This window comes from Bidens hawaiensis, unplaced genomic scaffold, assembly GCF_021521415.1.
Source record: "Bidens hawaiensis isolate Kalapana, Puna unplaced genomic scaffold, B.hawaiensis_p1.1 tig00013016_1, whole genome shotgun sequence".
Taxonomy (NCBI): Eukaryota; Viridiplantae; Streptophyta; class Magnoliopsida; order Asterales; family Asteraceae; genus Bidens; species Bidens hawaiensis.
Genome location: NW_027492095.1, coordinates 430,779 through 502,183, shown reverse-complemented (window position 1 = coordinate 502,183; position 71,405 = coordinate 430,779). Strand labels below are relative to the sequence as shown.

At 34.2% G+C, this 71,405-nt stretch overlaps 5 protein-coding genes and 1 pseudogene across 7 annotated transcripts; 3 read left to right on the top strand and 3 right to left on the bottom strand.

The window, feature by feature from the left end:
- Positions 1-5,628: 5,628 nt before the first annotated feature.
- LOC143543029 (uncharacterized) lies at positions 5,629-10,168 on the bottom strand. 2 transcript variants are annotated; one of them, XM_077035464.1, is made up of 3 exons: positions 9,998-10,168; positions 6,686-7,510; positions 5,629-5,868 (listed from the first exon to the last, which is right to left on the bottom strand). In XM_077035464.1, exons 1-3 carry the CDS (start codon positions 10,100-10,102, stop codon positions 5,845-5,847), a joined length of 954 nt encoding a protein of 317 aa, XP_076891579.1. In that variant the 5' UTR covers positions 10,103-10,168; the 3' UTR covers positions 5,629-5,844. The 2 variants fall into 2 exon arrangements, with proteins under 2 accessions (XP_076891579.1, XP_076891578.1); XM_077035463.1 differs by lacking the exon at positions 5,629-5,868 and having other exon boundaries at positions 6,517-7,510.
- Positions 10,169-24,793: 14,625 nt separating this feature from the next.
- LOC143543062 (inositol hexakisphosphate and diphosphoinositol-pentakisphosphate kinase VIP2-like) lies at positions 24,794-34,196 on the top strand (annotated as a pseudogene). Its single transcript, XR_013137009.1, has 30 exons — positions 24,794-24,826; positions 24,981-25,040; positions 25,945-25,991; positions 26,471-26,554; positions 26,910-26,973; positions 27,202-27,355; positions 27,566-27,636; positions 28,031-28,135; positions 28,268-28,360; positions 28,536-28,610; positions 28,880-28,965; positions 29,075-29,280; positions 29,355-29,454; positions 29,548-29,618; positions 29,757-29,838; positions 30,101-30,253; positions 30,470-30,512; positions 30,860-30,960; positions 31,081-31,137; positions 31,224-31,298; positions 31,478-31,603; positions 31,693-31,934; positions 32,020-32,064; positions 32,138-32,204; positions 32,487-32,558; positions 32,670-32,923; positions 32,993-33,050; positions 33,451-33,618; positions 33,687-33,761; positions 33,834-34,196. The product of XR_013137009.1 is annotated as an inositol hexakisphosphate and diphosphoinositol-pentakisphosphate kinase VIP2-like (transcript).
- A 17,576-nt stretch (positions 34,197-51,772) lies between these two features.
- LOC143543061 (serine/threonine-protein kinase D6PKL2-like) lies at positions 51,773-53,957 on the top strand. Its single transcript, XM_077035489.1, has 2 exons — positions 51,773-52,356; positions 53,062-53,957. The coding sequence occupies exons 1-2, from the start codon at positions 51,812-51,814 to the stop codon at positions 53,924-53,926; spliced, it is 1,410 nt and encodes a 469-aa protein (XP_076891604.1). The 5' UTR covers positions 51,773-51,811; the 3' UTR covers positions 53,927-53,957.
- A 3,211-nt stretch (positions 53,958-57,168) lies between these two features.
- Positions 57,169-61,211, bottom strand: LOC143543028 (mitochondrial outer membrane protein porin of 34 kDa-like). The gene is made up of 6 exons (XM_077035462.1): positions 61,127-61,211; positions 59,815-59,882; positions 58,387-58,497; positions 58,212-58,298; positions 57,894-58,102; positions 57,169-57,757 (listed from the first exon to the last, which is right to left on the bottom strand). Exons 1-6 carry the CDS (start codon positions 61,173-61,175, stop codon positions 57,451-57,453), a joined length of 831 nt encoding a protein of 276 aa, XP_076891577.1. The 5' UTR covers positions 61,176-61,211; the 3' UTR covers positions 57,169-57,450.
- A 1,288-nt stretch (positions 61,212-62,499) lies between these two features.
- On the top strand, positions 62,500-64,891 carry LOC143543027 (pectate lyase-like). Its single transcript, XM_077035461.1, has 2 exons — positions 62,500-63,426; positions 64,424-64,891. The coding sequence occupies exons 1-2, from the start codon at positions 62,695-62,697 to the stop codon at positions 64,889-64,891; spliced, it is 1,200 nt and encodes a 399-aa protein (XP_076891576.1). The 5' UTR covers positions 62,500-62,694.
- A 396-nt stretch (positions 64,892-65,287) lies between these two features.
- Positions 65,288-70,992, bottom strand: LOC143543059 (FACT complex subunit SSRP1-like). Its single transcript, XM_077035488.1, has 16 exons — positions 70,706-70,992; positions 69,739-69,924; positions 69,459-69,564; positions 69,118-69,254; positions 68,949-69,032; positions 68,764-68,858; positions 68,571-68,679; positions 68,393-68,479; positions 68,200-68,292; positions 67,556-67,753; positions 67,328-67,473; positions 67,097-67,247; positions 66,554-66,652; positions 66,276-66,455; positions 65,606-65,684; positions 65,288-65,523 (listed from the first exon to the last, which is right to left on the bottom strand). Exons 1-16 carry the CDS (start codon positions 70,757-70,759, stop codon positions 65,405-65,407), a joined length of 1,923 nt encoding a protein of 640 aa, XP_076891603.1. The 5' UTR covers positions 70,760-70,992; the 3' UTR covers positions 65,288-65,404.
- Positions 70,993-71,405: the final 413 nt, after the last annotated feature.

Below are 71,405 nucleotides of genomic sequence, written 5' to 3'. Positions count from 1 at the left end.
CAATTTCATGCAAATTATTCATACTCTTATGGGTGAAATCGGCATCGTATCCATATCGAAAGTTCGGCACCGAATATCAACAAAACCGAGTATCGAATATTGTACTAAATTTATTGGTACGTTACACTAGTATTTTGGTATGATACACACTTTGCTACCACTTTGTATTTTTTTAGTCTCTAATGATCTTGGTATCGGTACCGTTACAGGTAACAACTAAGCTAAATCGGTACAGGTACCAACTTGACTAAATTGGTGGGGGGTTTGATAAGATATAGGCATTCAATCATCTATAATACCAAAACCTACAACAACCAAAACATAATACCATAACCAAAAAGAAAACGAATAAGCCATAGTATTTAAATTTAACACCGCAATCATTTTTTATCAAAAAAAGTGCCCTTACACGTAAGTATCAAATTCCGAAATCCTAAAATCTTGTTGTCGACACCGGTACCACATATGCTAAATCGTTATGGGTATTCGGGAGAAAATCCTTACAAAGTATCATCCGTTTTAAAAGTTTAAAACTGATAAAGTCTAAATCACTTTAATAAAACATCCAAATCTTTAAAATGATGCCAAATATTTCCAAAGCACACATTCCATTCCAAGTAACGGTACCAAATTTTATAAATAAATGGTATTTTAAACCCAATAGTAATATAATTTTAACAAAAAAATAATTTAATTAGGTTTTATTTGCTACACACACTCTTAATTCTTAACTTATATTATTTTTAAATATATATATATATATATATATATGTATTGGATCATTTCGGAAGTTTTTATAGCGAAAAGTGATATATATATATATATTAAAAAGAGGATTCACTTCTACTCACAATTACAATATTCAATTTACTATTTAACTTCTTAATATAATATTTATTACAACCATTAAATTACTAGCCTATAGATAAAAGTGAAGGATTTATTTTTACATATTTATTTGTCGGTTAAACGTTTTTTTTAAACTTTGCTTTAGTATTTTTTTATAGTTTGTCTTTACAATAACTGAAACTGTTTTCATGATCTAAAAATATCTCATTGTCGCATTGTTTTATATCCGCGTCTCGACGTTTTATAACGCGCCTTTAAAATATTTTTTTGGCTTGCTAATTTATGTTTACGAATTTGTGTTGATACTGTTGATACTAATCGAATTTGGGTTAGTTCGTAGCAGTAACGTGCCGAGTTTTTTTTGTTCTACATGTGGTGATTTGTTGTAATTTGGCATTGACGAGTTTAATTCTTTTGTTTAGCTCCGATGTCATAATCTGATACAGGTTGACTTCGTGTCGAAATGCAATCATGGTTTAATGTTTTCACGTATGTTTTTTCGTTCGGTTTAATGGTCCCGCCGTGAATTATAGGGTCCTAAATCCTAGTATATATGTTAAATAGAGGATTTGCTTTATGAGTAAGTTTCACTATTCATTTTAAGTGAGTGTTTTAGCCTTATTTACAACTTTCTTAACGAGGCATAGATACTATTTAATTCTAAGCATTTTTATTGGTTCAGTGTTATATGTAAGGAATATATTGGTCCACTAATATTTTATTATTATTTTGTCAATTTAGAAAGTGAAACTTAATATTTTTTTTGAACGACCAACTAAGTAACGTCGCGTACGGCCGCGTACTCCGTACGCGGCCCCTATTGGCTATGAGGCTTTAAATATGTTAAATAATTTGATTTTATATATATTTTTTTACATTAGAATAAACATTTACATGAAAAAAACTTACTTTGAACTAAAGATTATTTTGAACTTTGATCTTTATAATATTTCTAGAAATACTGATTTTACGTTAATTTACATAATTTATGTAAATGAATAGTTCAAATGAATGGGGTAATGATCAAAAAGCACATACTACTAATTTATGTTTTACGTTTCCGTCTAATTTTTACAAGTAAACGTGCATGCGTGGTTCGACGTTTTTGGGTATACTTTTTGTTTGGTTGTTAGTCCCGTCGCAACGCGTGAATCGCAAAAAATAGTTATTATTATTTACAAGCTATAAGGCATCTATAATAAATTAAAGTAGAAACCAAACTTATTGGTTGCATAAAGATATATGCTGATATAAACGTGTTGGGAAGTGAGGGTTCTCAAATCACAGTCATTGTTAATCAGACTTGCTTTTAGCAAATGGGGAACAATTTTTTAAAAAGAATTTGTAAGTTTATTATACAAAAAGTTAACTACCATTCATTACATAATAATAGGCTTGATAGCAATAATAATAGTAATAAGAATAAACTAGGTTTGTATCCGTTGTGTTGCGATGACGCATTGGCGTGCACTTGATTAGTATGAGTTAAGTTTATTGTGAAGATGGCACAGTTGAAAAAATTAATATATCAATACATAAGACATTAACGACACTCGTATACCATATAATATAAATATTAACATATTAAAAAAACAAATAAGCTTATGATCAAAGTGACATGTGAACTTCATTATGGTGTTGACGCTAAACCCGAAAATTATAATAGTAAACGCCCAAAATACTCATATACTTATAATACAAAAAACAACATATTTAAAACGACGTTTATTCGGTCTATAAATCCGAGCTTTACGGGGCAAGTCGACACGAATTGGGTTGGTTTCGATTACATTTATTATGATATTGGAAGTAAAACAAAAGGTATACATTTATAAAGCAAAAGAAATTTTTGAACGACGTGACGTGAGCTGGTGTCTCCACGTAGACCGATGACAGACTTACTGCTCCAACCTGTTGATTTTTCTAACTGAATTTATAATTTTATTATACAAAAAGGTAGCTACCATACATCATTCTTTATATTGTTGGAATGTTGGGTAATAAATGTTGTATTATCTTCATGAAGTACTATCAATGTCCCATTTTCAAAAAAGAAAAACCACAAGGTCTACTTGTATTGACAATACCTTCATGGGTAATAGCTAGTTGCAATTGTTTGCTTTATGAAACATCATAAAATCATATCATTGCCACTATGAATACAAGTCCACTTACATATTTTGAAAACTAACTAAGTGTATTCCATTACAATGGCTTCACAAATGACATAAGACACATCTTCCCAGCAAGTTTAGAGAAAACTATATACGGCTGGGTTACCCAGGTATAACCAACGAGACAAATTTTTAAGTAAATGAATACCAAGAATCTTCGCGACATCTTTATGTTAGAAATTTAATATGAAAGGTAATTTTCACGAATTTTGGACACATATATTTAGTTATCATGAGATACATAATTAATAATTTGTTTGGGTTCTCCATAATAACATGTGTCTAATACTAAGGCTAGATGATTGAGATTTTCTTATGATATCATTATAGATGGGCTAGGCTAACATATGTTGCCGGTGGAGCATCTTATCATCCTTAGGCATTGCCTCATTATTTCTATATTTCTGGTTTATGAGATATGCATTATTTGTCACAAAGTGGGCTTTGGACTCCTTTGGGGAGCATGTAGTACATAGTAGAGAGCTCCCGGGATTCATACTAACACGATTTTAGTTAGGGACGTTCTTTTGACATATTCCTCTTTTAATAATTTAATCAAAGAGTATTTTCTGGGTAATTTTTTTAATATGCTTTATTGGTTCTCAATCATGAAACATACTTTTAAACATTATATTCTTTAGGGAACCATAGTGTTAATTGAGCTTTAACGATATACATTAGAAAGGAATTGAATATTTCTTATTTTATCATATGAATAAAATATCAACAAAAATGCTAAACCTCTCGAATATATGCAATATGATTATTAATGTTGATTCCATGCTTTCCTATTATTATTATTATTATTATCACTTTATTTCAGGCATCTGAGTGTAACTTCTTATTTTCTCATGTGATTGATTAAGAAAATAAATTATATATATTATTATATATGTATTTGTTTTTCTATTTAAATTAGGAGATGTTTCCTCATAAATGATACATGTATTATATATATATATATAACACTTTTTAGAATTAAGCCATAATTAACTAATGATAACTATAATTACTTATTTTTCTAACGACCAACAAACATAACAAACATAGAATTGCTTAGGTGCTCCGTACGAAGTGACTCAATGGCAAAAGACCACCGCCGGCTAGCCCAACCCAATCGTATGGAGCCCTTAAGCGCCTCCAAGTTATCTCCAGTTACGGAGAAACCTCACCCGTCCGAATGTCCACTAGTGGTAAAACCCAGACGCACTCAGGATGAAACCGGAAATCATAAAAATCACGGTCTTCCTTCATTGAGCTAGTCATGTCCTCCCCAAAGTGTTGTAAATGGAAATCAAACATGAGTCTCTATTTAAAAATACAAGCTTTCTGTATCTACATCACATTGAAAAGGACAATATAATTACTAAAGAGGCATAAAAACTATTAATATTTTTAGAACTTGCTATTATAAGGAATAATATATTTATTTTCAATAGAAATATGTTCATAAATGTATGCTCACATTTAGAAACTAATCATTAATGCTTTGAATAATACTTTAAAAAGAATCAAAGTTAAAACAGACACTAATGAAACTATTATAATAAGAAGAAAAAAGAATGAAAGTGATCACATATAAGAGAGGGCCAAAATGGGGAAGTTGGTTGAAAAGTGAAGTATTTTTAAAATAGTTACATAATTTCAAAAAATTATTAAAATAATAGTAAGTTTCTTTTATTATCAACTAAAGCTAGTCAAAACATATTTATCCATATTGTAAACCTAATATCTTCAACTAAAGCTAGTTAAAAAAAAAAGTTATCCATACTATAAACCTAATATGCTCTGTCAGATATTTGAATTGAGTTTTGAGTCTAAATTTAAACATTTAAAATTCAAAGAACCCGACCTGAAAAACACGAAACCCAAAAACCAAACTCAAAGAACGCCCCTTGTATGGATATGCTTTAAAAAATTTGACGCCATCGAAACCTTCTGAACCGCTCAAACAAAAGAAAGTGGCTCCACTTGACCAGCTTAAAATACACTATCCGGTTTTATAAACTATAAAAATTTAAATTTTCTTGAAATGCAACCATTTAGTATTTCCTTCAATTCAAAGTTGTCATGATATATAAATATATATAGTGCATGTCTTAATTTCAAGCTCAGATTTTTAGAATGGACATCACTGAATTGTGCATTTGTTGGATTTCCTTTTTCTTTCTTGAGTTGCCATTGCTTGTACATGCACCATAAACAGGAGGATGGGGTATCAGTATCACTTTGAGCCATACCAAAAACTCATTATTGCTCTTTAGACTATTCCTATTTCCTACACCTCAATCATGTGCGGATTTACGAACGCCTCAGTTGGGTTGCCCGGGCTACCCCTTAACTTTCTTGAGAAAGTGCAAAACTTTCTTTTTCTTCTTCGTTTTATGTATCGTATACTGCTACGCAAATATTAGTATACATTTTAAAAGCCCTTAACGGATTAATAGGTTAACTCATCCATTAAACAAGTCGTGCTCGAGTTAATCCGTTTATTAAACATGTCATGTTCGGGTAAACAAGTTATATTCACCGACCCCAAACCCGTTTATTTCCGTGTTGTATCATCAATCCCCCCCCCAGTACATATAGAAATATATATTGCATAAATAGAACTTTGAGATGTCAAATACTTTAATACAAAAATCCAAGTAACTAGATTTGACCTAACAAAATAAATTGACATCATGATTTACCAACTGACAAGGACAGATGATTGAACTTAAGCAACTTAGTATTTACTTAATTACTTTCCACCAACAGCATAAATACATGCATAAACCAGTTGCTTACCCTTGCTTGCAGATGAAGTTTCCAAGAAGTCTTAACACTTTGACAAAGAAATTAACTGCAAATTATAAGAATACACACCATTAGTCGAGCCTATACACGCACAACTTTCTAATGAAAACCACTATAAAAAACTGAGAAATTGATAACCAGCTTTTAAACGTACAAGAAAAATAATCACGTGGTGGCGTTTTCTGTGCAAATAAGTTGTATTTACCGGTGAATACAAGTAAACACCAATGTATACACATATGGACTAGTGACTGCAATATTAGAAAGTATAATGTATTTGTCTACACAGAATAGTCGAAAACTGTTATCAAATAATAATTTTTTTAAAATTTATTTTTCACTTCATTTAATTATAAGGTTAGAAATGTAAAAAATTATAAAAGTAAAATAAGAAAAATATATATGTAGCTCACAAAGTTATCTATATGTACTTATGTGAGCTACATGCATTGTTTTAAACTTTTAACTTTTTTACATTTCTAACCTTATAATTAAAAGAAATAAAAAAATAAAATTAAAATTAATTAGTTGGTAATAGTTTTCTGTTATCCTTTTCAGTTTCTCATGAAATCTTCCCATGCATCATATGTATACATATACCGTATTCACCACTGAATACATTTATTCAAGATTGCGAAAGATTAAACTAATTGATATCAGAAGGAAACTTTAGATACTTAATTGGGCTCGTGGGCTCAATGCTAATAAATCCTAATCTATGTTCCAAACTTCCAATAGCTACAACATGTTTTTACATTTATTATTATTGCATATCTCATCATCAATCCTAACAGATATGATTACCAAACTTTAAACGATGACGTATATAACGTAGGAAATGATTTTGGTAAAGAGAAACTAACCTGGCAAGCAACATCAATTATGTTTTGTTTATCACTATATGAATCATCAATCAGAGTAGACTTCTCATTTTCAAGGCTGTAACTTTGTTTCTCTCGCATTTGACCAGTCAAACTGATGGAAGAACAAACCTTCTTCTGCCTCCTGCTAAACGTATACTTCAGACGGCTGTTGTTATCACCATCACGAGCCATCTCATCATCCTTAGTTACTTCAAATTTCATACCATTATTATCCTTGCTGTGAGAAAGCGAATCACGCGACTTAAATAACGAAGATATTTCATCCCAACACCTAGGTTTCCTTTTTCTAACACTTCTACGAAGAGCACACACATTGTTTTCATCGTTTTCTGTTAACTTTGCATCGTTTCCACGAGATTTCTTTTTTAAAGTCAACTTCTCATGACAAAACCGAGAAAGTTTGTGGTTTGATTCTGACCCATTAATGTTCTTTGCATCTTTGTTCGGCGCACGTTTTGTTTCATCCATATTGATGATTAATTCCTTTTCTTCAGAAATCTTTTTCTCACCCACCATATTTGTCTCAAGTGCACGGATTCTGTGAGTATATCCGTTTCTGTATAACTCGGATTTTGTAATCTCTTTTGCTGGATTAACATTTGTATTTTCCTGATGTGTGTGCTCGTTTTTTGATGGTTCGTCTAATTGTGGCATGTCGCTGTTCTTCATCACCTCCAATTGTTCACGTGCTTTCCTTATTTCTGCTCTAAGGTCCATTATCACACTTTCTGTTTCATTAAGCTGTTCATCCAGCTCGTTGATTCGTTTTTGCTGACTCAAGGCTGTCGCTTCTGCTTCAACTGTCTGAAACAAGAAAATTTAGACGGTTTTGTGTCAGTAACAGACGACTGTATATTATTATTCTTATAGAACATATTTTTCAGTGTGAGATATTAGGTTAGTGTTAGTTCACTATTTGCAATCACAGTTTTTTCTTTTAAGATTTGTTGTTTCAATCATCTTTTTATTCCACAAAACAGATATGTAACTATGGACAAATATCTCCACTGGACCTACAAAGTCAAGTATCAACTGATAAACACGAAACGAAAGCACACACAAAACGAATATACTGGATAACACCAAATATTATTATCAAAGAAACATCACCCGAAAACCTTGATTACACATATCCCGTGTCTCTCTTACAACTCTCATATGAAACCCAAACTTTGGTGAACAAGACAACTAATAAAACCCTAGTTGCACCCCTTAAACTAAACCCATTAACATCTATATCTATTCTCTAATAATAACCTACAATGTTTTTGTCACTTGTCACTCCCACACTAATCCTCACAATTTAACACCAACTAAATCCCTAAAATCATTCACTATCATTTATTTGTTAATTGACAAATTTTAAATACTAACTTGAAGGACAAAAAACTAAATAAATACTAAAATTGTTTTAAACGCTATTGTATAGCGGTTGTCTTTTAACAACGTATAATAAGTTTATTGTTTTTTGTACTTCGCTTAATTATTAATTATTAATTTTTCATCAATTGCCAGTGTAGTGCACGGGTCTCAAGCTAGTTAATAATGAATTACATGGGCCCAACCACCTCCCAACTCACCGACGTGTGAGCGGGCCTTTCAGATGGGAATTACCAACACAAAGTCCAACTCAAGAAATTCCCGAAACTTAAGGTAGAAAGAACAAGTTAAAACTGCATGTGGTTTCAATGTCAAAAGTTATTCTTGTCATATATAAGTAGCAACCGATCTAAAGGCGTGGAGAGCTTCTGCAGCCAAGATCAGAGCCGAATTCAGTGCTTTTAAAATCTAAATCAGAAAAAAGTCTTTCTCAATCCCATATTGAGAACTTCATTCATGAATGCGACTTTGTAAAGATGAACTAAGATACCTTGCAGACTTAACATGTTCAAAAGCAAAATATGACCACAAAAATGTAAAGTTTGAATAGATTCAATATCGGACGAGTTCAAATGGAAGTAACCATGAATAAATATAGTAGTACAGTTAGATTTAAAACATGCATAACCAACCTACTAGAACTATCACAATCTGGTATGCAACAATTGTTTGCAAGTTGTAGGAATGTTCAATTCACAATATGAGACACACATTAGAGATCCAGTAACACCCTCAAAACAATGATTACAGAGTTCTTGATGTTTTTCAGATAATGCTGAACATCATAGTAAATTAGTAATCAAAAGAGAAGTCAAATACACAGATAACTATAATTTTGCCCCCCATAAAATATCTTTTAAAATATAAATCAATGCAAACACACACATAAACAAACTGCAGAAAAGTAAGAACACGAGAATTTTCATGATTTGGTCAAAGCTGACCTATGTCCATGGGTTGCAACTAGGATATATTATTATTGCTTTATGCTCTTGTGATGATAAATAAAGACTAACTAGGGTTACATACTTAGTCAACAAGAAATATAAAATCCAACAAAACCGGGTGCAAACCAAGAACAGCATCCACAAACCTAACATTTATAAATCCACACCATAGTTAAGCGTCTATATGAAGCAACTCCTGACCTAATTTTAACCAAATACATCACAAAGCGTCTATATGAAGCAACGCCAGACTAGCGCCTAGCAAGTTCTACATCACTTGTTACCTACTTGAAATGAAACAGAAACACCCAACAAAACCAAAACCTAAAAACCCCAAATTTTAAAACTTAAGAACCAAAATCTCGGTTTTGGTTCGGTTTGAGTCCAAAACCAAACAAACAGTTTCTAGATTCTGTTACCTACTTATAATGAAACAGAAACATCTAATTTAACCTAATATAGCTATCATTTAGTAAAATTCATCCAACAAAACCAAAAACCGAAACCTAACCAAAACCGAACAAACAGTTTCTAGATTTTGTTTCCCGTGGTTGTAAAAATCCCAACTAGGCTGTCCTACCCCACGGATTAGTTTCCGTTTTTTGGTCAAACTCAGTCAAAATTGAAAATTGTATATTTTCAAAAACTACATATAAACTCCAGCCAGATTAATCGCTAGTTAGCGCCTAGCGAGTTCCACAACACTTGTAACCTACTTGAAGTGAAACAGAAACATCTAATTTAACCTAATTTTACTATCATTCACTTAAAATCACCAAATCCATATTAATCACTAATCACAATCAACAAATTGACTTCCAAATCTAGATATTACTCAATACCTTCACATCGATAATCCGTTTAAACCGAAGGAAACATCTAATTTAACCTAACATATCTATCATTGCCAAAACAAAAATTAGAAGTAAATCCTAAACAACAAATTGACTTCCAAATCTAATACCTTCACATCGATCATCCGTTTAAACCGAAGGAGCATCCGAACCGCCTCGTCTTTCGTGTTTCGCAAATCGTGATGAATGCGAAGAGCTTTACGCTCCGAAACCATTACTCGAGCAGCTGCCTCTTTCGATGTATTCAATATTACCTCCGCGTAAACCTTCTTCAATGCCTCTTCCATTTTCTATCACAAAACAAATATCAAACAACACCACAATAATAATTATTATAATAATATTATATAGAATGAATGTGTGAAATTGTGAATTGAACAAGTGTGTGTAGATTGAGAGGGAAATTGGGGGTTTATTTGATGAGTGAGAAGACTATATTATATCGTCTTTTATAACTGAAAAGTTTTGTCGTTTTGTGGTTTTCATTTTTCTTTTGAATAAAGGTTTATTGAAAATTGCATTCAAGTCCTTATACTTTTACAAAAAGTTTTGAAATTATTTTTTTTAAAACGACGACTTTCTTTGTTGTTTAGGTTACCGCACTCCTCAAATTTGGAGAGCTATGTTGCCCCACTCCAGCCAGACAATATTGTCTTAACCGGGCCTACGTTGGCTTCAAAGTTTGGCTTGGGCGTGCTTCCCGTAAAACCATATCATCGGCTACTATTTGACAGTCGTTGTGCCAACACAATAATAGATTTCTTTGGCGTAACACACGTTGGGACGAAAACCCGGGTGGGTTCGGGATTCGAACTGACAACCTCGCAAAGTCTAGCTCAAATCTTTCATTATCATAATCCACCAAAATTGACACTTGTGAATTCGAACTTGAGTCTCTGTTGAAAAACTCAAGCTTCCTATCAATATGCCACAAATAATGATAAGTTTAGAGTTATTGAACGTAACATTTTAAATACCAAATAACTATGAACTAAATTAATTATTTTAGGGTTTCTAAGAAGCTTGAATCGAGACGAGCTTTAATGAGCTTATAAGCTTGTTTAGTAGTGAGCATGAACTTTCTTTATCAAGCTCATACTAGCTAGCGAGCTTAACAAATCTTTTTTTGTTTGTTCAGGTTCAAATCTATCGCTTAAATAAATTTTATTTATAATATTTGATATAGTAGTTATTATTGTATATAAATGTATGAAAAAAACAACTAAATAATACATATTTTGTTATACATAAACTTATAACTAAAAGCATATAAAAAAAGATGTTGCTAAACGTACTTATCAAATCAATTATTATTCTCCCTTAATTTATTTACGTACATATTATTCCTTTCAACATTTTGTTTCACTTAATAGTTTTCATTAAATATATTGAATTTAAAACTATTTTGTTATTATTATTTATTTATATTGCTATCAATGTAGTTATTATTTAATATTATTTTTTTATTTTTAATAATATTAATATTAGTATCGCTTTTTCATACACGCATATTTATATATAGTTATATAAATACAGTGATCATCAACAATGATAATAATAATATATTATGATCAAGGACAATAAACACAAAAAGAGAGAAACAATAAAAATAATAATAAAAACTTTTAAAAAGCGACCATAAAATTTATATAATGTTATAGGGTATTAACATGTCAAATAAACTCGTTGAAGGAAGTCAAAGTTCAGGGGAGAAAGTATGACAAGTAAGAGGGGGGTTACGTTTAGCCGCACTCATACAAAAATAGTTATAAATATATAATAACTGATTAATAAATAGTAAATGAGATCAGTCCGAGCTCAAGTTTGAGCTTGAAAGTACTCATAAGTCGAGCTCGAACTCTCTATAAATTAAACGAGTTAGCTCGAGTCTAATCAAACTTGGATACACTCCTAATTACTTTTAGCATGTATTAAAATGAAAATGATGTTAACTTTTTGTTTTAACGGCAATAACACATCGCCATAAATGTGATGATGTTTTGTGTTTCCTGTCTATTCTTTCTCCACACACATGTTTACATGGGGATGGACCACCATTTGGATTCCTATGTCAACTCACATTTCACTTTCTTTTTCTATACTATGTTTGTATTATGGACATTGACATCCTGGTTTTCTAGACAATGATCCCTATAAATAATAATATACCTGGTAAAAATAATATAAGACATTTAGTTTGATTAGTAGTTATGTTACCTCTTCATCGAAAAGACTTAAGATTCAAATCTTATAATTGGTATTTTTATCTGAAGCACTTATTCAACAACACTTGGTTATTTATTAGTGGGGGACATATGAACATCTTAAAGTTGCAAATACAGTAGTGATTTGTTTTATATTTTGCTAGAGTCAGTCTTCGTATATTGCACGTAGAAGATAGCACCTGACACTCTATAACATAAAAAGTACTCGTATTCAGTGTCATCTTGGGTACAAGACACTTGGGTCTCTCTTGCATGCACGTGGTGTCAAACTGTCAATATGTTATTTGAAACCTCCGAACATATAGCTAAGTTAGTTTTAACATTCGAAGTTTGGACAATAAATTATTCTTAACATGTTTTTAACTACAACTGATCAAGAGCTATTTGTTTTACCCGTTGTAGTTTTTTAAAAGTTAAATGGTATGGCATATTGGCATCTATAAAATGATCTATTTCTAATGATTGTTAAGTTAGAAAAGTTGTCATAAGCTATTTGATCCTCACAATTGTAAATTGATTATTTGTTTTATACACAAAATTATATTTTTAAGATCATGCATATATATTATATATTATAGATACTAAAATAGATGAAGGATGTCTGTGTCCCGTAATTTATGTTAGTTGAACAACGTGTGAGGTCGAATTCAAAATCTTATAAAATGGCAAATTCATGGGAACAAACCAATTGGCAAAATCTCATTGTGAATTTAAACTCTTTTAACGTTTCATTATCATACATACTTCCTTCATTTTTCATTCAAATCTTGCGTTTGCAAGCTACCAAGAATTTTGTGGTAGGTTTATTTTCGTGTTCGCATTCACCTGATAAAGGTGAATGCGGGTTGAAAATAAATCTACCGGTTTTCTTGTTTGCTTTTATACTCGGTGGATATGGAGATATTACGAAATGGCATGATCATTCGTCTAAAAAACTATCAGGGTAGGTACTTAATTGCACAAAATGAAGAATCCGTTTCAAAATCGCGAGATGGTTCTACACAAAATGCACAATGGACAGTTGAGATATACGATGAAGAATCATTATACTTGAAAAGTTGTTATGGAAAATACCTAACCGCATCAAACCAACCTTCTATCCCAGGATTGGTTGCTAGAATTCTCAGAGTTACACAAACCCAACCTGAGAAAAGAAATACCTCCCATCGGTGGTTACCCGTGAGTCAACCTGACCCTGAAGAACAACATTTAGTGTGGTTAAAAACACTTCATAGCAGCTACTTGCGCTCACATTCTGGACCACCCCCATTGGGGAACTATGTTACACATGATCCTATTTGGAAAGACACACCTATTCCTCGTAACAAGAAATTTTTATGGCATATTGAGATTGTTGACTCGCCTTCAAATACGTTGAAACAATCAGAATCTTTAATACCCAAAGTATTATCTAGTTTGAGACTCATATTGGAAAAACAAAAGGAAAAAATGAAGAACAATGGCATGAAGGTCGAGAAGGAAACGATCAATGCAAGAACTTCTAGATACATATTTTCACGTAAATTTTGCAAAACCTTGTGAGTGATATGTCGTTACTTATGTATCGTGTATGCTACACCTTGTGAGACGAGTATATCACGTGTATCTCAATATGTACTGCACTTGCAATATGTATGTACATGTATGCCCACCCATGACAAATGAAAGTTCTATTCGAGTATTCATATTACCCTGTGTATTTTGTTTCTATTTATATTGCACGTACCATAATGTATATTTTAAGACGAGGATTTCATTGAATTTCAAAAACATCATGATTAAATGTAATTTAAAAAATATACATAAACAAAAAGTATAAAAGGTGTTTATGAATACTTGAACTCACCAAGGATTGATATAGGCCTTGTTAGGCCCAAAACAATATGAGTTATATGCTTGCATATTTTGTTTTGCTATATTTAATGTAGTTCATTTTATAATTTCATGTAGTTTATTTTTATTGATTACCCCCCTCCCCCTCCTGAGGTAAATGTCTGAATCCGACACTGATCAACAACCTTCTTTCACGAAGTTATCACACATCGCTTCTTCAAACATAATGCAAAAATAAGGTTGTTGATGACAGGTACAACAATTCACGCAGTATACCGTAACCTTTGCATTCCATAAAAGACTAAACAATTGAAATTAAGTAGGAAGACGTGCCTGACCAGCTCAATTTAATTCATCATCAATCAGGTATTCAAAATCACATATGACATCAAAAAAAATCCAATTGCTTCAACAACTATTATCACACCCATAACAACTGTTCATAAGTCATAGCACGCCAATTGCAACAGCAACAACAATAAAAAGGACAATTTTTTAATTAGATCGCTTGTTTTTAAAATAAATTCATGTAAAATCAACTCGTAGAAGAACCGTTATATGTTTTAACTCTTCCTTTTCCACATATACACATGACGTCCCCGCAAAGAAAATGAAATTTCTTACTACGTAGAATTTTATTGTGAAACAAAAATGCATGATTTTTTTGGGTATCTTAAAGAGAGTTTTAAATATCGTCCAACTCTCACTGAACCACACACACCAAGCGTCTTCATCCATGAACTACATTCGCACCGCCGAACTTTTCCCATATGCTTCACAAACTTCTATTTCCACAATCAGAGGCGGTTCGACCTCCTCATATGTTTTTGGTATCGATTTCAAATCAACGTCGTTTTCGTTAGGTCATATTGCACATGATTAGGAACCAAAGGTGATCCGCATGAAAACTCCATTGTTGTGTCCTAACATTATCGAAAAGAAAACTGATACAATGACCGACTAAGGGCATTCCTAGCATATTCTCTATCTATATTCATATAATTACACTAAAAATCACTATATTGTCTCTCTCTTTTGATCGATTAAATTTTATCAATTAAATAATATTTTCCATGCTTTTATCATTATCTTTTTTCTCCTCAACTCACAACCACTTTATAAAAATACTAAAAAAATTACGGTGTAAACATTGTAAATATAAATTTAATTTTTTCATATAATATTTATCTCTCTTTTCTATTCATAACCACTCGTAATCATATCATGTAATTTATACTCGTAAAACTTACATATTTATAGAAAACAGACAGAAAATGCTCATTTATACTCGTAAAACTTACATATTTATAGAAAACAGACAGAAAATGCTCTTTGCTTTGTACGTTTGTCCATCTAACTATACTATTAAAACAATAGGCTTTAAGTCCATTACCCCTCTTTCTATTGGTTGTTGAATAAACCTTCCATGTATATCAATCACTTCTCTAATTTCCATCTTAATAAAATAAATCAATAATATATTTAAATAAGATACAATTAATTCTCTTTAATTATTCTCTTTCACATTTAATTTAATTTTAATCTTGAATCTTTTATAATTATCTTTCAAGTCAATAATTATAAAACTTTTGACTCCGGCTAATTATATTCATTTTGGGGAATTTATAGGTAATTAATGATATTTACGAAATTATCACTACTAAATTATATCATATTAAAAATAACAGGTCAAATACTTATTCATTTTGGTGAGGTAATTACTATTTAACCTTTCTCTTAAAATAGTGTATTACCAGTTAAATTACAGTCATGTCACATTAACAAATTTTAATGTATTTTAAATAATAGATAATTTTGAAAATTAATTTATATTTCATCAATAGGATTCAATATACATATATTACGGATTTAAGTTTAGTATAATTGTTTCTAATATTATATTTCTGAAAATTTATGAAATTCACCGATTGACTCACACAAATATAAAATTTTACTTATATCAACAATTATACTATGCATAATTATTAAGCAAACCTTTAAGAATAAAATAATAAGAACCATCCACAAATGTCAATTTCGTCATATATACCGTTCTGAAAATTTAAATTTAAAACCTTTTAAGAACCTAACAAAAAGAAATATTTAATTATGGAATTTCTATATTCTAATTAATTATTAATTATTATTTGATTAACTATTTGACTAAGAATCCATAAGGCTTACTATAAATACGTATGTTGACCGATTGACTTATTCTAAATTTAGCAATTAATGATTCAAATATATGAGGTTGATTTTAAATTTAAAATTTGTTATTGGAGTATTATAAAATGTAATTGATGTATAAGAGGTTGATATTTGTTTAAATATATATAGTCTATATTTAAAGATATTAATTTAATTAATTTGTATTTATAATATAACTTAACAACATTACATTTTAGTAATTCAAAATTTGAAAAACAAATAATCCTCATCCCCTAATTTTTGTCCATACTTTAAGGTAATTAAAATTCCTTAATTTTTGGTTCTTAATTAATTCCTTATATACATTCCTTATTTATTCAAGTCTCCCAAAATTCAAATACTTTACTATTTATGTATAAATACTTCACTTTCACACAAGAATTCTTACATTATCACATCACCATCAAGCAAAAATGATTATCTTTGTTTCTAAGCTTTATATTTTTTCTTGTGTTTATATCATCCATTTTGTTATTTGGTTTTTGGGTTAAAAGTGTTATTGTTCTCATATAATTTTATAGGAAAGAGGAAAGACGGAGATTATTTCTAAGTTATGTAGGTTGAATTGTATCAAGGCAACGGACAATAAGGTTAGTTATGATAATTTAAATGGAAGATTTCAACTCTATTTAGGTTATAATAATATGGAATTTTGGTGTTTTACTATCAGATGATATTATTAAACTTAGTTTTAGATCTATGTAAAATATATTATTAAAATCATTATGAATATTTAACATGATATCATTTTGTTATGTAGTCAATCTTTCAATAGTACCCATGACTCGAGAAGGAGCATCAATGATTTTGTCTTTGGATTTGGTAAGCACTATAAATTAAATCATATTCCACATTTATATGCCTCTAATAAATATATGCTTTAATATTTTGGTTGTTTATTCAAACTGGTGTTCAAGCTATTTCGGATGCTCTTCTTATTGTGCCAATGACACCGGCTGAAAACTCCAAATTTAAAACTCCAAATTTAACACTTAAGTCACTATAACTTCTTTGACTTTAAGTTTATGTACCTTTGACTTATTTTGAATCAATTGGTTAAAAGACTTATATTTCATACTCTATTTGATACTCTTATCATATTATTCCGGTAAGGTTTTATATTACAATTATTTTGTTTTCCATTTTTGTTTGTATTTATATTAATAATTATATGATTTTTTTATAATCTTTTTAGGTTATATATGAAAATCGAATATTCAATGGAGATCTTCACTATTTCGTTTTCCAGTAACGTGATTCAAATTTTCTGGTTGCAAATTTTAACATCAATTTTACATTTTTTCACATGATTCAAATATTCTATAATTTGTAATTTATTTATTATGTGATATTAATATTAATATTTAATTTTATTATTTCAGGTTATTGTCCCCAACTTGATATAGCTAATTTCATGGATTGAAGATTGTTTGATAAGATGTCTTTTATTTTGTTTAATATTGATGTATATTTCTGTTAATATTCATGTATTTATTTATTTTTCACAATTTATGTAATTCAATTAATTATTATATAATTCGGAAATGAAATTTAGTTGATTATTCTTTATATGCTTTGTTATTGCATATTTTTATTATCAAAACAAAATGAATATAATGTTTATTAATTAACAACATTAAATATTAATGGCAAATTAGAAATTGTCACTATTTTCGAATCAATTATTCTTTATATGCTTTGTTATTGCTAATTATTATTATCAAAACAAAATGAATATAATGTTTAATAATTAATAGCATTAAATATTAATGGCAAATTATAAATTGATTCACTATTTTCAAAAATATTTTCATTTCAAATTTAAATTTTAACTTAATAATTTATGTGACTTTGATGACTAGATAATAGCTTTTCAGTTTAGAGTTTACTTTTTTTCAAATTTAAATTATATTCAAATGCTCTTTCTGAATATAATTAAATCATGTAATAGTTTTCTAACTTTTCTTAATTTACATTATGATAGTCATTTATCAAAATTAATAACTTCTTATAATAATTTGTGAGATTAACTTTTTATAATTTTATCAAATATCTCAAAATTTAAAATCATTTGAATGATCGGATTAAAATCACATTCAATTACCAAAATTACATATCATTCAATTTACCATAATTATGCAAAATTACCAGTTTATGAATTAATTGTAATTAAAACCTTTAATTATTACATATATAAACAGGAAAATGTGTTGACTTTTATAATTTTCAAGAGACTAAGAGATCCAGTTTCATAACATTTGGTACTAAGTTTAATAACATCTTTTCATATTAATTTATTTATTATGTTTACTTGAATTTATATCATCGACTGTTGTAGGAATTATCAAAAGCAGTTTTAAATTCGAGTTCGAATTCAAAACAGTTTTTAAAATATACATTATTTTCAAATTCGAATTCAATACAGTTTTAAATTTAAATGATTGACTCTTAATGTTTTCTATAACACCCAGGTTATTTGAACTATGAAATAATAAAAGTCACATTTAATCATACATTATGAATTATGTTTAATGTCTAATATTATTTTTTAATGTTTAATACGATCTGATATTAGTATTCACGTAATGTGAGATATAATTTATCTTGTTGCAACCAACTATTTTGAAGAACATGAGGTTTACAAATGCATCAATGTTAGATGTAATTCACATGTTATATTGGCATTGCCAAAGTAAGCAATTTTTAGTATATGGAAACTTTGAATGATTATATTGTAGTATTGTTTAAAATGTTTGTCAAAACAGACTCGGGTTACATATCAAAAACATGTTCTGGAAAATGTGAGTTCCGAGTAAAATGATTTTAGTTAAAACGCGCATTTAAGTTAACAAATATTTCTTTATTATAATTTTTTAATTACCACGCTTTAATTAAGGTAACCAATAAATTATTATTAATTAATCAATGTATTTACGTTTTTATAAAGATTCTTATAATACATGTTTTAATTACGTTAACCAAAATTTAATTATTAATTAATTTATTATTGTTTCTATTGAAATTTGTATAATTTTCATGTTTTTATTAAGATAACCAAAAATTAATTATTAGTTGATGTATTTTCTCTTTTTATACAATCCTATAAATCCATATTTTAAACTTTTAGTTAAGGTTACAAAACATTTTTAAAGTTATTGAACAGAAGTATGTTCTATAAGTTTATGGGGTTAAGAACGGATATGTAGCTATAAGTGAAGCAAATAACATTTTGTCTTTTAAAATTTTGATGATTGTATGTAGATTAAAGAATGGGCAAAGACACATGGTATCAATGATCCCAAAGCCAGACACTTTAATTCTTATTCACCAAGAGGTTATTTTAAATGTTTGTTTTTTAGTTTTAGTTTAACACTTTTTGACGGTTGTATCTTAATTTTTTCTTAATGTTCATAACACATTTAAACCTGATTAAATACATAATTTGACCAATTAGCAACAAACTTTTATATCTTTCTATACTTTTCAACCTCAACAACATTTTCATTTTCTTATATTTGACCATTTTTTTTAATTATGTCTAACTGTCAAAATTAATGTTTAAAATAAACACACCATTTTATTATTTCAAAAATAATAAAACTTTTCATATCTTTTGGAAGTTGACTAATTAATCAATTTGATTTTAAATTTTTTATAATTATGTCAAAATTATCTATTACAATTCAACTATACTAAATATATATATATTTTTTTTGGAAATTTACTAATTTTTTTATTCATAAAAATGAACCATAGCTTTGGACTTATATAAAATTTAAAATAAAAATTCTTTTATAATAATTTGTATATTTATTTATTACAGTTTTATATAATTATATGTTTTTGTTTATATACAAAGCATGTGTGTATGTTTTAACTTCATTCAAAGGTTTATTAACAAATACTATAATTATGATTTGTCAAATTCTAACAATATAATCTAATTGTAGTAGTATCTCAATATCAACAAACATTATTTGACCAATTCTCAATGACATCTAAAAGATTTTGATGATTTCCAATAACAGAAAATTTTTCATTTTTTTTATTTGACCAATTTATAATTATGTTTAAATGTCAAGATGCATGCCTAAAATAAACCACACATATTTTCTATAACTATTTTATAATCATAGCTCATTGTCTCTTAAAACTAACAAAATTCAAATACGAGCCAGTCATGAGAAATATTAATGAAAAACTAGCTCAAAAGAAAGTGTATGGAATATGTATAATTTACCGAAACAAATATGACATTTTAAAGTTAAAAGTTATACATTTTAATTAAAAAAATGATTTTTTTTCTTGATACTAACTATATATTTTTTCAAATTTGACATTTGTTAGAAGTAATTCGAATTTGTAGCAGCCAAGTCCAAGAGATTCGCAATACAAACTTTATCATTCATTTCAAATTTTATACTGTTTCGATAAATGAGACGAATGTGTGGGTTATTAGTTTACTTGTAATCGTCTTTGTATTTACACATATAATCTTAGATATCTACTATAATTGATTATTTGTGCTAAATAATCATCATTTTTAATTTGAATGACACATTCCAATCATTTATACATTTATTTATTTATGTTTTTAACAATCGAATTTGAGAACTCTTTTGTAGTATTTTGAACTACTTACTAGCATTTTGAACGGTAACATTTTATTTAAACGCGTTAATACACTATATTTGTAATACTCGAAATTTTCTTAAACAATAAAATAATATTTGTCTAGTACGGAAATAATTAAAAGTGTTAGCGTCTTGTTAAACTGGTAGAACGTTAATGGTAATTAACCTAATGTTTTCATATATATATTATTTTAATATATAACTTAGTAATAGTAGTTATGAGTGCAGGGGTTATTTAAAACAAATAATAAAGTAAAAGGGTTGTTGTGTAAATATGGAAATAAACTAAGGACCATAGTTGCTGTTCTTAAAAACCAAATTTGAGACATGCACATCATCTAGTCATCTACGTATCCAGAACTAATTATTATTTATTTTGAGTTATCCTAATCTCAAAGTTAAGCGATTAAACCGAAACTTGTGGTCTTTATTATTATTCCTTTAAATATAATACATTGAACCATTTTCTTTGGAAAACCCTAAATCACTCTGCTCATTCATGCCACCCACCGTCCCCATTCAAAGACCCATACCATAACCTCCACCACCACTGCATATTCCCGCCACCATCTTCTTCCGCCGCAGCCGCTTGCCACGCCACTACGGTCGCTGCGTACTGTCACTATTGCTCACCGTTTGACGTCGCGTTCCGCTTTTTAGCCGCCATCACGCATCCGTATTCTCTCACCGCTCTCGCTCGATCTTTGATACGTTCGGTTCGGCTATATATATATATATATATATTGAGGTAATAACCATGTTATGAGTTTTAATATGTTATCTTTGAATTTGGCCACTGACTTTTGATTCGTTTCCGGCGACTAACCAAACATACCACACGAAAACCGATTATCGATATATGTATAAGAATGTTTTTGTCCAGTTTTTCTTCTGTTCGGCACATATGGAGCCCTTTGATTAATGCTTATACATAATTAATATGTAAAGTTGACAAGCAGCTTAAGAGTAAATTTCGATGAATACAATATGATAATTCATGTGATTGTATTACAAAGAAGTAATGAAGTTGGTACTACATAAGCTAAGTAACCTATATATAATTTTAGATGAAAACTCAATTTGGTTTCATGCATACATGTACACAATATAATAATCAATAAATCATGTAACCTTTATTCAATAGACTATCTATTATTTATTACTGTTAAAATCATCAAATCCATAAAAACATATTTTCTAGTTTTCTTTTAAGCCAACTTATCTAATTAGCAACAAAAATAATCGGTATTGTTAAAAGTTATTGCAGGTTACTAAATAATTATGAATTCTAAACAATAGTAAAATATATATATATGTTTAAGTATAAAGTATTCGTCGTTGGAACATCAATCAACAACGAATTGGATCATGGTAAATCTTAATCAAGATGACTAAAGTGTAGGTGTTAATACAGTTTAAGGACGTTGCGATTGTGTTACTATGCTTTGCTAAATTAAGGTACGGTTTCTGGTTTCTGTCACTCATATTATAAATTATATTCTGTTACTTCGTAGTACGGTTTATGTTTTCGTTTAGTTATATAGTATTGACTCTATTCCGTTACTTTGTAGTACGAATTTTTGTTAGGCGTCAGTTATATTTCGAGTTCAGTTATTTTAATATAATATATTTAAGTTATATGTTTTTAGTTTTAGTACTCTGTTACCCGAGCATTTTCTGACTTGTCGTTGGGGCGTCAACGGCATGGCACTTGTCGTGACAGTGCGTAATTAAAGTTCACGGCGTCTCTAACTAGTAATTGTGAAGTATTATGGCCACTTAGGGGCGTATGGATCGATCCTAGTTCTGTTATGACTTCTGATTTCTGGGGGATGGAATAATGCGTGTACGCCACACGTACCATCTCATTGGTGCATGGAGTAGCTAACTGTGTACCCCTTTGTTTCTGGCTCTGGGTGTTTCTGTTATAGTTCTGATATATTTTAATATGTTTATATATATACCTCTGATTATGTTTCGATCGTGTATCGAATTTTGGTAAGCGTCTGTTTCTGATTTGGTGTTGGTTCCGAGTTTATATTCGAATCGGTTTTTGGTGTCAACTTAGTTCAGTTTCAGTTCAGTATGTATATTTGCTTTATGTATAATCGTCTTTACCTATACTATAGTTCTTTCCGTTACTGAGCAATTTTTGGTTCAGCCGTATTTTCTTGTTTTGTTTTCTTATTTTGTTTTCAGGTAATTCGGGACTCAGGGAAATTAGTGATGAGAGAGAATAATAAAGTTCAAGCTTTTAAAAGTTAATTCATAATATGACATAGGTTGCATTGATTTTATTGTATTTTGGATTATGGCGTTGATTTGATATCTGTAATAGTGACACGTCAGCTCGTTCCGAGTTCGGGTGTTACAATTTTGTATTTAAATATAATTTTTTTAGTAACTAAAATATAGTAAATAAAAATTAATATGTTATCAACTAAAATTTAGGCACTTGTAACAGAAAATTATAAACGATTTTTAATATATTTATTATTAACTATATTATACCTTTTTGATAAACAAATTTTAAATAACATTGAATATATGCTTACACTTTTCTTTTTCCTATTTTCTTTTTTAAAATGATACGAAACATTTTCAGTTAACCAATACTATTTTATTTTTTTAAAACCAATTAAAATATATGTTTTAATAAAGATGTGTATACAAATAAATTTATGTTAATTAGAGGCGCAAAGATATTTCTCCATTATTTTTTTTACTTATATTTGGTTAACTCAATTTATATTGCTTCCATACTTTGCAAGAAAGTTCATAAATTTAATTGTGATCCATATAAAAAATCACTTTTTTGGTTTTTAAGTAAGATCATACAAATTATTTTTTTTTATATTTTAATTTGAACTAAAATTTTTATAAAAACATTATGCTAAATAAAATCAAAAAGACAAAAATTATTTTGACTCATAGATTGGTTCTAAAAGTCGGTGTGCCAATAAAGTTAATAAGGAATATGGATCAGAAGAACGGTTTGTGTGATGGAACTAGATTGCGAGTAATTAATTTGGGTAAGTATTTTGTTGTAGTAAAAGTTATTTCAGGTACTAATACTGTTTATCACAATTATATAATTCGTTATGGTCTAACACCTGCAGATAAGAAACTTTCATTTAAATTGAAGAGAATGTAGTTTTTTCCAGTTGTATTACGTTTTGAAATGACCATTAACAAAAGTCAAGGTCAATCTCTAGCGAGAGTTGACATATATCTCACACACCCGGTGTTTACACATCAACAACTCTATGTAACTTTATCAAGAGCGAAGAGTGATGTTAAAATTCTTATATTAAACAAGAAAGACAAATATACAAATAAAGTAAATATGGTTTTTAAGGAAGTCTTTTTAGTAGCATATGAATTTTACATTTTTAACTTTTGATTATGTTTTCAAAAATTGTAATTTGAATGTTGTTTGGGTTTATCTTTGTATTGCACAATCATTTGTTTTCGTACCAATATTATTTACAACTTAAAGTATGTTGTCGTCTCGAATAACATATAACAACTTATGTTGTCCTTTCAAATGACATGTGTTTTTTCAAAAATTTAAATATTACCACCCGTGTCGTACACGGGTTAATAACCTAGTAGTTAAATTAAAAAGACACAAAAAAAAGCAGTATATCCGTGGGTATTCCAGAATCATCATAGTCCACGTCACTCATCTTTTTAAAAAAAGTCCACAAAAGTAAAATATCTTTTTTCTTTTGTCACGGATATTCTATAAAAATAATAAATAGTTAAATAAACAATTGTTTGTTTACCTTTTTCGTCTACAGTCGGTCCTCACCGAAAGCGAAACCACAACGACTTGCTGATTTGATTCTCGCATATACGACGGTACTATACTACTTACTTACTCGTCATCTATATATTTCCATATATATAACACGTATACATATATATATATATATACCGTTACAGTTAATTGAAGTTTGTAGAAAGAAAGAGATGAAGAAGAAGAAGATAATAGTCGGTTTGTGTAATGGAAAAGAAGGTGAAATGCGGCCCCGAGGTTTTTATTCATTTTGTTATTAACACTAACTAACTAATTCGTAACTAATGTGTTTGTTTCAATCATCTCATTTCATTTGTGACCTAATTTTCTTTTATTATTATTATTATTATTATTATTATTATTATTATTATTATTATTCCGGTGGCGTTAGGTTTTCTCGGCTCCGATGGGGCAAATACTGGAGAGGTTGCAGGCGTTTGGTGAACTTGAGGTAACTGATTAACAATAAGTATTTGTTAATTGTAGCTTGAGTTGTGTTTTGTGAATTGAAATGGAAGTGAGATTTGGATATTCTGGAGTGTTATCAATTAGTAGCAATTGGCTCCATGTTAGCGGTTCGTGAGTTACTCGAGATCGGCTCGATAAAAGCTTGAATCGAGCTCGAGCCTTAAAATAAGCTTGTTTAATAAATGAGCATGGCTTCACTTGTCGAGCTCAAGCCGGCTTGCGAGCCTAAACGAGTCTATTATTGATATGATTTTTATTTACTATGTTAAATGTGCATTTTGTGATAGTTTTTAATATATGAAAAGTTATGATAAAATTAAGTATATAATTTATTTTTTGTTATATATAAAATATCTAGTTAAAAATATATACAAAAAAACCAGTATAAATATAAGTAAAACAGTTAAAAAATAATATACAAGTATACAAGTCGAGCCCGGGCCGAACTCGAGCATTAAAACTACTCACGAGCCGAGCTCAAGCTTGAAAACCCACTCACGAGCCAAGCACAAGCGGAATTCGAAAATTAAAAACTACTCACGAGCTGAGCTCGAGCATTAAAAACGACTCATGAGTGGAGCTCAAGCTTTAGAAATAGAGCTTGAAACAAGCCGAGGTCGAGCTTGAAAAACTACGCACGAGCTGAGCCGACCTTGAGCTTGAAAAATTACTCACGAGCTGAGCTCGAGCCTAGAAGAGCTCGTGGTTGGCTCAGCTTGTTTATCACCTATCGGGTTCTCTACAAAAAAGGTTGGCGATTAGACATGATGCTATTTGTGGTTTTGTTGACATGAAGTGTTTTGAATAACTGAATGAAGTTGTTGATAGTGTCGGTCTGTAGCCTAAAACTTTTCACGATAACATTGTTTTGTTGTTTTATCCTGTAGATCATCTATTTTGGGGACAAAGTTATCCTGGAGGAACCTATACAGAGGTATATTTATCTAATATTAGTTTGAAAATATCTATTAGTCATTTACTCTTAGCAATTTATAGTCTTGATTATATGGCTTGCTGTTAAAAATTATCGTTCACGTACACAGTTTTAATGCATTATGCGTTTTTAGTATCGGCTCTACAATATAGCTATAATCTCTTCATGTATAACTTTATAACCAAAGCATTTGTAATTGGTTTTGCTGATGGAGACCTGTGGGTGTATTAATTCTCTTCATGAAGAAAGTGGAATATTGTAAACGCCATATAGCAAGTCAATATCCACCATCTTTGACTTTGGTATTGCCACATTGTGGGATGCATATTTTTTGCAAACTAGTGGCTGCCAATGTTCTTGTAATGTATGTAAAAACAGATCAGTTTTCTCAAATACTTGTTTTGAAAAACAGCATTGTTAGGATATTCTGGTCTTACCTGTTTGCACTTACCGATAATGGGTTGACTTTGCTATTTCAGGTGGCCACTATGTGACTGTTTGATTGCTTTTCACTCCTCTGGATATCCGCTTGAAAAGGCTGAAGCTTATGCTGCACTAAGGAAGTATGTGTTTTTCATTTCTTTGTTTTAAATATGGTCAAGTTCTTTTCTCCACCAGTTATAGCCTTGACTTGCTATTTTGAGCTGCTCTCATTATAATTGTTGACAACCAGGCTATAGTTTTTTCTTTAAAGTTTAAACCATAATTTTTTTTAAAGTTGACAACATAACTTGTTTTTTTTTCATCATTCTTCTTGAGTTGGGCTAGTTGTTAACTTGTTATTTGTTTGATTATCCATCCAATTTCTGTTCATTACCAATTTACCATGTGTGTGATTTACAAGAATTTGTGACAGCTTCCAGTGTTCTTTTAAAAAGCTGGTTTCTCAAGTTACCTTTTACTTAATGTTTTATTCAGACCTTATCTTGTAAATGAACTGGAACCACAACACCTTCTTCATGACCGGAGGAAAGTATATGAGGTATGGTACTTAATGGCCTTCTATAGATACCATGTTTTGCAGCGTTTCTTTACAAGCAACCAATTCTCAGTTCCAATGAACTCATTTTCACCCTACCCAGTGATTTTGGACATGCTTATGATGTTTCTATATTCTCTATGAAGACACAATAATTAATGTGCCCGTCAATCTCTGTCATTTATTTTTCTTTAATTTTAAATTCTTCTTTTTCCGGTAAAAAAAATCAAGTGCCTTGAAATGTATGGGATTCCAGTTCCGAGATACGCGTTTGTAAATAGAGACAGGCCAGACCAAGAGTTGGAGTATTTTGTTGAGGAAGAAGATTTTGTTGAGATCCATGGGCAAAGATTTTGGAAGCCTTTTGTGGAGAAACCTGTTCACGGTACGCATTTGCCAAAACCATTTCCGTTTACCTTCTTTAAACTACTGTTTTGTGGTTTCTACTCTTTTCATTGTCGTTCTTATCTTTGTAATCTTTATACAAAATTAGCGTAACTCTTTTTCCATAAAGTGAGAATTGTGCATACTTCTGTAAGATTTTGTTTTACATTGTTTATAACTAAGTTGTCTGTTTTTATGTTTCTCCTTAAAGGTGATGATCACAGAATAATGATATATTACCCCAGTTCAGCAGGTGGTGGCATGAAAGAATTGTTTCGAAAGGTGATATGTTTGCTTTTGGTTTTTCTTTGTGTTCATTTCTTTTTTGCTTGTGATTTTGCGGGGCACGTTAAACTATATAATTTTAACAAGTGATATTTGAACTTGAACATCTAGGTATAACATGTTTCCAATGATCTTCAAGTTACAAATTAGTTACAATTTAAACTGTTTGTTGCGTGCCTTCCTTTTGCCTCTAGACCCTAAACTGCCGTAAGCCTTATGTCTGAGCTAGAAAATGTTATTTTATTCTCTAAATTCTTGTCAACAGGTATTAAAGTTTTAAGAATGAAAACAAAAGGAGCATGTGTCATACATGTGTGTCATAACACGTGTAAATCTCTATATGCCACGTGTTTAGTATCTAATTTATGGTTACAATGTGTCTTTCCTTCAGGTTGGCAACAGGTCAAGTGAATTTCATCCAGAGGTCAGAAGAGTGAGACGCGATGGTTCTTACATATATGAGGAGTTTATGCCAACCGGAGGAACAGATGTTAAGGTTATTTAAATTCTTGACCAAACATATTTATATAAACAGACCTAGATTTCATTGCAATTGTTTTCTTAGTGATTACATTGTCATTATGCATACTTGTAAAATCTTGCTTACTGGGTACTTATTATGCTGTAGGTGTATACAGTTGGTCCGGAATATGCACATGCTGAGGCTAGAAAGTCTCCTGTTGTTGATGGTGTAGTTATGAGAAATCCAGATGGCAAAGAAGTAAGTGGTACATGTAACATAAGTGTATCTTTTGTAAGGATATCAATGACGTAATGTTGAAACAGTTGCCAATGAACTTTTTCTACATTTTTTATTGCACATGGATGCTGTTTGTGCATTGTGAGAGATTTAGAGATATTATTTTTTATTTATTTGTATTTGTAATCTTTTGCAGGTCAGGTATCCGGTGCTTCTTACACCAAATGAGAAGCAAATGGCAAGAAAAGTTTGCATCGCGTTTAGGCAAGGGGTATGCTATCTTATCCGCACCTTTAGACTTTTCACGAAAAAGCTTTTTGCGTCTACAATATTATTCTCAAGACCTCTTTATGTGTGTGTTCCTTTGCCACTTTCTGTTTCTTCTCGCTCACGATCTTTATATTATGTGGAAATTTGTCAGTTTTTACCTTTTAAATTATTATCATTTCTGTTTGATCAATTGTAGATTTTCTTATTAATAAATATATTCTATCCATTGACAAACTTGGTTGATCTGGTATACTCATTTTGTTTCTGCAGGTGTGTGGGTTTGATCTCTTGCGCTGTGAAGGGCATTCATATGTCTGTGACGTGAATGGGTGGAGCTTTGTCAAAAACTCTCACAAGTAATAAGCATTAATAATACATATTCAGTACCTTTAAATTAAAAGTTAAATTGGAAAGTGCTCTGTCTATTTTTGCTTAGCTTATTTCATGATATGCACACAACTACAGATATTATGATGATGCTGCCTGTGTGTTGAGAAAGATGTTACTAGACGCAAAAGCTCCCTTCTTTCAACAACTATTCCACCAGTTTTGCCTTGGAAAGTCAATGAGCCAACTCAGCCTTCTGAGGGGCTAACGCGTCAAGGAAGCGGGATCATTGGCTCATTTGGGCAGGGTGAGGAGCTACGTTGTGTGATTGCCATTGTTCGCCAGTAAGATATTATATCCTTTAGTTATATTGTATTGGTTTTGTGAGTATGCAAATAGTTATGTTCTTCTTGGACAGTGGCGATAGAACTCCAAAGCAAAAGGTGAAGTTGAAGGTCACTGAAGAAAAGCTGTTGAATTTGATGCTAAAGTACAATGGCGGAAGACCTAGAGCGGAGGTGCTTTTTATATGCTCTCCCTTATTATCATTTTGTTTCTACTTATCTGTTGATACATTGCTTAACTCTAGTCAACAATTATTTTTCTTGCAGACAAAGCTCAAAAGTGCAGTTCAATTGCAGGATCTGTTAGATGCTACACGGATATTAGTACCTCGCGCTAGGTATTTCTCATATGCAATGCATTTATTCAAGTTATTAGTATCTGGTTTATATGTTTTATGCTACTAATTTGAATCATGGTTATATTATGTTCTTTGCATATAAGTTATATACTTTACGGAATATGTTGGTTTTAACAGACCTTGTCCTGGAAGTGATAGCGAAACAGAAGATATTGAACATGCGGAAAAGCTTCGTCAAGTTAAAGCAGTTCTTGAAGAGGTTTACATTTAAAACTTTTCATGCTTACTGCAATTTTAGTTTTGTTTCCAATCATACCTTCTCTTCATACTAATTGCTAGTCCATATCAAAACTGGAGAACATGAATTCTGATTTAGATAATGTAGGACAAAAGGATTGTTTGTTATAACCGCCAAATCGATCAACTGTTCTGAATTATAATGTATTAGAGCTTTAGCTTCTTATGTTCTGCTTCTAAAGTTGATAGTTGTTTTAGCTAAATCACAACTGCTCGGTTTTCAGGGTGGTCATTTCTCTGGCATATATCGCAAGGTGCAACTTAAACCACTTAAGTGGGTTAAAGTTGCAAAAGGTGATACTGAAGAAGAACGCCCAATAGAGGCTCTCATGGTTCTGAAATACGGAGGTGTTCTTACCCATGCTGGCCGGAAACAGGTCTTTACTTCTAGATTTTAAGTTTCCTACAACATATATATACATATATGCATCTATGCATGTATAATGTGGCATGATTAACTTCTCAGAATAGTCATTTGCGATCATGGTTTTCAGCAGTGATACAATAGATTATTGTCTTTAAACAGCAGGAGCTTTATAATAAACATCTAAACATATGTGCATTTTTAAATGCTTATATATTTCTTGTGACAGGCTGAAGAACTTGGCAGATATTTTCGCAACAATATGTATCCAGGTAAATACTTAATTGACTTTCCAGTGCAACTTATTTTTCTTTCAGGTGGTCCATGTTCGTATTTTTACCTCTTCATGATTTGTTATTCATTTTATGAGAAACACTAGTTTTCTGCTCCATGCATCTGACCTTTGTGCTCAGATGATTCAAGTTATATCACACTTAATACATATATTGTGCAAAATGTATGTACAAACTGCACAAAACTAGTAGCACTTCTAACTTATTGCTGAAAATCTAGACATCAAACAGTAGATCCAACAGAATATCATTTTCAAGAGTTGCAGAAAAGATGAAATCATATACTTATTTACATCATTATTAATTAATGCTATACTGTTTTTTAGGTGAAGGCACTGGACTGCTTCGCCTCCACAGTACATACCGGCACGACCTTAAAATATACAGCTCTGATGAGGGCCGCGTACAGGTATCAAGTAATTTACATGTTTATTTTAAGCAGCCTCATTTGAAGTGTTATACACTTATCCTACAATCTCTAAATCACAACTTTCACTGCCCTTAACGAACTTATTTGCGGGTTAAATTCTCTCAAAACAGATGTCAGCCTGCTGCATTTGCCAAAGGGCTCTTGGATTTGGAAGGGCAGTTAACACCAATACTGGTTTGTTGCCTTCTTCTATTATGATAAAAGTTTGATGATGCCTTTTATACTTTAGGTTATAACTGAAAAGATCATACTCTGTGAAGGTTTCACTGGTCAGCAAGGACTCTTCAATGTTGGACGGGCTCGATAATGCAAGTATTGAGATGAAAGAAGCTAAGGTTACTTTTTTAAATTTACACAAACACATTAGATTCTCATCCTTCATCATATGTAGACTTGTATTCCAAGTTTCTACATTTAAAAAAGCATAAATCAATATTGTTTTATATTCGCACTCGTGATTAATTCCATATTCCTTTTCTTTATATAAATTCACTTTTTTTTCCTGCCTTTATAGGCTAGATTAAACGACCTAATAACGTCTGGAGTGAATGCGGTGCAAGCAAATGGATCATCTAAAAAACCATGGATGGTTGATGGCGCTGGTCTTCCACCTAACGCTGCTGAGCTTCTACCTACACTGGTAAACTTTTACTTATTTTTCTGCTTTTCTATTCAACAATGTGTGTCTTATCATCAGGTTGTAATACTGATTTGATGTGTGTTTAATAGGTGAAACTAACTAAAAAGGTTACTGAACAAGTGAGACTACTAGCAAAAGATGAAGGCGAGAAGCTTGCTGAAACAACCTCATATGATGTTATTCCACCATATGATCAAGCGAGAGCACTTGGTAAAACTAATATAGATGTTGACCGAATTGCTGCTGGTTTGCCTTGTGGAAGTGAAGGTTTTCTTTTAATGTATGCACGGTGGAGAAAACTGGAACGGGATTTATATAATGAACGCAAGAAGTGAGCTTTATATTCGTACCTTTCTAAAATGAATCCAAGCGTGATTGGATTTTGTTAACATTTGGCTTTTGTTTTCTTTTGACAGCCGATATGATATAACTCAAATTCCAGATGTTTATGACTCGTGCAAGTAAGTAAATATCACACCTTCATGTTTTTTATCTTTTGTGCTGGATATAACTTCTTTTTACAACCTTCAACAGAGATGATCTTTTGCATAATGCGCATCTTAATATAGATGGACTGGATGAACTCTTCAAAGTTGCTCAGGTATGGCATTTCATCAACTACAATCAAGAATCCTAGTAGGGTCGGCTAACGGGTCAAAATGGGTTTGTACTGAACTGGGTTTGGGTCAAAAAGGGTCATTTTAAAAAGTATCAGTTGGGCCAAATTCATTAGTATGTTATGTAATTATTATATGCATAAGATTGTATCATTTCTGGGTCCATACGTTATGGATTATAGATCAAATTCATTATTCTCGTCTATGAATGCTATTATTATTATTATTATTATCATAGTTTCCTAAAATATTTGCAATCATCTCAGTTACTTGCTGATGGTGTCATTCCAAACGAGTATGGCATCAACCCGAAGCAGAAACTGAAGATAGGCTCCAAGGTACCTTAATTCTTTGTTACCTTATCTCTGTTGCTTAATTATTTAGTAAATATTTAACTATATTATTTTCCAGAAAAATATAATATATGACCTTTGGTTCCAACTTTGTAGATTGCTCGACGTTTGTTGGGTAAAATCTTGATTGATTTGAGGAATACACGTGAAGAAGCTATCAATGTTGCAGAGTTAAAGAATCAATGTCAAAGCTCAACAAACTCTGTCAAGAATGTGAAAGAACATGCAGATCAGCAACCTATATCTCTGATTAAAAATGAAGAATCACGAAGAACTAGCTTCACAAGTGATAGGTCAATGGATCAGGATGAAGACGATGATAAGGAGATAAAATACCGTTTGGATCCGAAGTAAGTACATAAATTATAATATGGATTTATATTTAAAAGGCAGTACTTGAATACCATTCACTTCTTTAGATATGCCAATGTGAAGACACCCGAGAGACACGTCCGGACCCGCCTTTATTTTACATCGGTAAGTAAAACTACCATCTTAATTAACCTTGGTTTTTTTTTGTTGTATATATATGGGAGGGTTCATGAGAAAACCATGAAGTTATGAGAAGACCGAGAAAACTACTACCAACCAATCTGGGTTTTCTTTAATTCTTTTAGTTATAATGTCAGTGTCTTAGAAAACATATAAAGATATGTAGCTCACGAAGTTACATATATGTAACTGCTAGCTACATATAGTTAACCTTTTGGGAATATTAATAAGATACGAAAAAATAAAAAAAACAAAAAAATAAAATAAATTGTTTAAAAGTGGTTTTCTTAAAGTTTTCTCGTATCTTCAAAGTTTTCTCATGATCCCTTCCTTCTCTCTCTCTCTCTCTCTTTATATATATATATATATAATATTTTAATGACAGGAATCTCATATCCACTCATTGATGAACGTTCTTCGTTACTGTAACTTGGATGAATCTCTTAACGGGGAAGCGGGCCTCATATGCGACAGTGCTTTGGAACGCCTTTTCAAAACGAAGGAACTCGATTACATGAGTTATATCGTATTAAGGATGTTTGAAAATACTGAGGTTAGTATATTTGAATTAAAAAAAGAAAAAGAATCATATCAAGTTCACTTATGATTAATCCCCTATAGGTAAATTTGGAGGACCCGAAAAGGTATCGTCTTGAATTGACTTTCAGTCGCGGTGCAGATTTATCCCCCTTGGAGGTAACCCATTGTCAACAGAAATCATTCATATATCTTTTTTCACACAAATAAATAAGAATCTTTATTTTTTAGAAAACCGACATTGAAGCGGCTTCACTGCATCAAGAACACACATTACCAATAATGGGTCCAGAAAGGCTGCAAGAAGTAGGGGCATATCTAACATTGGATAAAATGGAGGAGATGATGAGACCTTTTGCCATGCCTGCGGAAGACTTTCCACCTCCGTCCACTCCTCAAGGGTTCTCGGGTTACTTCAAAAGTGCGGGCGTGTTGGAGCGTTTGGTAAACCTTTGGCCCTTTCACAAGCATGCTAATAAACATGTTGATTAAGTTTTCTGAAAACAAATGAAGTTTTTGGGGTGGAGTTTGAAACAATTTTTGATTAACAAGGTAAGGTGGGTTGTTCTGACTTTTGTTTTCTATAGGAAGATAAATGAATGTTACAAGAAAGCCAAACACTAGAAATTAGTTTATGGCTAAAAGAAATAACATGATTTCTTATTCTGGACCTTTGTGGCCCCATTCAACTACATGTTTACATGAAAATAGATTCAACTATTCAAGCGGTCCGCCTTTCTTCATCTACATTAGCTGCCATTCACGAGCCCATCGAAAGGATTTCACTAATGTAATGTCTGCCGGGACCTTCAGTTGAAATAGTGGTGGGACTAGGCTTTCTTCGGCTAGCTTAGGGTTTGGTTTAGCTATTTCTCTTGGCATTCCTCTTCCCTTTGTCGAGACCGTAAGGACTAACCTAAATATATTAATTAGTAGGCCTAAAAGAAATTGCCTAACCAAAGAGTGATGCGCCTCTATATGTGATACTTGCCCCTAGAGGTGCACAAATTGGGTTTTTCAAATACCCGAGTTTGGGTATGGCCGATATTGGTAATACCCGGTTCGGGTTCGGGTATTGTCTCTAAAAACCATACCCTATGCATCGGGTTCGGGTCGGGTATAGAACCAGGTATTCAAAAACCGGGTATCTGGATACCTTTTTTTCGGGTATTGAGGCCTTTTTTCGGGTGTAGATTGGATTTTTTAAAAGTTTGCACTTTTTAGGGTTCTTTTTCGAGTATTTTTAAGGTAATTTTCGGGTATACATCGGGTATTGGAAAAACCCGGTTCCGGGTATGGAACCGGTTCGGGTTTTCAGGTATTACCGGGTACACATTGGGTTTGGTTCGGGTTCGGGTTCGGGTATTAAAAACCCGGGTATTAACAAAACCGGTTACGAGTTTTAATTTCGGGTCTGGTTCTGGTATTTTGTGCACCTCTACTGCCCCTATATGACCTATTGAACTATACGAATGCTTAGAAATTAGTTGAAGGACTAAACCCATACGGAAATTAGTTCTAGGCCCAAAAGAAATACCATATCTATAATCTATTTTCACTTTAACAAACAATTTTTCCATTTATTTTATACTTCTACACAAACTATAACACGAATATATTATCGTCATCCGATGTAACAAATTTGTTGTTTCTTACAACAATCAAAGATAGGAAGAGCACACATCGCGTCCGTGAACAAGAAAAGTTAAATAGAGATTGTGAATCTACACATAAAAGTTTCGTGGGTGGCGACTTTGTTGAAACCCCGTATACGACGAACAATCTAGGCGATGGTTTCAATTGAGTTATTCCAACAAATATAATATTTGACGATGTGAAGAGTAAATTTTTTTTTTATATTGGCATAGGATGCAAGAGCTAATGGGGTTTTTGCTCATTTACAAAACTAACATGGGATAGGTGGTTAGGATCATTTGCTAGACTTTCATCTATTCGAGGACATGACCGATGATAGATTTTTTTGGGGTGTGTTGCGTGAAATTTTTTAGAAACACTGGATAAATGTAAAGATTTTTTTGGGGTGTGTTGCGTGAAATTTTTTAGATCTACTTTGGTCTAGGCTTTCACGGGACTAGTTCAGCCGTTCAATATTGAGTTAGGACTTAGGAGGTGTATAAACATCGGATGCAAGTTTGGATCTCTATGTGCTTTTTACTTACAAGGTATAAGGAGTATATATGTAATCTTGGAAAGATGGGGAGCATACATGCTTTTCAGCAAACCACATGAAGCATCCGAGTTATTAACTCTAAACTTTAATAATTATATATTGTTTCTGAGTTATTAACTCTAAACTTAAATTATTATATTTTTATAGGGTTGAGTTATAATAAAAAATTAGTTTTTCTAAGAATGATAGGAAATAATCTTTGTTCATTCATTTTGAAATTGAATGGTTGAGATTAGATTAGAGAGATCATAAAAGAGCATAATAGGGATAACACATTTGTTGACTTTCTCTCTCCACATGCAAGACACATGTCAAATACCTCCATCATTTTAAAACGCTCATAACTTTTTTATACGACATTTTTTTCAAAACAATTTCACCATAATAACGAGTGTTTTTTTATCTTTTATATGAGTACCATATTGCTATATAAAAATAAAAATAAAAAATTCGTGGGTTTTTTACAAAGTGTGTTTTATCAAAATTGTGTTTTACAAAATTGTGTTATACAAGTGTGTTTTATTTTTTCATAGTGTTTTTTGTATTGTGTTTTTGTCATTGTGTTTTTATTTTCATAGTGTTTATTTCGTTGTGTTTTTTACATTGTGTCTTTTTCATTGTGTTTTTCATATTGTTTTATTTTCCAACGAAATTTCAGAAGACTTTTCCGGCAAGGTGGTGGCGGTGGGGGTGGTGGTTGTATGAGATAAGTGAAAATTTAAGTGAGTTTTAATTAAGTGGGTTTCAATTAAGTGGGTTTTTGAATTTAAATTAAATGGGTTTTAAATATTAAAGTATTAGACAAAAATGCCTTTCTTCCTAGCCTTCTTAGGATAATCAAACTTCTTATTTAATCTTTTCTCATTTTTATAGTTTAAAATATACTTGTATTATTTTACCAATACATAAATATGTTATAACTTTCTTAACATATTTATTTTAAACTATTTAATAAAATAAAAGAATTTGTATAACAAGGACCACACTCCAAAGGGTCTCAAAAGCCAGTGCCTGCCACAATGGTCTTCCAGTCCTTGGCGTCACGTTGGAGAACTTGGACTCAAAAGCCTTTTCATTGGATACGGTTTTTACATAGCTTGTCATATTATACAAGACCATAATTCTGATTGGATTAGGTTTCAGTAGTTTTTTTATTTGCATTTTTAAATTATAATTAATATTTAAAATATGACAGCATGTTTTTTTTTTTAAAAAAAAAATGTTAGGTCAAACGTTATAATGTTTACACAATTAGGAGGAACCTTTTTTTATAATGTAACAATTATTTAGTCTATCATTTAAAAAAACTGACATGTGAATTAACAAAATATCGTGTGCGAGCTCGGGGTTATTGTAGTTGGTCTTAGGTGATGTGTTTTCCTTGGAATTGGTGGTGAGTTGGGTCACCAGCACTATCTGTAATCACAGTCGTAGGTAGTCTTTTGCCAAAGGATTTATCCGGGTGTCCGGGTATTGTTAAGCATTTAAAAAAATATATTATCTATTTATAAGATTAATACTAATAATAGCTTTTTGAATATTATTTATATGTATCTTTAAAGTTGTATATGTAATACTTTTCTTCCCCTTTTTATTCGGGCATTATAATAACATTACTAAAGGAAACACTGTTGGAGATAAAAAGAAGTAGATGCTTTGTAATGCATAACAGGAAGGAGAAAGAGTAAACAAAAAGAATAGAAAATAGAAATAAAATTTTACATGATAATATGATATGCTCATAACTTTATAAATGTGAATTAATGGTCATAGATATATATAAAGTATATATATTATTATTGTAGGGTCAAGTTATTCTACAAAGTGGAACAAAAATAAGAAGAACGAGAATTATTTGTAGCTACACAAAAAATTCAAAAAAAAATAATAAAAAATAAAAAATTATAACTCAAAATTTAATAAAAAAAATAAAAAAAGTAAAAGCACAAAAATGTTTCTACTGTCTTTCTCGTTCTCATAAAAAAACACAAAGATAAGTGAAAAAAGTCGTGTCTTTTTATTTATAATTGTGTTTTGTGTTTATTTTCGTCATTGATTGTGTCATTTTTGCTTCACATTGTATCTTTTTTTCTTTATATTGTGTTATAATACTCAACATTGTGCTATATTTTGTTCGACGTTGTGATATATTTTGCGATCTATTGTATCTTTTTTAGTTAAAATTGTGTCTTTTGTTCATTTTCGTCATTGTGTCTTTTCGTAATTTTTTTTATATTTTTGTATTTTAAAAATTTTTTTTAACGGGAATGATGGCGGAAATATTTTTAGATTTTAATTTTTTTCGTTTTTTATTTATATTTTAAGTTATAATTTTTTATTGTATTTTGAATTTATTTTTAAAGAGTTTTTTATGTGGTCGCAAATCTTTCTCGCACTTCTCATTTTTTTCTTTTTTTGTATTTTAACTATACCCTATTATTGTAATATAGTTTATTAATCATGCCAAACTAATAAGGTTACATTATTCAATGCATCTTTCCAAACTAATTAAATGCGTCACTACATAAGATAAGGTCAAGATAATATATTGATGGAAACTTGTCATTGTTTTTGTATGTAAAGGATTTACGAATATATTTCTTAAACCATGATATGTATTAATTTTGTACGTCACATGTGTTTGTTAGTGGACGTGACCTCCAAAAAAATACACATTTTGTGGAACTTTTTGTGTGATTTGGGACTTGTCATGTGTAAAAAAAATTGTTAGAAACAATAAGTTTTATCAAAAGTGTTTTTTTTTTCTTTTCACTAACTTTGAACCGCAAATATTTATTTGAAATTGTTGTCCACACACGTATTATTTAATGGGCTTGTGTTATACTATATGAGAGCTTTGCAACAAGCCAAAGCGTATAAAAAATAAAGCTATGATGAATGAGATATCAATTTTTAAAGTTGCATGTTTGAAACTGCCATAGCTTGGAAACTAAAAAGAAATGGGTGAAAAGAGTGGGGACTGGTCCTAAATAGGATGCCAGGTAGGGAGATACTTGGAGTGGTATATAAGCGAGAGTCTTCCTTATTGTTTCCACCAAGAGAAAAACAAACGCACACATGGTGTGGGTGATAAACGAACATGGCATTTCACATCGCCAAGAGTCGCCTTTTTTATGTTTCGAAGGCTAATGCGAAGTCTGTCACACCCCCTTCCAGGGCCTAGGAGTGCGACCCACAACTTGGTATCGTGTTTGTAAGTAAATCAGAGTTGCGTTAGTTTGCGGAAGTCTCATACAACTTTAAGGATCGAAAATGTAACATTTATATATATTCAAAGGACGGGATTATAAACACCCGTTTAAGTTAACAAAAGGTTATTTGTTTATATTTACAAAACCACCACATTAAAACATTAAGTTCAAAAAAAGAATCCGAGCCATCGGATATTACTACTTCGTCATGCCAAGCTCTAACTTTGTTCACCTGCAAAATGTAAGAAAATACGTCAGCAACGAATGCTGGTGAATGTGACATCTGCCCGATCCGACCCGACCCAGGTACCCGTTTCTCTGACCCGATCTCTTTCTTTTATGATTTAATATTTATTTATACTTATATTTTATTTTTAATAATAATAATATATATTTCCTTCCCGCCTCTTTCTCTCTCTTTCTTTCCGCCGTCCCCTCCCTCTTCCTTCTCTCTTTCCGCCTTGTTTCCCTCTTTCTTCTAACTTTTTGCTTGTCCTTTGGTTCTTCCCGCCTAAGGATGTCTGCAGCTCCACGCGCCAGACTCCTTACATGGAAGCCTGCGTGAAGACATCTTGTTCCTGCGATGCGTGAAGAGAACTCTTCTCGCAGCGCGCTAAGGATGCATGTTCTTCCCGCAATGCGCTAAGAATGTATGTTCTTCCCGCGATGCGCTTAGAATTCTAGTTCTTCACGCAGCACGCTAAGGATTTATGATTCTTCCCGCAGTGCGCTAAGGATTGTTGTGCCAGCCTTCGCGCTCGCGCACTCAGCCTTCCCGCGCTTAACCCTTGTATCTTCTGTTTATTCTAGCCGTTTGCTTTTGTAAATGTCTTTTCTTCTGAGCTGTTGACCTAACCTATCTAATGTCTGAATAGTTTCTTTCGGCGCAGCATGCGTACCAACCCCATTGGTTGGTAGAAAAAGTGACTGACATTATCTTTTGAGATCTGCTTTTGCCATGCTTGACCAGTACCTTTATCTGACCCGCCCATGCTTTTTACTGTTCCCTGACAGCTTTATCTTGCTCCCTGCAGCTGCCATATCTTTCCATATCTTTTGCTTTTGGAATCTTTTGCTTTTTGAGATCTTTTCCCCTTTTTCTAGGGATTGTGTTCCATAGGGTTTGCCTATAAATAATAGTAGTATTTTCTTAACACTTCACACACTACACTTATTCTCTTCCTCCCTTTTTGCTCTCTGCCGTTGTTCTTCAGCCGCCTTCCTCCTCTCTTGCCTCCGTTTTCTCCTCTCCTCTGCCCTGTTTTCCGGTAATATATTATATATAATAACTTATTAATTATGCTAACTTATAATCAAGACTTAAAACCAATCGTTAAAACAATAATCTTTAATTATAGGTTAACTTGCTTGTTTAAGAGTTGGTTCTTGCTTTATCTTACACCGCATCGTTTATCAAGTGAGTAATCTCGTACCTAATCCCTTTTTATTTTTAATGTTTTGGGATGTTCATGTGTTCGTACAAACTTGAGTCTTAAACTTGTTTATGAACTTTAGTCGCGCAGTATCCCATGTGTTGAGGACGTTTACTTGGCTGTTTATTTGTATGTGTGTATCATTAACCGCTTTGTTCGGCCTATTCCGAAGTTTTCATGGAACCATTAGATGAACACGGGAGACCTATCGTTTACGGTTTTCTTTGTTTACACTTGCACAGATGTTTTCTCGTTTTTGTGCTCAATTGGGAGCACGGATTGAACTATGAACTATGAGCTATGATCTATCTAGGCTTGATCACAATCTGATTGCACCCTTGTTAAACACCAGACATACACGTGTTGCGCGCAGATTTATTATTATCTATGTATTGTATTAAACTTGATTTCTCACCAACACGCAAGTGTTTGACGTTTATTTTAACACATGTTCAGGTTTGCAGTAGCTGATTTGGAGCTTGTGGACACGTAGGACGTTTTTACTTTTGGACCTAGAATTAAAATGTATCAAGACAAGTTAATGTTGTTTGAATGTTATAATTTATAATATATTGATTTATGTTTGATTTATGTTCTTTATTTTCCCCGCTGCGCGTGCGCGATAAAATGTGTATAAATAAATATTGACACCAATAGTGTCGCGAGTAATGAAGCAATATGTGGCGCCCCGATGTATAATCCGCCTTTGGTCGGGGTGTTACAGATTGGTATCAGAGCCAGGTTGACTTTAGGATAGGTGGTTAGACGTAACGGCCTAGAATACCTAAGAGTCCCTTCTCGCGCATGAGAGAAATCTCATGTTCGCGCGCTTATTGTTAATTACTCGTTATTTATGAATATGCTCGCACTTGCGCAGTATATGATTTTATGTTTTATTTCGCGATATTTCGATTTTTGCTAAATTTCGATTTTTTATTGATTTTTCTTGCCTATTCGTTTGTTGGGATTTGAAGATCCGAAAAGTCATGGTGATACATGAATAGTTGATTTTCAATTTCCATTTACGATTATGTTCTGAGGTTGGAGACTTGAAAAGTCATGGTGATACATGAATTGTCAACCTCCAATACTCATTTTCTTGTATGTTTTATATTGAGGATTGAAAAGTCATGGTGATACATGAATCGTCAATCTCCAATACTCGTTTGCTCGTATATTTTAAATTGGGAATTCGGAAAGTCATGGTGATACATGAATCGTCGATTCTTGATTCGAATTTGTTACCCTTATTAAGTCTGCATTTAGGGTCATTTATTTTACTTTTAACTTTTGATAGTATCTAACTCCGTGAAACCAAGCTTTTCGAGGTTATACTTTGTGCTAAAACCAAGATATTAACTAAAATTAAAATTTTTATAGAATGCCTCCGCTATCTCGCCGATTTCAGAGAAGAGAAGCCTCGCGCATGCGTAGACAGCAACGTTCCCAGGAAATGGCCGCCGTGATAGCCCAAGCCTTGAGCCAAAACAATACCTCCAGTTATAACATTAAGTCCTTTAACGCGGGTAACCCTCCAAAGTTCACAGGTCTTGAAGGAGCCACCGTGATGCTCCAATGGCTCGAAAAGATTGAAAACACTTTCCTCCATACCCAATGCCCCTCAGACAGACGAACCCTATATGCTTCCAGTGTCCTGGAATCCAGAGCGCTTACATGGTGGAATGGAGTAGCCCATGCGCGTGGCGCAGAGGCTGCTTCTAGCATGACATGGGAGGAATTCAAGGAAATTCTTACGCGAGAATTCTGCCCTCCCAACGAAGTTAAGCGCCTGGAGGAAGAATTTTGGAACCTGAAGCAATACAGCGGTGAAGCGCGCGAGTACGCGACGCGCTTCCAGGAACTAAGCCTGCTGGTCCCTCACCTTGTTACCCCTTCCCGCCGAGCAATCGAGAAATTCCTTGGGGGTCTCCCCATGGAAATTCAAGATTCTGTATGGGCCAGAAACCCAGTAACCCTCTCTGACGCCATCGAGTTGGCCGCTGTGCTCAGCGACAACCATGTCAGAGCAGGAACCCTGTTCCTGCGGGGAACTGAGAAGACCAAACCCACCAAAACTGTCCATGAACCAGCAGAAACCAAACCTGAACCCTCAAACCATAACCAGAAACGTAGGCGCAGACAAGCTTACGCGCTTACCAACCCGCCCATAGTCCAGCAACCCGCTTACCAACCTCTAGCATACGCCCCTCAACCCCTGTCAGCCTACCCAACACCTCCTGTAGTCCACAACTATGCCTTAACCAATCCAGCACTTCCTGCCCCGCCACCTAAGAAACCTTACACAGGAAACCAACCCCTTTGCCCAACCTGTAGACTTCACCACCCAACCCAAACCCCGTGTCGACAATGTAACCGATGTGGCCGCGTTGGTCACTCTGCCGAATACTGTAGAGTCCCTCTCGCCAACCTAATTGCGCCAACACCACCAGTCTACCCGCAGAACCCACAACCAACCTACCAAAACCCACGACCCAGATCGTGCTTTAACTGCGGTGATCCCAGTCATTTCCGGAACGCGTGCCCGAGACTACAAGTGCAAATCACACAAGCGAATCCGGTGAACCAGATTTCAAACCAAGTGACGCGTGGACGAGCTTTTAATATAACCGCGCACCAAGCGCAAGCGAATAATGACGTAGTTAATGGTACATTTTTGCTTAACGGATTTTATGCTTCTATACTTTTTGATACTGGCGCCGATCGAAGTTTTATCTCTCGCGCCTTCGAGCAGAAGCTTGCGCGACCGCGCAACGATTTAAAAGAAGATTTTTCAGTTGAATTGGCTAATGGCGAAACTGTTTTAATTAACTCTGTGATTAAAGATTGCACGCTTAACCTTAACGAAAACGATTTTCTGATTGACCTCATCCCCATGCCTCTTGGAAGCTTTGATGTTATCATTGGTATGGACTGGCTCTCGAAGAATCGCGCCGAAGTTATTTGCGCCAAGAAGATGATTCGCATACCTCGAGAAAATGGTGATCTTCATATTTACGGCGAAAAACCCTCCCGCGGTCTTAAACTTATGTCTTGCGCCGAAGCCCAAAGACTCATGCGGAAGAAGTGTATTGCATTCTTAGCTCATGTGGTTAAACCTGCTGAAGAGAAGAAGCTTCGCGATATCCCTGTTGTGCGTGATTTCCCTGAAGTTTTTCCTGATGATCTTCCTGGTATCCCTCCCGCTCGTGAAGTCGAGTTCCGTATTGATCTTGTCCCTGGTGCTTCCCCCGTAGCTAAATCTCCTTACCGTCTTGCGCCCGCTGAGATGCAAGAATTGGCAAGCCAACTCCAAGAGTTGACTGCTAAAGGATTCATTCGCCCTAGCTCTTCGCCCTGGGGTGCTCCGGTGTTGTTCGTTAAAAAGAAAGATGGATCGTTTCGCATGTGTATTGATTACCGCGAGTTGAACAAACTCACCATTAAAAACCGGTATCCCTTACCGCGTATTGACGACCTCTTTGATCAACTCCAAGGTGCCTCTTGTTTCTCGAAGATTGATCTCCGCTCTGGCTATCACCAGTTGCGCATCCGCGATGAAGATGTTCCGAAGACTGCTTTTCGAACTCGTTATGGCCATTTTGAATTCTTGGTCATGTCCTTCGGTTTAACCAACGCACCCGCCGTTTTCATGGATCTAATGAATCGGGTGTGTAGGCCTTTCTTGGATAAATTCGTGATCGTGTTTATCGATGATGTTCTGGTGTATTCTAAGACCAAGGCCGAGCATGAGCAACATCTTCGGTTGGTATTGCAAAAGCTCCGAACCGAGCAGCTCTATGCTAAGCTTTCCAAGTGTGAATTCTGGTCTGATGAAGTACAGTTTCTTGGTCATGTTGTTAACAAGATGGGTATTCATGTCGACCCATCCAAGATTGAAGCAATCAAGAACTGGATTACGCCATCCTCTCCTTCTGAGATCCGTTCCTTTCTGGGCTTAGCTGGTTACTACCGGCGATTCATTTCGAACTTCTCGAAGATCGCTTTGCCTTTAACAGCTCTAACGCACAAAGGTAAACCGTATATTTGGGGCTCGAAGCAAGAAGAAGCCTTTCTAACGCTCAAGCGTTTGTTGTGTGAAGCTCCTGTTCTTGCGCTACCTGAGGGTAATGATGATTTTGTCGTGTATTGCGATGCATCCAACCAAGGTCTCGGTTGTGTTCTTATGCAACGAGGCAAGGATATCGCTTATGCATCGAGGCAACTTAAGGTTCATGAAAAGAATTATACAACTCACGACCTCGAGCTTGGTGCAGTTGTTTTTGCCTTGAAGATCTGGAGACACTACCTTTATGGTACTAAGTGTATCCTTTACACTGACCATAAAAGCCTTCAGCATATCTTTGATCAAAAGGAACTTAACATGAGGCAACGCCGATGGAACGAACTCATCAGCGATTACGATTGTGAGATCCGGTATCATCCTGGTAAGGCTAATGTGGTAGCCGATGCGCTCAGCCGAAAACCCTGCCAGCTTAACTGTATCTTGCCGCGCACCCAGCTTCACTTCGCGCCGATTCAAAGCAACCTTGAATCGCGTATTCGTGACGCGCAGCGCGCATCCATCAGTAACGGTAACCTTCGCGCCGAGTTAGCGTGTGGCGCGGAAGCACTCTTTGTCCCTAATCTGAGTGGAATTCTTTGCTATCTTAATCGCATCTGGATTCCCTTTGATGAGAATCTTCGCGCTGATATCCTGAGTGAAGCGCACAAATCTCGGTATTCTATTCATCCTGGCGCTGATAAGATGTACAAGGATTTGCGCATAACTTATTGGTGGCCCGGTATGAAGAAGGATATTGCTGTGTTCGTAGCTAAATGCCTGACTTGTTCTAAAGTGAAAGCTGAACACCAACGCCCATCTGGTTTGCTCGAACAACCAGAAATTCCTACATGGAAATGGGAATGTGTAGCAATGGACTTTATTACCAAGTTACCTTTGACAGCAAGCAAACATGATAGCATTTGGGTAATAGTGGATCGATTGACTAAGTCTGCTCACTTCCTGCCCATTCGTGAAAACTACCGTGTTGAGCAACTCGCGCAGCTTTATGTCAAGGAAATTGTCTGCCGCCATGGTACTCCTTTGAGCATCATATCCGATCGCGATGGCCGTTTTATATCTCGCTTTTGGAAATCTCTCCAATTTGCGCTAGGAACTCGCTTGGACATGAGTACGGCATATCATCCTCAGACTGACGGTCAGTCTGAGCGAACTATTCAAACTCTTGAGGATATGCTCCGATCTTGTGTTCTTGATTTTGGAGGTAATTGGGATTCGCACCTGCCTTTGATCGAGTTCTCTTATAATAACAGCTATCATTCCAGTATTGGTATGGCCCCATTTGAAGCACTTTACGGTCGTAAGTGCCGCTCCCCGATCTGTTGGAGCGAAGTGGGTGAAACTCAAATCATAGGACCCGAACTTGTTCAAGAGACAACCGATAAAATCGCCAAGATCCGTGATCATCTGCTGACTGCCAGAAGCCGACAGAAGAGTTACGCAGATCGTAGGCGGAAGCCTCTCGAATTTCAAGTTGGTGATCTTGTTCTCCTCAAAGTGTCGCCTTGGAAAGGTGTTGTCCGCTTTGGGAAGAAAGGTAAGCTTGCTCCTCGTTATGTTGGTCCATTTAAGATTCTCGCGCGTGTGGGAAAAGTTGCCTACAGACTTGACCTGCCGCCCGCGCTCAGTAATGTGCATCCAACGTTCCATGTATCCAATCTCAAGAAGTGTTTAGCTGACGAGAACCTTCACATTCCACTTGATGAAGTTCAAGTTGATGAAACTATGCATTTCGTTGAGAAGCCTGTTGAGATTATGGATCGCGAGGTTAAGCAAACCAAGCGCAGTCGTATCCCTATCGTGAAAATTCGCTGGGAGTCCAAGCGCGGAGCCGAGTTTACATGGGAAAGGGAAGATCAAATGAAGATCAAGTACCCGCACCTGTTCTCTGCGCAACCTACTTCGAGATAAATTTCGGGACGAAATTTCTTAAAGTAGGGGAGACTGTGACATCTGCCCGATCCGACCCGACCCAGGTACCCGTTTCTCTGACCCGATCTCTTTCTTTTATGATTTAATATTTATTTATACTTATATTTTATTTTTAATAATAATAATATATATTTCCTTCCCGCCTCTTTCTCTCTCTTTCTTTCCGCCGTCCCCTCCCTCTTCCTTCTCTCTTTCCGCCTTGTTTCCCTCTTTCTTCTAACTTTTTGCTTGTCCTTTGGTTCTTCCCGCCTAAGGATGTCTGCAGCTCCACGCGCCAGACTCCTTACATGGAAGCCTGCGTGAAGACATCTTGTTCCTGCGATGCGTGAAGAGAACTCTTCTCGCAGCGCGCTAAGGATGCATGTTCTTCCCGCAATGCGCTAAGAATGTATGTTCTTCCCGCGATGCGCTTAGAATTCTAGTTCTTCACGCAGCACGCTAAGGATTTATGATTCTTCCCGCAGTGCGCTAAGGATTGTTGTGCCAGCCTTCGCGCTCGCGCACTCAGCCTTCCCGCGCTTAACCCTTGTATCTTCTGTTTATTCTAGCCGTTTGCTTTTGTAAATGTCTTTTCTTCTGAGCTGTTGACCTAACCTATCTAATGTCTGAATAGTTTCTTTCGGCGCAGCATGCGTACCAACCCCATTGGTTGGTAGAAAAAGTGACTGACATTATCTTTTGAGATCTGCTTTTGCCATGCTTGACCAGTACCTTTATCTGACCCGCCCATGCTTTTTACTGTTCCCTGACAGCTTTATCTTGCTCCCTGCAGCTGCCATATCTTTCCATATCTTTTGCTTTTGGAATCTTTTGCTTTTTGAGATCTTTTCCCCTTTTTCTAGGGATTGTGTTCCATAGGGTTTGCCTATAAATAATAGTAGTATTTTCTTAACACTTCACACACTACACTTATTCTCTTCCTCCCTTTTTGCTCTCTGCCGTTGTTCTTCAGCCGCCTTCCTCCTCTCTTGCCTCCGTTTTCTCCTCTCCTCTGCCCTGTTTTCCGGTAATATATTATATATAATAACTTATTAATTATGCTAACTTATAATCAAGACTTAAAACCAATCGTTAAAACAATAATCTTTAATTATAGGTTAACTTGCTTGTTTAAGAGTTGGTTCTTGCTTTATCTTACACCGCATCGTTTATCAAGTGAGTAATCTCGTACCTAATCCCTTTTTATTTTTAATGTTTTGGGATGTTCATGTGTTCGTACAAACTTGAGTCTTAAACTTGTTTATGAACTTTAGTCGCGCAGTATCCCATGTGTTGAGGACGTTTACTTGGCTGTTTATTTGTATGTGTGTATCATTAACCGCTTTGTTCGGCCTATTCCGAAGATTTCATGGAACCATTAGATGAACACGGGAGACCTATCGTTTACGGTTTTCTTTGTTTACACTTGCACAGATGTTTTCTCGTTTTTGTGCTCAATTGGGAGCACGGATTGAACTATGAACTATGAGCTATGATCTATCTAGGCTTGATCACAATCTGATTGCACCCTTGTTAAACACCAGACATACACGTGTTGCGCGCAGATTTATTATTATCTATGTATTGTATTAAACTTGATTTCTCACCAACACGCAAGTGTTTGACGTTTATTTTAACACATGTTCAGGTTTGCAGTAGCTGATTTGGAGCTTGTGGACACGTAGGACGTTTTTACTTTTGGACCTAGAATTAAAATGTATCAAGACAAGTTAATGTTGTTTGAATGTTATAATTTATAATATATTGATTTATGTTTGATTTATGTTCTTTATTTTCCCCGCTGCGCGTGCGCGATAAAATGTGTATAAATAAATATTGACACCAATAGTGTCGCGAGTAATGAAGCAATATGTGGCGCCCCGATGTATAATCCGCCTTTGGTCGGGGTGTTACAGTGAACACGCTGACGCAAAAATAACTCTTTTACTTTATTACCCCTCGAGACTACGCCTGCCTCGGCCCAACGTGGCTTAAGAATAACAAAGTCAAATAACACATTATAAATATGAGCCTCTACGCTAGGCCACCTCAGCAAACACCGCAGCGTTCGACTTAGTTAAGTACCCGTAAATATACACATAAGGTCGTACTCCCTGCAGGAGAGCGTCCTACGACCAAGGGTGGTGCGATCATGCCCATACATCGCATAGTGCCACCTATGTAAGGATCCAGACATACGTATACCACAGCCTGAGGGCTAGGTTCATACCCTTTATTTATAACGGTTTTAGGAACACATAGTTCCTTGTAAACAATTTCAAATAACATGTTTGACTGATTTTTAAATAAGTAAAAGTTTGGGGGTGTATTCACCTTGTCTCTTTAGGATCGGCTTCACTCACCGTCCAAGGGTCTTTCCCTTTCTTTATCTCGCACCTATAGTACGAGTATAAATATTTGTTAGTCGGATACACGATCCGGCTTAAGACCTTTAGTCTTATATCTCAATCCTCGATTGAATCTTTAGTTCAATTCTTATTTACTTGAAAACATTTAATTTAAAAGTAAATTATAAACCTTTAGTTTATATTAAAAACCCGACGTTTCTTCTTCTCCAAGAAACGTAATCTTTTTCTTTTATTATTTAAGAATACTCTTTATTCATTAAATAATATTTCATAACAAAGAATATTTACATATATACTTACACTCATATATACGTGTTCAACAATATTCATAATCACACTTTCATTTGTTTCTTTGTTATGTTTTCTTTTCTTTTCTTTTCTTTTATCGAGGTATCGAGTATAACCTCGACATAAGGCTTAAGCCTTGAATATAATATTCAATTATATTGAATTCATCATTACGCCTAACCTTAATGGCGTATAGAAACTCTAGAGAATTTAGCAGCACTTCGACGCCGCTTTACTTTTCTCGATCAACTTTGATATGCCGACTTCAACACATGTCAGCACGTCTTTCGGGACTCTTTGCCATAACAATGTCTTCTTTGATGAATGAGAGTGGAGGGTGGCACAAACTTCGAGGAAACGGTGTACGCAAACAAGAGATCGGGGCACGCTTATCTAGGCAAATCGTTTATATGATTGTCGGTTTTAGAGAAAAGCTAGTGAGAAGTGAGAGTTGTGGTTTTAGTGTGCAGAAATGGAATGCCTATGGTCGCTATTTATAGACCTCAAATTGGCTTCCATCGCGCTATGCGATAGGTCCCTGGGCAGGCCTATCGCGTATCGCGATATAGGCTTGATGACGCAGAGGGTAGGTCTGCCACGTGTCGACACGTGGCAGTCACCGCTCCACGTGGCGACACGTGGTGGAAGTGTTGCCACGTGGTGACACGTGGCAGCACATAGTGCCACCGTGTGCCACGTGTCACACTGTGTCAGACTCCCCATCGCGATACGCGATGGGTGTCTCCTCTGACTCATCGCGTAGCGATGGGTCAGGAAAATAGAATTTTCAAATTAAACCCTCAACTTTGGAATTTGGCAATTTTAGTCCCTAGACATTGGAAAGTTGATATTTTGAACTCGAAATTTTTACGTTGTTACAAAATCACTACCGAGTATCTCCTACCGCTTGGTACCACCGACATGGTTCAGTGTTTGCCCAACAGACCTTCCTGGTCACTACCGATCTCTCATCCTGCTTTCGAGCTATTGACTATGGTCCAAGTGCGTTTGGGTTGCTAACGACTTTCTAGTTTACTATAGATTTGTTGAAAAGAAAATTGACAGTTTGAATCAGAACATCAAACCAAAGAAATGGCATTGAATACGCCTAAAGAAATTTATTCATTCGTTTAATGCATGATAGCCCTTTTGATTTCATTTCATTAACAAACAAACTTAAGGATGACAAACACAAATGTTTCCCATCAATCCTTTATCCTTTCGCAAGCTTCATATTCATGTTATTCATATCTTCTCTAGCAGTACATATTGTTTCAGCTGACAACAAGGCTATACAAATATTAAGTGATATGAAACATATCAACTAATAGACGGCCTCATGTCTGTTGTTAGACATGGTTTATCAACAATATCACCGGACTTTTCATTCTAGACATGTCAATTCATAACTACTTTTTTTAACAACACCACATACCAATCTATTTCATTTCTAATCCTAACCTACTTCAAGTGAAATCTATTTTCATGCCACGTTTTAAATATTGGTCTTCATTTTCAAAGACAAGCCTTTATCACCCAACCAAGACTGAAATGGACAACTAAAAACTACTTGTAATAGCATTCTCAACCTATCATCATCCTCATCTCAAAATTACAATAAAGACACTACATTTCTTTTCTTCTATTCAATTTAAGAATATTTTTTATACTTTTATCATTAAAGTTTTATCTGTCATCTACCCACAACTAATTTAACAAATATCAAAAAACAAATAAGGACAAACTTTGTTTCCCCAAATTTACAAAAAAATCACTATTTTATTCTCTCCACCGTATAATTTAAACTTATAATCATTCAATACATTACTGATCACCCTATAATTTGTAAACTTTTCTCATATAATTTTAAGGAATAGAATGAAAATGCTCTAAGCATGAAAATACAATTACAAGATCACCTTTTAATGTATACTTTATTGAAAAAAAAAATGTATTATGCTATTAAAACATGTATATTTTTTTTTGGCATATACATAATTTAAGTATTTAAGTATACAACCTAGACCCAAACCCCAACCAAACTCTTAATTCCACATCTCAATGCAAATTAAACAAACACCTATTCAAAATTTAAACACATACACACACACACCTCTTTGATTCCCCATGCCACCTCCTCATTTCGCGCCTCTCTCTCTTAACCCCTTTGACCACCTCGACACCCCCAACACCCACCACCACATCACTTTAAACCTACAAATCCTTCACTCACTCATTTCTTCAAATACACCATAATATTATTATTATTATTATTATTATTCCACTTTCACTATGCCCAACAAACACACTTCTTCTTCTTCTTCTTATAATAATAATAATAATAACTCCTCCTCCACCACATCACCACCGGATCTCACCATCAGCAGCTCAATCAATTACTCCATTAAACAACAAGAAGCTGCCACACATTCATCCGAATGTGGAGGACATCCACCTTCACATTCGACCGAAGAAGAATGTGAAGGTGAAGGCGGTAGTCAGAAGACTAGTTCTACCAACTTGTACATTTCCAATATTAATTCAAAAGACGCGGCTACCAGACATTCGACGGAAGAATGTAAATGTAAACGCCACGAGAACAAGACTAGTTCCATGAATCTTAATAATATTTCCATTAATAAGTTAACTGATGCGGCTACCGAATACTCACCTTCACATTCACCTTCACATTCAGGTGAAGGCGGTAGTGACAAGACTAGTTCAATGAACCTCTCCATTTTCACTAATAATTCAAAAGACGCAGCTACCAAAGAATGTGAAGAAGGTAGTGAAAAGACTAGTTTAAGTTTAAGTTCTTCAAACTATTCGTACATCGACCCGGCCGAGCCTCGGGCCAGGTCATTTCCCCCATCGAAACCGCACAAATCGAACGATATCCGATGGGACGCCATTCAGTCGGTTACGGCTAAGAATGGTGAATTGAGTTTGAGTAATTTTAGGTTATTGAAAAAGCTAGGGTTTGGGGATATTGGGAGTGTGTATTTAGCTGAGTTAAGGGGATCATTAGGTTGTTTGTTCGCGGTTAAGGTTATGGACAAAGGGATGCTGGTGGGGAGGAAGAAATTAGTTCGGGCTCAAACCGAACGAGAGATTCTCGGTATGTTGGATCATCCGTTTCTTCCGACATTGTACTCGCATTTTGATACCGAGAAGCTTTCGTGTTTGCTTATTGAGTATTGTAGTGGTGGTGATCTTCATATTCTTCGGCAGCGACAGCCCGGGAAGCATTTTTCTGAGCAGGCTGCAAGGTTTAACTTTAACTTATTGTTAACTATTTTGAAACATTTTGTTCTATGAGATATCATTATGTTTTGTTTGTGTTGTTTTAGGGTTAATTAAACCAAATTGAAATATATGTTTCGAAATATTTATGCAATTATGTGTTGAATAATTCAGAAATTTTAACCTAATTTGTAGGTTTTTAGCTGTGATTAGAGTTGTGAATTTTTGATATGACACGAAAATTGTGGGTTTGTGTTCAGTATAAACGAGTTTGGGTTGAATCCGTGTTTGCCCGGCGGTTTCACGGGTTAACTCGTTTAATTTGTTTATTTTTAAATTTTGCTTTATAAAATGTGTTTTACAAATTAAATTGGTTGGTATTTTATGTCAAAACTTAAAAGTGAAATTGACATGGATTTATATTTAATTTGTGATTATTTTTTTATAAGTTTTATTTTTTTGTTGTAAAAATGTAAGTTTAAAGTATTAACCTGCACAAAAAATAACCAGGTTAAAGTGGTCATTTTCATGTCAACATATTCGTGTCATTTTCAGGTTCATCTGTCTGACATGATTTTCTGTTCTTGTTAGGGTTGACCCGTCAATCCGTGAACATGGCCCGTTTAGAACCTTTAGCTATAAATTATAATCCACATGAAATCACATTTTCAGTCGCATAATCTTTTGATTATATTACTGATCCATAACCGTGCTATTATTTAACTTTGCAGATTCTATGCTTCTGAAGTGCTTTTAGCTCTAGAGTATCTTCACATGATGGGAGTAGCATATCGCGATCTAAAGCCTGAAAACGTTTTGGTTAGAGAAGACGGTCACATTATGCTATCCGATTTCGATCTGTCATTAAGATGTTGTGTCAACCCGCGATTAGTCAAGTCAACAACCGAGCCATCTTGCACTGCAACGTCACACTGCATCCAACAATCTTGCATCGAACCCTCTTGTGTGGAGCCCACTTGCTTCCAACCAACTTGCTTCAAACCGCGCCTTTTCAACTCTTCCAAAACATCACGTTCCAAAACCGAAAAGAATAAGAATCATGTTAATTTAGACTCGCGCCCTGTGCTTATTGTTGAACCGACTGCTGCTAGATCCATGTCGTTTGTTGGGACCCACGAGTATTTAGCACCCGAGATCATTCGTGGTGATGGTCACGGGAGTGCTGTTGATTGGTGGACGTTTGGGATATTTTTATACGAGTTGCTGCATGGGAAAACACCGTTTAAAGGGAATGGAAACCGAGAGACGTTGTTCAATGTTGTTGGTCAAACCTTAAAGTTTCCCGAGGGGTCAAACATTAGTTCGGCTGCAAAGGATTTGATTCGTGGTCTTCTCGTTAAGGACCCGCAAAAAAGATTAGGGTATAAACGAGGTGCAACCGAGATTAAACAACACCCATTTTTCGAAAGCATAAAGTGGGCTCTAATCCGTGGGATTCAGCCTCCTGAGGTTCCAAAACCAGTTGACCTTTCGTTCTTTAGTCAAACGGGAAAGTCAACAATGAGTCAAAACGACAAGAAGGCTTCTGATTCTGATAGATCATCAGGGCCTTATTTAGATTTTGAATTCTTTTAGTTTTGTGTTGGTTATAACTTATAAAACTTGTGCATTAGTTATTATTATTATTATTATTATTATTATTATTATTATTATTATTATTATTGCATCCTTTGCTTGTGTTCACTTTCTCAATGAAAATTTTGGTTTGTTTAGTTTTGTTATTATTGCACTTTATGAGTTCTTTTTTGTGCTTTTTGTCTTTTTGAGGTTACAAATTATTTTAAAAGTAAACATTTTAGGCCCACTTGGATATTATTTTGCACTTTAGAAAATTGTCAACAAGCAAAACACAACAGTTAGCTTTTTCTTTTTTCATATGCTTTCTCAGCTAGAATCTTGATGGACCATTTTCCTTTTATATTTTTATTTTTATGAGAATATATAGAAAGTAACTTTGGATTTGACACATCATATTAGAATTGTATACCAACATTTGAGTGATGTCAATTTCATGGTGAATTCTGTTTTGTATGATTGATTATTTGAGCCTTTACTGTTGTGCACTTTGTATGCTTTATTTTTTTCCTAGGGGCTAGGACTGTCTTTATGAATATTTTAACTTTTAATTGCACTATTGATGCTTGTATTTGAGTTCTTTTTGTAATTGAATAGTCTCTCTCATTTTTTTTTTCACAAAATAAATGTAACATTATCTTGGGTTTTCTTTAAATGAAAGCATTTGTTTGGGTGACATTGTTTTCTTCTAACTTAATATATTGATATCATTTATTTTTAGATAGATATTTAGTTTGTTTTTAAGAAAATGCAGTTATTTTAATTAAAAACAAGCATTTAATTATCTAATGGTGGTTTCTTGTACCTACTTTTCTTTTGGTATTACTTGAATATTATTTGCTGTGATTTAATATTCCAAGTTTCCAACTAAAAACTAATGTATTAAAGACTCATGGGACTAGATTTAAATGTGATGCAACCATATTGTTAGTTATCACTAGTAGTTGTAAAAACAAATATAACATGTTCATCCATTTTTATCTAAACGAATTTGAAATGTTTATAAACGAGTTCAGCCATATTTTGCACCTCATAGTAACCTTGCATTTTTCAACTTAAAAACATGATCACTAAAATAGCATAAAGTTTCACCCTGTAGGCGGTGACGGACCTAGGAACTTTTCTCACAGGGTCTGAAATTTACTCAGTTGACTATCTTTATATACTTTTTTGGGTCCACTTCGGTTGTTTCTGATCGAATTGACTCGGGTTGGGTCATATACAATAATCTTGGTTATTAGTTAGTAATTTGGTAAATTTATTGCGTTTACAATTACCATTTACTTCAAATAACTTACCACCAAAAAAGAAAAAAAATTAAATAATAATTATAATCGATATATAAGATTATAAAATGTATATTATAATACTAAACAACTAAGTGTATGCGTAGTGGGGCGGCATTTCGGGCGATAAGAGGCGACTTTTTGGTGGAACACACCCCCCCCAAAAAAAACACACACACACAAACGATAAGTGGGTCTACAACAGCATAACACCGCTAAAACAAAAAAAAAATCATTATATGATGACTTGGTCTCAATTTGTAAACCGGTCAAAACCTGAACCTAAACCGATTGTAACATGGTAAGAAACTAGTTCAACCCGAACCGAAACCGATTATAAACCGGTTTTGACTTTTGTTGACTAAACCAAACCGCTTTCAACCCAAACCAGTTTTAAGTTTTAAACCGGTCCGGGCACCTCTACGCACCCCCTCATAGCCTAATGACCTAATGTCATTTATTGAATATTGAATTTAATATAATAAAACAATTTTCCAGTTGGTGTGTAAATTTCTCTCTTAACAAGAAAATGTGATCATGGGACCAATTATTAACAACTTGGCCCCTCTAAAAAGAAAACTTTAACTCGACCAAAAAGTAAACTTATATGTTTAACCCTTCAAGTCTTCTAGATTGTTCACAATCACCTATAAGTGCACAAATCGGGTTTTTTAAATACCCGGGTTCGGGTATAGAACCGGGTTCGGGTATAACCGGGTATAGGTAATAATCAGGTCGGGGTCGGATAGGGTATTCTCTCTAAAAACCATACCCTATGCATCGGGTTCGGGTCGGGTATGGAACCGGGTATTCTAAAACCGGGTATTTGAATACCCTATTATGAGGTATTGACAAAACCCTATTTAGTGTTTTTTTCGGGATTTTTCGGGTATAAATTGGATTTTTTTTAAAGTTTAAACTTTTTAGGGGTATTTTTCGGGTATTTTTAAGGTTTTTTTCGGGTATACATCGGGTATTTGAAATACCCGGTTCCGGGTATGGAACGGGTTCGGGTTTTCGGGTAATACCGGGTACAAATCGGGTCCGGTTCGGGTTTTAGTGCCAAAATGCATACCCTATCCGTACCCTACGAGTAGGGTCTGGTACGGGTACGGGTATTAAAAACCCGGATATTAGAAAAACCGGTTCCGGGTTTTTATTTCGAACCAGACGGAGCTTTTTATATTAAAAGCTTCAATTATACTCGTTAATCGAGCTGACCACTTTATTATTTATTATCTTAACTAATGTTATATTGTTATATATAACTTATATACTTTTCAAGTATTACAATATTTATCTACTTGTAATTTTATGAGTAATATTTGTTTGTATATGTATTAGTTATTTAACTTTTTGTAACATAACGATATGCATTATACAATATATCATACATAAGCTCAGTCTTAGGCTCGAGCTATTCATGATTTAATAAGCGCAGTAGCTCGCAAATCTCGTTGACACCCGTAATTGTCATCATAACGTCCACACGATTGACAAAAACTATTACCCGACAGTAGAGGTGCACAAAATACCTGGTTCCAGACCCGACCCAGTGTACCCGATTTGGAACCAGTTCCTACACGTGCCCGACCCGCAAGTAGGACCAGGTATAGGATTTCTCCCTGGAACCATAACCAAAACCGGAACCGACCAGGAACCGATGGAACCGAAACCGGATATACCCGGTCAAAACCCCACCCTTACCCGAAATCCGAAAAAAACCCGGTGGAACCGGTCAAATACCCGAATACACCCGGAACTGGTTTCTACCCGGAACCGGTTCTTGAAAATACCCGATTTGTTCACCTCTACCCGACGGATAACCTAAGCTGGTTTACCCACCATTAAATAAATCAACTTTAAAAGAGCTTTTAAAATTATATAACACTAGAAAAGTAGTTAATTATTCAATACTACCAGTGACATCCTTTTCTTAGGTGATTGTCACAACTCGACAACTCGTGTGAATCGAACTCGAGCTTATTTAACAATACTTGCAAATAGGAATCGAGCTCGTTTATTAAATGCAAATGATAAAGAAACAAGATTGTACTGCTAATGAACTGCAAAAGAAATTGTTCAACAATCAAATGTTGATTAGAAGAAATAAGAAATACGAACCTCAACAAATGTACTAGTCCTCAAAAACAACATTTGGGAATTATTGCTACCAAAACTTCATAATACGAAACAGAAAAAACCTGCATCGACTTTTTCCCGACACGTGTCAGCACTTCAGGGCTTTAAAGCCAAAGCAAGACCAAACTTTGCACCCTTGTCAACCGCTTTAGTATCAACTTCTCCTGAAAGTGTAAAAAAGGACTTCGGGCGCCACTCGTGCTGGATCACTGCACTCGCTGTTCCCAAGTTGTTGACCCGGGCTTTGACCGTGGTCAACGCGTCCAATGAGTACTGGGTGCCGGCCAAAATGGTGTTTGCATAGTTTGAGAAGCTGTGGATCACCTCTGCACCTACTAATGTGTTGGTCAAAGGCTTAACGATATGGTAGTAGGAAGCGTTGAGTGTGTTGCCCTTGTCATTCCTGTATAACCGACAAAATACTTCAAATGTCATGCTTTCGAAACAACATTTACGCATTTCATATATCATGTGTTCCGCTGATATATTATTTTAACATTCAAAATGAAATTTTTAATCGAAACGCGTCGACAACTTACAGGGTTAAAGAAGCAATAAGATCAGCGTTTGAGAAGCTAAGGCCAGCATTGTATTTGGTGAAGTCTCCCGTTTTGGTGTCGAAAGACACATCAGCTCCAATGGAAGCAATGCTTGTTCCCAACACACCAGAAAAGTTCACAATCGGGTTCGCAGTCACCCCAACACTCGCACAGATTCCAGCGTAGTCATGCAAGTATTGAAGTTCAATCTAATGAAACAAAATTAACGACTAATCAGAAAACATTCCAAACGTATTTTTATTAAAAAATGCAACATCGGTTGAAAAATATCTGTGGTTTCTCAAGTAGATTGCATACCTTGCCAGACCGTTGATCAGGGACTTTAAAGCTGATAATTGTTTTAAGCCCGGGTACAGGTTCATCAACGGTGATAGCTGTGGAGAGCTAGTAATGATGCAAACAATTCAGTTAATATCCATACCAGATAGTACAAGAGATGATGTAGTTAAGACAAAATAAACGATTGTCTTACATTGGAGTTGGTGTCCACTTTGATATCAGTGGTGATGTTGTTCCTCTTCAGTTGTGTGTTGACATCAGCAAGAAATACTTCACCTTTCTTTACTCCAGATGATGTGATTGTCTACATAATGTGAAAGTTCAGAAGTTGAGAATGTAAGTCGTGATGCAAACGACACTAACAAGAGAATATTGCAAGTCGTTGGATTGCATCTAATAAGGCTTTATCAGACATGTAATTTTCTTAAATATGTCTCTTATAAAGTAAACATATGTCTCAGTATACTCACATCTAATCTATCACAGATAAAAACCTCATTAAATAACATCAAATAAGTGAATTATACCCACAAGTCGGTTAGTCACAACCAAAGTTGTATAAGAGCAACAAGATGCTACCTATCCTACTAACCGAAACATATGATCCTGAAATTAACTAACAAGAACCTTCGGAGAGTACTATATGATCCTGAAATCAACTAACAAGAACCTTCGGAGAAAGTACTATACTTGCTAAAACATTACAAATGGGTGTATTGTATCTTTCGCATCTAGTAAAAAATATGCCAAATCAGCAAGCAATATGATTGTCCAAAAACTACTATTTGCTATACAGAAGCTGGAAACAAGAGCAAAAGAAGCCAACACAGATGAATAGAAGACAAGAGAAAGACATGTGAACGCTAAGTAAAGAACTCAATATGCACACACACTGATGTTAAACAAAGGCCATAGCATTCTCAAATATCAATGTAGATTCAGTCATAGCATAGTAAACGTGTAGAATAACTACACAATTACAAGCGATGCTAACAAGATTCTAACAAAACATCCTTGCTTCGCTTGCCATTATGAACGACTATATGATTTTAGTCTCACTAGTCACTACAGCTAACTACGTCAGACACATCAGAATGTAAAAGGCACATCACCATCTGATGTGGAATCAATGTTTGGCATAAACACACCCAACAACTCAGGTAGGCATCTAGGAAACATAATTGAAATTATCCTAACTAGACTCCCTAGAAAACTGGAAATACTTTTTTAACACTTCTAATTTCACAAAACAAATGATGTTCGTTATCTATTCAATTATACGATGTCATATCTCAACAGACGAGTGCCTTTACAATGATATGAGCTGTAACACAGAAGAGCGTATGTCTGTTCACAACAACATAAAACTTGATGAGTTGATTCTGAAATTGTGAAGCACAAGCCTAGCAGCTTCCACTTTCCAGAAATATGAACAATTATACAATGAACTATCACCTATAAACGGATGTTTGTTCATCAACAACATAAAACTTGATAATTACATAAGCAACAGCTACATTCATACACGATAACCTACTGACACTCTTGTAACAAGGTTAAGCAAATAAGCAGACAAAACGAGTGCAGATCTACATATTATAAAAATGTAAAAGTAACTCACAACTCCAGTAGGTGAATAGGTCGTGATAGTGAACTTATGATCTGCCTGGTAATCCTTGTACAAAAGATCTGCATCAAACAACAAACAGACTCAAAATCATCTTCTTATGATCCAATATTCCAACAGAAAAACAATCGTATAAATATACACATACATATATATCTAAATGAACAATCGTAGATACATATAAATATACACAAAATACCTACATTGAAATAGAACTCTATACAACACATTCAAAATCAAATTCGTCTGATACAAAATTCCAATACGAAAACAATCATATACCTAACATGCACACATATCGAACTATACAATCACACATACATTCCTATATACACAAAATACCTAAATCAAACTATAATACTATATAACAGATTTTAAATCAACTTCTTCTGATCCAAAATTCCAACACGAAAACAACCATACATGTACACACGCACATATATCGACCTACACAATCGTAAATACATATTCATATACACAAAATACCTTAATCGAACTATACAATCGTAACTACATACTCATATATACAAAATACCTAAATCGAACTATACAATCGTAGCTACATATACAAAATACCTAAATTGAACTATAACTTTATAAAACAAATTCAAAATCAACTTCTTCTGATTCAAAATCAACACGAAAAACAATCATATACGTATACGCACATATCTCAAACTTTACAATCGCAAATACATACTGATATACACAAAAATACCTAAATCGAACTATAATTCTATAAAACAGATTCAAAATCAACACGAAAAACAATCATATACGAATAAACGCACACATATCACACTATACATATTCATATACACAAAAATAACCTAAATCGAACTGCAATTCTATAATACAGTTTCAAAATCAACACGAAAACAACCACATACCTAATGCGCACACATCAAACTATTCAATCGCAAATACATACTTATATACGCAAAAAAACCTAAACCTAATTATAATTGTATAAAACAGGTTCAAAATCAACACGAATACAATCATATAAGTATACACGCACGTATATCAAACTAAACACTCGTAAATACATACTTATATACACAAAATGCCTAAATCGAACTGCAATTCTATAAAACAGGTTCAGCATCAGCACGAAAACAATCATATACGAATAAATGCATATATCAATGTATAAAACCGTAAATACGTCTTCATATACACGAAAACAATCACATACCTAACACGCACATATATCGAACTATAAAACCGTAAATACATAGTCATACACACAGATAAAAGCTAAATCGAACAGGAAATCGCATATACGCATGGATAAACAACGAACCTCTGGCTTTTTTGCCGATATCGGAGTAAAGTCCTGGACCTTTCACCATGATTTGAAGCTCAAATTGCAGATCGGAACCGAGAACACAGAGAATCAAATCAAGCTCACAGTCTCAGCTATATGAATGAAGTAATAGGTGAATGTGAGAGGTAACCGTTTTACCAAACCCTAAATGGCTGAATTGTATTTGGAGTACAAGTGGTAATGCGTCATGTACAGGTGGTTATGTATGCGATTGGTGGTTTAAGGTGTGGGCTTGAAGATTATTGGTGACGTGTGATTTGGTGTGTAAAGCGGTGATTGGTGTGGTTTTGTGGCCGTTGATCTGAGAGGGTTTTTGGAAATGGGTTCTGCGTGATGAGGATATTTTTGGAAATTTGGTATTTTGTTTTGGTCAGTCATGCGGGCCAAAAGTCAAAATTAATTTAATTTTTTTAACTATCAACAAAATTTAAGTCCTTTTTTATGGTAGCATAATAATTGTTAAATGGCAAATGGTGGTATGGTTTTTAAGAGAAATGTTCAATTTAAATTTTAAAGCCAGCGTAAACCCAGCTAAAACAATATAATCGAGTCAAGTTAGGTGGAGTCGACTCAATTGCCCATATTAACTGAAAGAGGACATTGACACATCTTATTTTTATTGAAGGGGAGGTGTGGAGCTGACACGATTTTTCATTTTATGTCCAATGAATCTAGCTCTGCTTGATTTAATTCGATGTTTATGAAACCGAAAAGTCAATTTTCATTTTGGTTGAAAGTTTGTTCAAAATGTACTTCGTTTTGATAAAAATATTTTCATACTGCTTTTCAAGGTCTTGAATTTTTGCCTCAACCAACTCGGGCAGACCTACCATTGTGATACGGGAGCATGTGGTCCCCTATGACAAAAAGATATTTAGTACCATTATAGTGTAAAAATCCTTACGAACCATGTGAATATATAGCGATTATCAACTACGAAAACTTCCCGTCTAATGTGAAATTTTTTTGGGCCCGGCACTACCCACCAATAGAATGTCTTTTCCTATAAAGGTTTGTGAATATTGTGTTACGTGTCTAGCTTTTGCAAGATAGACCGGATTCAATAATTTGGAAATGGGTTGGATTCTAAACTGAAGAGTCCAACGTATTTTTAACATATCAATTTTCAAGTATAAAATTTATTGTGTATATATTGTATTATTGATCCTTTATATATAACACAAACCGAACTACATCTAAATAATTTCTCAACAATGATTAAATGGTTAGTTACAAATTAGCAACATTTTCTTTGTTTAAAACCAGACCACTAATCTCTATTTCTCTCATCCACAAAACATTACTGAACCACTCATTTTTTCTAGGAATACATCTTCACAAGTTTCTATTTTTAGTATGGTTTAATGTAATATAAGTTAAAAATATTCCGTCTAATTTGTTCATTTTCTCAACCTTCGCCCTCGAAGGCCATATATAGGCTGAGTATTTTGGTTTTGGTAGCTGGACTGGTTTTAAAAAGATCTGATCTTAAAGATCAGATTCTAATTAGACAACCAGACTAGCTACCTGTAATTAAATCACAGATGGAAGGTTTCCGCGGTTGTAATCATGTTTTTATTTTATGTTTCGTATTTGCGACAATTGTCTCATTGTCGATGGCTCATAGTAACAATACTATTGGCAACCTCACAAAACCGCATAATAAAAAAACTCGAAGATGTATAGCCTATAACCCTATAGACAAATGTTGGATGTGTGATCCACATTGGTATAAGAATCGGAAAAGGATGGCTAATTGTGCCAGAGGGTTCGGCCATGGGACCTACGGTGGCAAAAATGGTAGAGTTTATGTTGTGAATGACTCATCAGACGAAGATGTAATCAGTCCAAAACCAGGCACCCTACGCCACGCAGTCCTCTTGCCTGAACCACTATGGATCATATTCTCGGGCAATATGAACATAAGGCTCACCCAAGAGCTTATATTCACATCCCACAAGACCATTGATGGTCGAGGGTTTGATATCCACGTGGCGGATGGGGCTGGTTTCATGCTCCAATTTGTTCACAACGTTATAATTCATGGCCTTAACATGTACGACATTGTTGAGGGATCCGGTGGTATGATTAGATCTAAGGACGATCATGTTGGAATACGAGGAAGAAGCGATGGCGACGCTATTTCAATCTTTCGATCCTCGCAGGTTTGGGTTGACCATTGCTCCTTTGCTAGCAGTTATGATGGTCTTATTGATATTGTTGCAGCTTCAACTAATGTTACTATTTCAAATTGCCACTTCATCAATCATGACAAGGTATGTGTGCACTACTTTAAAGTGTGACAATCTTAGCTTTAAAATAGATATTTATATATTATTTGGGGGTATTGACTAAAATGATATGGTATGAAAATATCATTTGTAAAATATAAGAAATAAAAAAATTGTAGATAAAGATAAGTAACTAAACAATGTTATTTGTAAATTGGTATCAGGGCTATCACTTTTATCCGAAACCCAACCCGAGAAAACTCGAACCCAAAATACCTGAATCGAAGTAATTAAGGTTGGTTATTGGGTGTGATTTCTATATTTCGGGTTAACCCGAAAAACACAAATAAACTATTTGTTTAAAAACACGATATTATTATTAGATAATGTACACCGTATACGGAACACTCTACACATTTTACTTGTTCATATTCCACATATTGTGGTTGATTGACTATTTATTGTTTATATATATTTTCTATTTATGGCTAATAACAACCAAAATCAAATAATATGTTGCTTTACTGGGTTATGTTTATTTATTATTTGGTTATTTATGTAGTGAGTAAAGAAGAATATGTAGTTTTAGTTTTCACGTTGTTGCCGCTTCTTTTTTTCGGTTCTGAAACAACTTGGGCGAAATAGGGTTCTACCGGGAAACCATGGATTTTTTATCTTCTTTTTGTTTTCTTAGATACCTTAAACCCGATTAACTCATCCTGAAAAAACCCGAACTCAAATAACCCAAACCCGAACATACATGAGATTTGGGTTGGGTTGGGTTTCGGGTCAAAAATTAAAACATTGAAACCCGAAGAACACCCCTCCTAAACCTAAATGGTGTCACTAGTGTACATAAACGGTCCTTATGTGTAAAAGGACTCAAATACTAGACTTGAGGGAAAAAAAAGGGCCAAACCTCAATATCATATGACCAAAATAGTAATTTACTCTAGAAATAACTACTATCATTAGTAGCAAATTACTTGAAACAAACATTATTTAGCAGTGTGATCAACTATTTTTTTTTTCCAACATGAAGGGTTTGCTTTTTGGTGCTAGTGATAAGACCCCAGAGGACAAGATACTAAAAGTGACACTTGCTTACAACCACTTTGGTAAAGGATTAACGCAACGGTTACCCGCAGTTAGATTTGGGTTCGTTCACATTGTGAACAACGACTACACACAATGGCACTCGTATGCCATCGGGGGTTCTGATGGAGCCACCATCATCAGCCAGGGAAACCGGTTCGTGGCCTCAGACAGTGCACAGAAAGAGGTCACAAAACGAGAAAAGGTTCCGGAGTCCACGTGGTGCAAGTGGACGTGGAGAAGTGAAGGGGATTTGATGTTGAACGGTGCATATTTTCGGCAGTCGGGTAACCCTCATTGGGCTCAAAGATATAAGGGTTACCCATTGATTCGAGCGTTGCCAGCGAAGCTTGTGCCTCACCTCACGAAGTTCGCTGGTGCCTCACTTAAGTGTAAAAGGGGTACCCGTTGTTAACCGATGGCGATGACCCGATTTTATTTTTTAGGAGTAGGAAAAATTGGTAGTGTTTTAAGAATGTATAATGCTAACTCGTGTACAGTTTTCATTTCCGTGTCATGTCGATTTTGAATCATGTTAGGAGGACGAAAACAATGTTCTTGCTACCACTATCGTGTTTTTCTGTTATATCTTGTGTGTTCGTTATACAGTTTAAAACGATTAAATCATAAAAAAATTGAACCGAATCACAAATCTGCTTGTAAAGTTTCGCAAGAGTTTGATTTTGTTTCGACATGCTGCTGCTGAAATGAAAACATTGTAATGCTGACGTTCAACATTCATACCGATCGATTCATAATCTATGGTCACCTGCCAAGCTCCCATGAAAATAAGACTGCAAAGCACAACCACATAAACATCCTACCGGAAAACCGATAAAAGTACACAAATTACACTACAACATAGTTAAACCCGCTAAACGGATAACTAACATAACTCAAGGAAGATTCAACAAGCATGTTCTGAAACCTAACTACTGTCCGATTCATCCACATCCACAGTAGCGGGGTTCTTATAGCCACTAACTTCGTTTTGATACCTCTTCTTATCAACCTGAGCTTTTGCTTCATATGGTGCTTTCTCTTCGGCTGTCGATCAAATGGATACATATTAAAAAACATGTTTTTTAATCTGTGGAAATTCTGACAAAAGTCTTCGCTGTTTACGAACCTGTCAACTTGTTCCATCTCTCTCCAAGAACCTTCCCCATATCTATGAATGCAATTCCTGGGATATCCTTCTTCACATTCTGAAATAAATTATGTTACATAAGGTCTACGAAGACTATAATCGTGATAATAATAATAGCATGAAGCTGTAGTAATACTATTTGACAATTGAAAACAGGGTTTTGAAACACGGATCCGCCTGGTTTAACCGCCAACCGGTGGGTACCAGCGGTCCAGGTGAGCCTATTTGAACCGTTTTGAAACAAACAGACTGGTTCTGGCAATTAAGGGTTAGAGCGAAAGACCGCTGACCACAACCGGGCCGGATTCCGAGAAGGCCCCTACGGTCAGATCTTATGTTATGGAGACTATGAAAAAGAGCGCGGCTTCAGTAGACCAGCTGTAGAATAAACCGGCGGCTGATGAATGCAAAAAGAAAACGTGTGCCGCTTGCAGTTACGTGGAATGATGCAGTGTTAAAGTTTCAAACGAAAAACGCAACTTTCAATTAAGTATTTTTCTTGTCGGGCTTTAAGTGGGCCGCCCACATTCACCCACATTTCATTTTACTTGTAGGTGAATGTGGGCGGCCCACTTAAATATACATTTATTTATCCTGGTCAACGTCCAGTCCAACCTGCACATTGATTGAAAACTTTATTTTAACTAACCTCCCGTTCAAGCTGCGAGAAGAACATGAAACCACTCATTGCTCTCTTTGGTGCATTGGGATCCTTTTTCTTCTTCTGTTTCTTTTTCTTTGAACCGTCATCGGTACTGCTTCTCTTCCTACTTGAAGATGGTTTAGATCCACCTGCAGCTTCTTTCTTGGGTTCCTTTTTGGTAATTTTCTGATATTATAAGTTAGCTAGTGTAAGAATAGTTCTGATTCATAGACATTATGCTTACGAAAACCAACATATATATTACTTCTACTTTTAACAATTACCTCCTTTTCACCTTCACTGTCACTACCATCTGAGTCATCTCCCCCAGAATCATCAGTAGGCAAGCCTTCATCATCTTTTTCAGCAACAAAATCTTCATCCTGTTAAAAAAAATAAAAAACATATAAAAAGTGAAGGGCATAACTTATATGGGTCAAAGCAGGTGGCAATTGAAATAACAGGTCAAACGAGTATAATTTTATGACAATTTTTAAACTTAATAAATCAAATACTTATATAGTTCAAAAATCTGAATAAAGGTCGGCCAGTCTTAAGTCTTAACTCTCTGTACTGATAGTTGACAGTTCAATTTTTAGTTTAGGTTCAGGTTCAGTTTTTTCAGTTTAACCATTTAGGCTTGAAATTAAAACTAAAACTGAACCAAAAAATCAGTTTTCACAAAAACATAAAACCAAGCTGCCGGTTTCTGCTTGAGTTCTGTAACTTCAGTTTGGTACTATGGTTTTTTCAGTTTATTTGGTTTCATGCACACCTCCAGATATAGGTTTTGACCCATTAACCAACCCGTGTGCCCACCCATTTACCTCCTCATCACTCTCTTCTCCACCAGCTTCATTCTTAATACGCTCAAGATGAGGGTCGACAGCATCATCATCCTCATCACGTAGAGCAGCTGCAACGCCGTCTGTAGCTTGAACACCACTACCCAGATTCATAATTTTTAGACCCTTCGAACTTCATCAGATAAAAAACATGTTAGTGTTAATCCATATTAATGATATCAAAACTGCAAACGGGAGAACTTGTGCACTCACCTAATAAAATTATACAGGTTATGATATTCATTTCTCTGAATATTACGGAAAAGATGTTCTTGCTCGGTTTTCAGTCTTATAAGAAGATCAAAGTAATGCATGTTTGAACCTCCAGCAGCATGTCTCTCAAATTCCACATAATCGATCTATAGTGCAAATGGATCAATTTACAAGTTTAGTAACACCTGAATTCAATCATGTTATGGATCAGTTGAAATGATGTCATACCTCATCATGAAGAATAAGAGTTGGAGGTTTTGGCAAAAAGAAAAAGCCCTTTTCAAGAGGATATAAAACACCATCTTCAGCTTTTAATGATGATTTTACAGCATAACCGTCCTGGCTGCTACGGAATTTCCCTGGTCTAGTCAGCTTTGTACTAGACAAACCACGCAAGATCATAGTGAAGACTTCATGAATAAGACCCTGTCAAATTGAAGAGCATCAAGCCACTCAACAGCATGCATGTTGTGTAGAACTAGAGGTAGCAAAGGAGTGGGTTTAATAGGTTACTTACAGGTTAAAAGCAAGCAATTTTGGTACAATTAAGTCAGCCCATAACACTTTTTTGCCAAATATTGGGCATTTTCTATATAATTTTAGTGTGTCAAGTATGATTTCAAAGTTATTTTATTTTAATAATAATCTGATCTTGCAAATTAAAAGGTTTAGAAGGTTTAAACTTTAAAGCATAGAAACACACTTTGGGCGAGTTTCTATCAGTTCACCCCATTTGGCATGCTAAAGCTAGAACAAAACCCAAATCAATCCGTTGATAAGTAATTGAATTAAAATTTTCACTTTGATAAAAAATACTTAAATTGCAATTCTTTTAGATTTATAATGAGAAAGTATGAGACTAGGATCAGTACCTTATATGATGGTTCTAACTTGTCTTTGTATTTGGAAGCATACAAGTCATCATTCATTATTAAAGTGCTCTCAACCACATAATCAGTTTCAAACTGCAACAACATAAGCAGATAAACATTAAACGGAAGCTATATGCCATAACAGACTAGTAAGCTAACAAAAATACAATAAAAAGCAGGGTGAGAATAATACCTGCATCACTATATGCGGGTACAAGGTTTGACCTTTGCGAATAGGTGGATCCAAAGTTACAACAACAAAGGTATGAGGTTGATTAGACTGCATAAAACAAATAAGATATAAATAAACATTTTTCAGTAATGTGTCACACGCTCATAAACAAGTGGTGAAAAGAGATCAAGGAAAAAACCTTTGGTAAAACAAAAACACGAACTATGCTGCTATATTGGATTTTAAAATCAGTGGCTTGTCCTTGAAGCCGTAAAAACGAAAGATGCAGCTCAACATTGTATCGTCCCCTACAATATTAAGTGACTCGTTATGTTCACAAAAAACAAAAGCAAAAAAAATACAGTCTTGACACAAGCAAGCAGAGGATGTACCTTGGAGTGAGAATTGTGATGGTCTCAAAAGTAACAACAGCTTCCTCACCACCAGCGCCAACATCCGCCATTGACATTATTTTTTCACGGAATACCTAATGAATTGTAACAATAAGAATATAAGATAAAAAAAAACATATAACACGTAGCTGAAAATGCAGCAACAAATAAAGTTAGAAACTTACTTGCGCAGGCGGATGGTTCTCGTCGCCAACAAACTGAGTGTTAGAATTCGGAATGTGGAAACTCATTTCCATCAGAGAATCTTTCTGCATTAGTTTTAAGGAAACACAGGATTTAGTACAAGAAATAGAAACAAAAATAAGGTTTATTCACATAAGGTAGTTAATTGACCTCATTTGCACCAGTCGTGTCATCCACATGGAACTCCAAAATGACATCATTCTTTCCTTGAAGCTGTGTCTGGGACACGTCAGCTAAAGATACCTCAAACGCTTGCTTCCCACCAACAAGGAAAGAAAGCATATTACCTGAGAGCATCCAATAAAAATACATGTGAAACTTTGAGGAAATATGACTGCATACATGTGATTTGTAAACCATTCTGTTTAGTGCACAAAAAATGGCAAATCAAGTTCGTTTCAGCTACCTATTCTAAGCATTTAATCAAAGAACTAAATATCACCCAATACCTAACAAAAAGGTCAGAAATACCAAACAAAAAGAAAACCAACCGTTTATATCAAGTTCTCCCCAATTCTTTCCACTGATTGAAAGTTGCTTGTCTTCTGGTGGTAAGCCAAATGAGTTCTGAAAAAAATTGGTCAAGCTAGCCACATCCTGCAAGCAGAGTAATGAAAAAAAGTCAAGTAAACTTAAGATAATTGAATTGTGGACCTATATTACCATATATCACACATACGAAGATCTTAACAACATGTTCAACATACGAATTTAAAAGAAATTAGCCACTTCCCACCAAATGTAACATTAACATGCAAAAAAGAAAAATACCTGGTCACGGAAGCCAACAAATTTATATTTGAGACCATCCTTGACCTGCACGCCAAGCTGATTGCTACGTGGCACCTTCATCCAAGTAATTTTCACAATATCAGCCTTATCAACTTCAACAGCCTTACCACCCCCTTGTTTCTTCCACAACAGACCACGTGTATGAACCCTTAGTTGCCCTGGATTCTGCATTTCCCACAAGCATAACAAACAAATAGTTGTGTAAGATATTTCTTTCGTTAAAATTAACATACACATAACACCAGAGAACATCAAGAAATTAGCATCCAAAAGAAAGTTGTAAAGAACAACTCATCCTAGTGAGTAGAACCTAATTTAAAAAAAAAATCTTATTATGAGCTTAAATTCCACAAATAGGAGAGATAACGTACAAATAGATATATCATACCAACAACAAAAGGTAAAGAAAAAATAATGACACAGTGGCAATACTGTAATTACTCGGCAAGGAGGAATTACACTTTAACGAAAAACAAGTATTGTTAAGCTACTTCATTTTGTTGTAACGTAATCACTCTATTCATAGTAATATAAAAAATGCCACCACATTCCATTTTCCCTTCGATTCGTATTCTTCGCACGTAAACACTCATATATATTAGATCCAGCACCACACGAATATCAAGCATAAACAAATCTTAAATTTCACCAAAATCACTACATAATATCACGTCTACTATAATTCCACTACCAAAGTAAACACAAATCTAACCAAATAATACTCCTGCAGTTCAAACCCTAAATATAAGTATATAGCAAATAATAAAATTCCATGGGCAAACAAATTCAAAACCCTAAGAGATAGCAAAAAAACAAGCTGAATCCACTACTCAATTAGCACGCCGTACTCGTTCGTAACTTATTTAGAGTAACCAAGGGTTAGGGTTTCAAACACACATAAGCAAATTAAACACGAAAAAAGAGAATATAACGAAATTGAACTTACGGAGCCGCCACGGCCGACGAGAGAGATGCTGTTGAACATGTGACCGTCCGCCATGGCTGTCGAATCGATATATGATGCAGGTGAGTGTATAAATTAGGGTTTCGATATTATTATTATTAGAAATGAAGTGATTAATAAGAAGAAGAAGATATTATTATTATGGCGCGAAATGGAAATAATTGAGAGTGAATCAGGTGCAGGGAAGCTCCACGGGAAATACTGTGTGGCCTCGCCTTCTAAAAGAAAAGAAAGAGTTTGCCGCCTAATTGTGGAGAAGAAGACGGCGGGATGATGGGTCGGAAGTGCTTAATATAATATTGTGAAAAATAGCGTTTTTTCTTTTTTTTTTAAAGAGGCGAGGGGAGGGAAACGGAAAGGAATCATGTTCCCGAAATTTTTTAATAAGGGGAGGGGAGAGAAAACTTAAGTTCATACCCATCCTTCCAAATTGGAGAGATTAAGAGAGAAAATGTGTGAATAACATTAACTACCTATTAACTCCTACATTTTCTTTCATTTTCTTCCATTTTTCATTAAACTCGGGAACATGAAATGAAATGACACATTTTCCTCCCCGTCTCTTTCTTTTCTCTCCTTAAATGAAACTCGAGAACACAGTGTTATTCCTTACTTTTTTTTTTCTTCTTTTGAGCCGCAACTTTTTATAACCAAAGTAGGCAACAATACAAAACATCAACAA

What these genes read in the sequence shown, in the direction of transcription:
- LOC143543028 (XM_077035462.1), bottom strand. Translation starts at nt 61,175, where the DNA reads ATGGTGAAAGGTCCAGGACTTTACTCCGATATCGGCAAAAAAGCCAGA. An exon ending in CCTATTCACCTACTGGAGTT is followed by an intron (nt 58,498 to 59,814) that starts GTGAGTTACTTT and finishes CACATTATGTAG; the next exon opens with ACAATCACATCATCTGGAGT. An exon ending in CTTATTGCTTCTTTAACCCT is followed by an intron (nt 57,758 to 57,893) that starts GTAAGTTGTCGA and finishes TCGGTTATACAG; the next exon opens with GAATGACAAGGGCAACACAC.
- LOC143543027 (XM_077035461.1), top strand. Translation starts at nt 62,695, where the DNA reads ATGGAAGGTTTCCGCGGTTGTAATCATGTTTTTATTTTATGTTTCGTA. An exon ending in ACTTCATCAATCATGACAAG is followed by an intron (nt 63,427 to 64,423) that starts GTATGTGTGCAC and finishes TCCAACATGAAG; the next exon opens with GGTTTGCTTTTTGGTGCTAG.
- LOC143543059 (XM_077035488.1), bottom strand. Translation starts at nt 70,759, where the DNA reads ATGGCGGACGGTCACATGTTCAACAGCATCTCTCTCGTCGGCCGTGGC. An exon ending in TCGTCGGCCGTGGCGGCTCC is followed by an intron (nt 69,925 to 70,705) that starts GTAAGTTCAATT and finishes TGGGAAATGCAG; the next exon opens with AATCCAGGGCAACTAAGGGT. An exon ending in ACAGTGAAGGTGAAAAGGAG is followed by an intron (nt 66,456 to 66,553) that starts GTAATTGTTAAA and finishes TTATAATATCAG; the next exon opens with AAAATTACCAAAAAGGAACC.
- LOC143543029 (XM_077035463.1), bottom strand. Translation starts at nt 10,102, where the DNA reads ATGGTTTCGGAGCGTAAAGCTCTTCGCATTCATCACGATTTGCGAAAC. An exon ending in AACGGATGATCGATGTGAAG is followed by an intron (nt 7,511 to 9,997) that starts GTATTAGATTTG and finishes TTCTTGTTTCAG; the next exon opens with ACAGTTGAAGCAGAAGCGAC.
- LOC143543061 (XM_077035489.1), top strand. Translation starts at nt 51,812, where the DNA reads ATGAACCTCTCCATTTTCACTAATAATTCAAAAGACGCAGCTACCAAA. An exon ending in TTTTCTGAGCAGGCTGCAAG is followed by an intron (nt 52,357 to 53,061) that starts GTTTAACTTTAA and finishes TTAACTTTGCAG; the next exon opens with ATTCTATGCTTCTGAAGTGC.